The sequence below is a fragment of the Alosa pseudoharengus genome, unplaced genomic scaffold, assembly GCF_046254945.1.
Source record: "Alosa pseudoharengus isolate Yale_2024_CS ecotype anadromous, Long Island Sound unplaced genomic scaffold, YU_APseudo_1.1 YU_APseudo_1.1_scf_1, whole genome shotgun sequence".
Lineage (NCBI taxonomy): Eukaryota > Metazoa > Chordata > Actinopteri > Clupeiformes > Clupeidae > Alosa > Alosa pseudoharengus.
In genome coordinates, this window is record NW_027468564.1 from 11,468,677 (window position 1) to 11,540,765 (window position 72,089).

A 72,089-nucleotide genomic window follows, 5' to 3' on the forward strand; every position below is an offset into this window, starting at 1 on the left:
TCCCTACTGCCTCTGTCTCCTACCTCCAGTGGGTCACAAGAGATCAGGAGCATAGGAATGACCCTGGGACCACATCCAGGGCTTAATTTGAGCCGGAACACGCCGGAACATGTTCCGGCACCTCCGACGTTGGATCCGGAACCTTTTTTATTGGATCCGTCAATTAAGTCAATATAAAAAATAAATCGCCTAAACGAAAAATAAATAAATTACTGTTTGTGTAGTGTTCAATGTTGATATCTTTCTTATTAGTCTTTAGAAATAGGGGAAAGACCAAACAGGATACAACAAGCTTATCGAGGATTTGAAAGTGCTTTATCCACACTATTGGCCACAGGAGGGTGACGCGCTGTTCGGGGAGAGAGAAGTTGAGACGCTCTGCCAGCAGTTTTGCATCGATAGCCCGCAGAATGTCATCAGGGCTCACCATCTCCTCCCCATTTGCCTGGTCGGCCCGCCGCTTGCCCGGTTCAACCCCTTTCCTTACGTCAGGTCATGGATTTCTAAAGGACATATGTGTAGAAAAAGAAGCAGGGTAATGGAGGCCGGGGGTCTGGATGCTGTATGGGCCATTTTGGACAAGTAGGCCTAGGCTACGGTAGGAAGAAATCGCGCTTCCACGCTATATCTAGTTGATCATTGATTACTGGGTGTGGGTGGTCATTATTGCAATAAATAGCATACTTTAGTGCCGAGGCTATTAGCCCCGTTGGACTGTTTTGGTGGTTCCCCTGTATCTCCTGTTTTTCCGGTCTGTGTGCGCGCGCGTGAGTGTTTGTGTCTCCCACTCCCTCTCTGTCATATTATGTGTCAGTTTCGATGTGTTTTGATTGGGGGGAGGTGTCCGGGGGGGTAGGGGTTCAGATAGGTATTCAGGTGTGTCAATCAGAAATTACTAATCATTCCACGCTGTATCTAGTTGATTATTGATTACTGGGTGGTCATCATTGCAATATACTATAGCCTATATGTTTTTCTTTTTTACATTTTACACCCATGCAGTGCAGTGTGTTGCAAGTTCTGAAGTTTGCCACCGCGTTGTTTATTTTTTTTTAGTCAGAGCTATGTACGCAGGTTTTTTTGTTGTTGGTCCGTAACCTCAAATCCCCGTTTTGAGTCGCCGGATCGATCCACCCCCCTTTTGCGCTCCGGCACCTCCCACTTTACAAATTAAGCACTGACCACATCCAAGGTAACCCTGAAAAAAAGATTTTCAGTGCACACAAGAAGAGCTAGTGGGAAGGTTAAATGCTTCATTGCTGAAGTTCAAACAACATACGTTCAACATTCGACAGCAATGTACCTTCTCAAGAGCCCTGAAGACTAACCTCCCACCAGGTGAATGCAAGCGGTACACTGGGGTGCATCACATCAGCAGGCTGTGCTCCACACTGGAGCTTGCTACATCCTTTATCCTTCTGCACTGTTTCACCATCCAGATTGAAGGGGCCTCCTGCCATATGAAAACACCTGGAGCCTGTGCTGAGCCTCATCAGAGAGAGATGGCCAAGTGTCTCTGTAATTCATTTTTTCAGCGATGGTCCCTGTACTCAGTACAAGCAGCATGGGAATTTTTTTCTGTTATCGACAGAAATATTCAAGAAAGGATTCAGGATGGGGACCTGGCACTATTTTGAGGCTAGCCATGGCAAGGGTGCCCCAGATGGTGTGGGGGGCGCACTGAAGCGGAGGGCTGACAGGCTTGTCAGTCAGGGAGCTGACATTCCCACAGCATTGTCCCTTTTCCAAGCTCTGAGCCAGGGAGAGTCAAAGGACAGATCCAATCTCACTTAAATAAACAAGGCCAAGATGCCGCTAAGTTAAGCGGCGCTAGCTTAAGTTAATAAGCGCTGTCTTCATTAGCGTGGTTGATGGAATACCCTCGGGGTCGACTGATTGTCAATATGTTGTCAGATTACAGGAACACACAGGTTCACCGATGGATATGGTATGGATCAGATTAAAGGAACACTAGCCTGGAAAATCCAGACCCTGGTTATCTAGAAAGATTAAGGGTTTGGCCAGGAGTAATGAAAATGGCCCAACTCGAGGGGCGGCACCAAGCATGCATTTGAAAATCTCACTGCACACAAATGGATAACACTACAACTAATGTTTACTGACGTAATTGGATAACACTACGACCAAAGTTTATTGACTGATTTGTTGCAGCGCTGTCGTCATCTGTTTAGGTCGCCTCATGGCCCGCTTATATCAGATACACCGATGTGATTGCTTCCTTGCGATGCAAGGAGTAGAAGTAACGTGGATCATTATTCATTGGCAGAGTGTCTCGCAGAGACAATTCAAATTGTGCTTTCACAAGAACTCTGGATTTCCAGGGTAAAGGAACACAGGTTCACGGTTTGTGGATATGGTATATGGATCAGATTGAAGGAACACAGGTTCACAGATGGATATGGTATATGGATCAGATTAAAGGAACACACAGGCTCACAGATGGATGGTATATGGTAGGGCTGTCAATCTTCTTCCATAACCCAATTCGAATTTCATTCATTATTATTTTTAATAATCAAATTATATTTGAATATTTAATGCTTAAATTTAGCCTATTATTAATATTCATGATGCATCTCTATACACTGTATAAATGGGCTTATGCATTGCCAATGCCACTATAAACACGTAGTTGACTTGTTATATTGAACAAAAGCTCAGTCTACCAATGATATCTGTGCAACTTGAGTGGTTTCAATTTCCAGACGCGCACACACACTGAATGAAATCCCATACCACTACCACTTTGAATGCCTCTATGTTTGATGACGCCAAATCAGCAAGTATTTCCTGATTTGGGAAAAGTTTGCTTTCTTTTTTTCTTTTTTTGTCAGGGTGTAGCGTTATCAGATGTGCACTCAGGCTGCTCGCTGCTACATATTCTGCAGATTATGACATCATTAATTGTTATTGTTCCAAAAACGTTGCTACACATTGCTGAAATTGTCAAGAGTGGTGATCTCCGTGGGTGCATCGATTCTGCCATATTTAGATTGTGCATTAGACATGACAAAAGCATTTCGTTTTCACATTATTTGCTATAGTTGGCTAACACACCACATTCGAATAGTAATTTCCAACTACGAATAGTATTGATTTTTTAAATATTCAATTTATATTCGACTTTAGAAATTCGTTCCAACAGCCCTAGTATATGGATCATATTAGAGGAATATGCAGCTTCACAGGTGGATATGGTATATGGGTCAGCTTAAAGAGCCACATAGGTCCAATTGGATACTAGGTCCCCATGAGCACTTGGACCTGCATATGCCACTTGCACCCCAGCAGGCGCCCAGGATGTTATGTTTGTTATGTATTGGGATTGCATTACCGCCACCTTAAATTAGCAGTAGTGACCAGTCAGTGTTAACAAAGAATATGAAGCTTTATTAAATCAGAACAGTATTGTTCATATTGGAACACACCAACTTGTACTCAATTACTCAAACTTCTCCAAGTTGAATTTGGTGAACACCAGCTGCTGGGCGTGGGCTGGGAGCAGTGTAGAGCAATGGTGAGACACAACATCTCCCGCTGTGCTAAACAGTTGCTCTGACGAGACGCTAGTTGGGGGACAGGTCAGATATTTCACCGCCACGTAAGCCAGTGCTGGTTGCGTGACCATCTTTCTTGACCAGTAGGTCACCAGTGGATCAGACGAGAGCGATACTGTGTTGCACTCCGCTAGATAGTTTTCTACAATGCTGCTAGAGGAGAGGTGAGTTTTCGCAGACCTCTCAGACTTCTGTGACATACTTTGCATCGCCCCCCAAAAGAGGCTCTTCCGGTCAGTGTCCTCTTCAGCGGCTGCAGTGGACAAATCGCTAGTGGCCGCAGCATCATCAGGTTCTCCCACCAGGTGACCAAGCCTCTCCTCGACCTCAGAAACAACTTCAGCCTTCAGCCTATTAAAGTCTGACTCAATGAGAAGTGAACTGGGCATCATCTTGAATCTGGGATCCAAGAGAGTGGCCTTAAAGTAGGGACCAGTGGGGTCTTGCAAGACTGGCTGGAATTGTTCAACCAGCAGCGCCTCTAAGGATGTTGCCAGTTTGCGAGCCTCGGGCAGGGCCTGAACTCCTTCAGTCGTCTTAAGATTCCCTATAGACGCTTTGAGGGCCTGCACACACGGGATGACGGAAGACAGAGATGTACTATCCTCAAAAGCATTCCGAGTTGCTTCCTCAAAAGGCTGCAGTATCTTCAGCGTGGCGTCAATTAATTCCCACTGGTGGTGTGACAATGATCCTGCCGAGTCCAACTGTGTTCCCATGGCGACTATTGCACTTTTCTGCTCAAGAAGACGCCGGAGCATTTGGAAAGTAGAGTTCCACCTAGTGGACACATCGAGCACCAGGGTATTCAGGGGGAGTCCAAGCTCCACCTGGATTTGGTGCAGTTTCACGGTGGCGTCGTTTGAGCTATGCACAAACGCTGTGATTTTCCTGCCGATTGTGATGGCGTGGCTCACAGCTCGGCACTGTGTCAAGGCGCCGGTAACTACCGAGTGCAGGGCACGCGCCACACACCTGATGCGCCCAAAGCCGCCATCAGTGATGGCTTTCACCGCGTTTGAGGCGTCGTCGTCGGTAACAAAAAACTGTACAGAAAACCGATCACTGATCTCGCGTTGCCATGCGGCAATGAGACACTGAAGCTTTTCAAGTACGCTCGCTGCAGTGTGCTCCAGATTAATGACGGACAAGCCCAGTAGAACAGCCACACGTCTGTGGCTCACCGACTCTGATCCAGTGACCTCTCGTCCTGCCCAGTGCCCTGTGAGTGACAGGTAGGCATTTGTGGAGGACTTGCTTGTCCATATGTCTGTGGTACAGTGTACCACATCACCCTCTATGCTTAACAGGGATTTCTTCACCTTTGCTCGAATGTTATTGTACAGGTTTGGCACAACTGTACATGAGAAATGCATGGGGGAGGGTACCCTGTAGCGGGGTGCGGTCACAGCTAGGAGCCTCAGTAAACCCTTGTTTTCAACAACTGAGAAGGGCAAAAGGTCCTGGCAAATCATTTCACCCAAAGCTTCTGTAATTTGCTTGGCAGTTGGGTGGTCGTCTGGGTATAACGTGTTTGAATTGTACATAGCCATTATTGGGAGTTGTGCGTTGTGCATCAAATCTTGCCGAGGCTTCTGGGCAGTCAGTTTCAAGGTAGAGGCCGGATGGTGCGGTGCATGACCCTGCGCTGGGGGAGTCTTGGACAGTGCAGGGTGCTTGAAATGTACGTGGTTATGCATTGAGGACGTTGTTAGCCGTTTCTGGTTCTTGCCCCGGCTAAGTGTGGTCTTGCATAACTTGCAGATGACCTTAGTCGGGTCCGTTGAGCTGGTCGTAAAGTGCTCCCAGATAGCACTGGTCACTGCTCGCCTCTTTCTTGCAGGGGGTGACGAGTCCATTGCTGGGTCCTAAAAAAATAGTGAATTTTTAAAATCAATATTACATATGCAAAGATTACATAGAAAGAGACCTGATGCAACTCATGAGAGATACTTATGTTATACTTATGGATCAAACTGATAAGACTGTATTATGCATTTTGAGAAAAGAAATATATTTGTCTATGGCATATTATTAGCATATTAGGCTCAGCGAAGGTTATTCGAAACCTGCATTGTGTTGAACTCAGCCCTTCGGCAGGATTCAATGATGTACAGTCCTTGAAATGGTTCTTTTAGGGACACAAGGTTTCCTTTTTAACATTCCATATGTTATCTTAATGCAGAGGAAGTAGATTGGGAACCAAATAGAATGTTCAAGCATTGTTTTTGTTTTTTATTGTTGAAAGGGTCTATAGTCCTTGAAATGGTTCTTTTAGGGACTTCTCCTTGAGATTGTTTAAGAGCTTTGAGACGATTTTGTAATTGTTGTTGGGATCAGGTAGCCTGCCCATGCCCATCTAGATCTCCTTTCAGGGAGATACTAGTCCGGCTTGTGTTTCCCAAAACCATAGTTGCTAACCTGTTAGCAACTTAGTTGGTTGGCAATGGGAAATTGCATTGCAACCAACAAAGCTGCTAACTTAGTTAGCAACTATGGTTTTTGGAAACACGGCCGAAGATCACTAATGTTTCCATCATTCGGCATATTACTTGACTAGTCAGCGAGGAGAGGGGATGATGCTATATAGTTTTGTCATCAAAAGTGACTGTGGTAAGCAGTAGTAGCAACGCCTGCAAACATCAAAAATGGCAGTCGGAAGAATGTGTACATTTATTTACAGCAAAGACAGACTCGAATAGATTGTTTCCTGACTGCCAATACTGTTTTTGTCAGTTTGTAAAGTTTAGACAGAGTAGAAAGAAATGTCAGGAATTCCTGATCAAAGGCTGGACCAATGATTTAAAAATGAACAGCATGTCTACACCCGCCACCATACCAGCTTTCGCAATCGTGAGTGCCCAGACTCTATCCACTAAGTGACTGAGTTTGGTAACCAGGCTAGGGATCTGGTTTTTGCTAATGCCAATGACCTTACACAAATTCTAACTCTTGTGCCAGAGACTATCTAATGACCCAAAATCCTCCATAAAAATGTATGGTGTTAGTGTGCATCGTATGGCAGTTGTCTGCACATATCCCACATGTTATTACCATACCATATTGCCATGCTACCACTATCACAAATGGGTAGGGCTGGGATAAACGATTATTTTTTAAACGATTAATCTAACGATTATATTTTCGATGCATCGATTAACCTAACGATTCATTTTTTCAGTCCGTTTCGATCTCGATTCGATTATCGATTATCTTCCCATTAATTGACTATTATCATACCATATTGCCATGCTACCACTATCACAAATGGGTCATTCCATGTGAAAAACAGCCAATATCGGGGTATCATGTACCAAATGCCAAAAGATGAAATGTGAAATCCCAATGTGTCAATTAGGGCCGTGGCACCCGAAATTCAAATGGACGCCATAGGCAAACCGTTTGAGATATTGACCTGACACTTCAGATTCATACTGCACTTTTAATGGCAAACTGCAAACAGAAATGTCACACTAGCAACAGCTCATTACATGTTTCTATTTCTTAACAATGAAGACTCCTTGTAATAACTTAATATTGTGCTGTCAATGTGGCGCAAACAAACAAAGGCTAGAGTTGGATCAGTCTTATCCTTTGTGAGCAACAGCTGGCAAAATGATGTGATGAGAACCGTTTAGACTCTCTTAAAGTGACAATGCGACATAACAATACTTCAATTCAAATAGGCAAATGCTTGCATATGATTGAATAAGCCACTTGTCCGTCATCTATTGACGTGCTACTTCAACCACTCACATCGAAGCCAACCCGTGACGCTGATAACAGTCTCACAGTCGCTTCTACGCTATGTCACATCTATGAAACTCCCGCCCTGCGTCCTGATTGGCTGTACCATAAAATCGGTTGCAGAAATCACTCTCAATGGAAGAGGTCCCAGATGGATGTGATTGAAGCTAGGCGGAGCTAAGCGGAATGAAATTCATCTGGCGAGAGTCAGGTTAGGGGGGGCGGGGGGGGGGGCAATTTGTTGTTGCATACCCCTTTGGGGGGGGGGGGTATGCAACAACATGGGTAGCTGCACCACTGGGAGTTGGCGTGGAATGACCCAAATGTCATTCAGGTGTAAATCCAAAACACAGTACCTGGACCAGGTCAGCTTTGACAGCTCTAGATGTATTCATCGTCTGGTCCGTTCTGGAGTTTCCCCTCTTTCTTATCTTTGCTGCAAGAACAGAAGAGAAGAGACACACGTTTACAGTCATTCATTTAGCAGAACACTAAGACTTTTGGTGCTGGTCCTTCCCTGTGGTAAAGTCTGGGATGTGGGTAGATACACACAGAGATATGGAGTGGAAATGTGTGGTAAAGTCTGAGATGTGGGTAAACACATAGAGATATGGAGTAGAAATGTGTGGTAAAGTCTGAGATGTGGGTAAACACATAGAGATATGGAGTAGAAATGTGTGGTAAAGTCTGGGATGTGGGTAAACACATAGAGATATGGAGTAGAAATGTGTGGTTAAGTCTGGGATGTGGGTAAACACATCCCAGTATATGATGGTATGCAAATAGTATGCAAACACAGCAATGCCTCTCAAAAGAGGACTATGACATATTGTGTGATATGACATGATATGAATTTCAACTTTATTGTGATATTGTTTGTTGAAAATTCTGGGCTACGGGCATACAATGCAGAAAACACCTAACCTGAACGACTGTAGTCTCCATAATCTTCATCATCATCATCACTGTCACCATCATCATCAACTTCATAATCTTCGTCATCGTCATCATCATCATCATCAGATGCTGGAGCCTCCAGACCTTCAGACGACACCAGCGAAGTCTGAGAGTGAGATGAGACTTCTATTTAATTAGTCGAATGACTCACGTCAACACCTTAATGCAGTGGTCGCCAACCCGTCGATCGCGATCGACCTATAGATCTTTAGGATTTGCCCAGTAGATCCCGAGAATAACAGAAAAAATAAAAACAGTCACCAAATTCCTGCATGGTCACCAATATTTACAGGGCCTAAAATTCAGCGCGGGGTTGCGGGTATAGCACATGATTTATTCAAGACCTGCAATTCTAGCCATCATAATGCGAGAAATTCCTGCACATATTTTACAGCGCTGTCTGATAACGTTAATCTAATAATGGATCGGCGTGAATGCGGGACCGGACGAACCAACTTCTGACTTGAACCGAACGTAACCCCATGCAGACACACACAGCACCACTTTGCAGGTTCTCTCTCTCTCTCTCTCTCTCGTCACCGCTGAAGTCAAATTATGCTAGGTGCTTCTACATCAACTGCTAACTGACAGAAAATGAAAACGAATGTTTAGCAGGAACTGTCCGGAATTTGTTCTCCATTTGAAGAATGCAATCGATTATGTACGTGCACAGACAGCTACAGACACAGAGCACATTGTAGGCCTTGGCCACATTACTGTACGTGAAAGATGCTTCATACCAAAACAGTGATCAAACATTATCAAATTTATCATGACGTGTTGTCTCCAATTAGAAAATCAAAACCAAAATCATGTAAATAAAGACTAGAATAAAGAAGTGTTGTTATCTCATTGATGCCTGTAGCCTATAAGGGGGTGGAGGATGTGATGGGCTATTTTTGACCTGATACATTTGCCTAAATAAAAGGCCTTAAATTGGAAGTATTTTAGCTTTGATTCTCTCTTGACGCTTCATGGTAGATCTTGTCTTTGTTCAGGGCGAGGTCAATACTTTCTGAAATATAGGATAACACTTTTTTTCTTGAAGTTTTTTTAATCACACTGCAGAAAGTGATATCTTACTAAGTGTTATGATCTTATTCTAAGATAAAATATCTAGTTGGTATTGTTTTTAGTATAAAGACACATACTTTGAGCTTTCTTGTAAGATTATTTAACTTAATAGATGTCAAAATCAAAATGGAATAAGAAAATGTATCTTAATTTAAGATGAGATTTAAGACAAATTATCTTAAACCTTACATTTTAAGATACATTTTCTTAATCCATTGGCAGATAAATTTGCTTGCTTTTTAATGTCTTAATTTAAAAAGATTTTGACTTATTTTTTAACACTTGGTAAGATATCACTTTTTGATCTGACAAGCTAATTGCAAAAAGGATAGCTCTCACAGTACCTGGATTTGTTTTGGTTTTGTATCTGCATCTGAAGAGGTGTTCTGTTCCATCCTGGGATCCGCGCCCTCTAGAGGAGAAAACAGAAGAAACTTTTACATTCACATCTAATTCATTCAGGGGAAAGTGTCTGAACTAAACAGAAGAGACTTTTACATTCACTCTAATTCATTCAGGGGAAAGTGTCTGAACTAAACAGAAGAGACTTTTACATTCACATCTAATTCATTCAGGGGAAAGTGTCTGAACTAAACAGAAGAGACTTTTACATTCACATCTATTCATTTAGAAGAAGGTGTCTCAATTAAAGAGACTTTTACATTCACATCTATTCATTCAGGAGAAGGTGTCTCAATTAAAGACACTTTTACATTCACATCTATTCATTCAGGAGAAAGTGTCTGAATTAAAGAGACTTTTAAATTCACATCTATTCATTCAGGAGAAAGTGTCTGAATTAAAGGCGATTATAAGCGGTATCTAGCCTAAAACACATTGTCACATTCAGCAGAAATCCACTCAGGTGATGCAGGCTTTTTGTTAACGTTACTTATATTTTGCGGGTGCCGGGTTAAGCCCAGTTCTTTGATTTACATTATAAACCAATGAAATCTATAAAGTGGTCTGGAAGGTACATTTTATCACAGTTTTACGTGGAAATGCTAGATCCGGTATTTCTTTTGGTTCTAACTGATCCTTTGGATGAGACGTTAAACCGAAGTCCTGACTCACTGTGTTCATTAAAGATCCCACAGCATTTATTGGAAAGAGCAGGGGGTTCCCCTGTGTCCTGGCTAAATACCTTTATTCATTTAATCTTGTCCCCCAATTAACTGCCATGTCTTTTCCTTTGGTTCTACATAATTTAGCAATATTAAGGACACATATTAAAATGCTGACTCAACTCAAAACCAATTGAAAAAGGGTGCTAGTGTCTAGCAATTTTTTAAAACTGCTCTGTCCCACTGCACATTAGCCACGTTAAACCCTGGCGTGTATGTGTATTTCGCTGGCTCTGTCATGACGAATGTCTGAGAAACTCCATCGCTACCTTTTTCTAGCCGGTGCCTGGCGTGCATGTGTATTTTAATGCAGTAAAGCACTTCGTTGTACTCGTTATACATCCTGACACTGAGGCCGCCAGCCCACAGTTGCAAGGGTGGTTTTTCCGCTCACAGGCGCTAGGAGGAAGCGAGACGGCCACCATTCAACCCGAAAAAAGTCATATATAACCATTCCAATGACTCTGAAGCTAAATGAAGGTAAATTAAGTTAAAAAACTTGCATATTATGCTAAAAAACCTGAATAGTGTGCCTTAAACTAAGTGCTGCCTGGGCTGGGCAGGGCTCACTGGTGCCCGAGGCTAGTGTGTTGATACTAACTACCCTAGTTAAAGGTTAAATGAAAAACACACACTCTAGAAGAGGTCAACAACTCTTTATAAAACCATTAACCTTACATAAAACATAACTCAAACGTAAACAGGCAAAAATGCAAAAACTGTGCAAAAATATTGTGGTGGGGGTAGGGGAGGTTATGACAGCATTTTTTCAATGTTGGCATCTATGCATTTCGCCAAAATGTCCACCACAACTTCTACCATTCCGGGCCCCAGGCCATGGCTCAAGTGGTGGAAGACCTGGCCGTCCCTCTGGACCTCCTGGGACAAATTTTGCAACTGGTATCTGGAGGGAGACATTGAATGTTCTCAGTATATAGCTTTACCTGTGCATTTACATCAACATAGTGAAGTTTCAAACCTATTGTAATTGACTCAGTTGAGTTACATTACAAAACTGTCAGAGCTTAAAGCAAGAAATAATTCTGTGCCTGAAATCATCAAAATGTCATTATATGACTATCCACTATCTATCAAATGTCAAATGTACTGGCCCACACTTGAATTCAGGCACAGTGCCTTTAAGCCAGAGGACTTTAAGCAAATACAATTTTAGTATCCCTGTCTGAGCATACAGGTGTATAAAGTAAAATGTATATATACACAGTTCCGAACAAAATTATTCATACCCCTAGCAAATATTGATGTAATGTTGATTTTCTCTTGACCAATATGTTTGTTCTGACTGAAAATGACACTGCCACATGCCAAAAGGTTGTAGGATAATGTGGTAGAAACATGGAATAAAAAAAAATGGCAAGTCCAAAATTCTGAGAGCTTTGATGGTAAATAAAGATGTTTCCATTGATTAAATAAAAAGGGTATGAATAATTTTGGACATGCCATTTTTAATAAAAATGTAAAAAAATAAAAATAAAATTGGTATGGTATGTTTGTATATATATATATATTTTGCAAATGCTTACTTTAACTCTGTTGTTTTCCCTATTGCCACGCTTGGGTCAGGGGCCATCGGCATGGTCACCGCGTCAAAGTTAATGCCCTTGGTGGCAAGAACAACGACCGACTGGCAAAGGTCCTTTGCTTCCCCTTAACAAAATATAAAACAGAAAATAAACGTGAATAGAATAGAACACAGCTTTTCGATAAATTGTTATGTTAAAGTGCATTTCTTTTCAACTACATAGCAAGATAACCAACTTTGCAACCAAATTGAATGTAAAATGTAGCTCCATACACATAGCTTGTCTTGTTGTATTGTTATTGTTTTGTTTTGGTTGTTCTGCTTTCCTTCTACTATGTTAAGCGACCTTGGGTTTGAGAAAGGTGCTACATAATTTATAAACATATTATTATTATTATAAAACTTAATAATTGAACTGTACTAAATTCTTATGTTAAAGTGCATTTGTTTTCAACTACATAGCAACATAACCAACTTTGCAACCAATCTGAATGTAAAACTGTTAACAATTGAACTGTACCCTCCGTAAGTCTGGTGCACAATGAGGTCACCTGGGTGGTGGGCCCCGGGACCACTCCCACCTTGCCCAGCTCCTCCCTCAGGTGCCTTTTCTCATTTTTATTCATTCGAAGGAGCGATGTCAGTGTGTTGACCGACATGGTCTCTGGAGGAGCAGTCCTCCTCTTCACCTCCTCCTCTTCACCTCCTCCACCGACACAGGGTACCTTTGTCAGACATATTTAAAAAACAGAGGCCAATGAGTGATGATGAGCCTACAGTAATTCTCCTCCACAGACACAGGGTACCTTTGTCAGACATATTTAAAAAACAGAGGCCAATGAGTGATGATGAGCCTACAGTAAATCTCCTCCACGGACACAGGGTACCTTTGTCAGACATATTTAAAAAACAGAGGCCAATGAGTGTTGAGCCTACAGTAAATCCGAGAAATGAAAACGACAGAGATGTTGTTGCAAACTTGTGATTAGCCATCATTGTCAGGTTGTTTAAGAAAATTACAGACATTCTATTTTCCTATGAAACAGAGGAAACCCATGCTAAAAAGAAACTCTGTAGTCACAAATTTGATCGTGTTGGTATGAATATATGTTGTAGTATGTGATTCCTACAGTGTAAAAAAAATATACTAATGTTGTAAAATTATTGAGATAGATTAAGAAAGCCACCGCTATGGTGATTTCAATGGTTCGATGATTTGTTTAGATCCAGTGAAATTGCTGCCTTGACAACGCTATGTCATGGCTTCGGTACTCTTTTAAGCCTAAATGTTAATCTCTGAAACGTAACCCTTTTACCTGTGTGTGCGGTGACCTGAGCACACCTTTAGGAGGCTCGGCACACACCGAAAAGCCTTGGGGCCTTGTACGCCTGGGGGATCTAGTGCGGGGTCTTGTGCAACGTGGGGATTCTTACAGTGGTCTTGGGGCAGGTGACCAGACGGCCCTGGGGAGTCCTTGGAGACAGGGCGTGATCCATGACACATTTCAATTCTGGACCTTTTCGCTGGCCCTTGAAACACAAAAAAAAAAAAAAAAGGGCTTAAAGCAATAAAAATGTCCTAAGTTGGAGGGACTTTAAAAATGGTAAATTGATAGTGTAATTTAGAATGACCCTGAATGAACATGTATTCAGGTTTACCCTCACCTGGTGTGACCACAGGCATCTTTTCCATAAATAGACCTACATAATGAAAAGAGAGGCAAAACAGTCGTGTAAGCAGGGCACACAGTTATATATCAAATAACTCAAATTATGTGGCTACCTCTTAGTTATCTAAATGGAATAGAATTATTTAAAATGCCTCAAAGTTATCGGAAATTAACAAGTGTATGAAGCTAGTTTTACAAAGCAGTGGAAGTCAGTTTGTACGTCTACATCTAAAAACTGGTTTAGAGTTTGTTACATAGCAAAATACATATCTGCCTTGCCATTATTTAAAATTCAACTGGCTGTCTCAGAGTAAGTCAGCACTACAAAACAGTAAGTCCGTTTGGTCAACAGGCTGCCTCAGAAGTAGGCAGTATTATGAAGCCGGCTGTACAGTATGCCTTACGCTACCAGAAGCCTCCCATTTATCTACATGCTGGCTGATTGTGCGTTAACCAGCCTTACACGTCGGAAGTCTGTCTGTATCTACCTCTCTCTGGATGCCTAACAGTTATCTAGCAACAATTGGCTGCCTTTGAGCTACCCAGTATTACAAATACATCGTCTGCGCTGCCTTCCAGTTATCTTCAATTCAACTGCTGCCTCAGAGGTAGCATGTCTTAGCTGCTATGTCTAGATGTTTTACAACTTATCTAGCTGGATGCCTAAGGGAGTTTTGGAAAGACACCCCTCAACCAGGCCTTTGTGCAGCTAACTTAAAACGAATAAGCAGACTGGGAGACATAGGCTAAAGCCTAACTACATATAGCACTATACATAGCACTACTGGGAGACAACTACATATAGCACTATACATAGCACTACTGGGAGACATAGGCTAAAGCCTAACTACATATAGCACTATACATAGCACTACTGGGAGACATAGGCTAAAGCCTAACTACATATAGCACTATACATAGCACTACTTACACTGGGAGACATAGGCTAAAGCCTAACTACATATAGCACTATACATAGCACTACTTAGACTGGGAGACATAGGCTAAAGCCTAACTACATATAGCACTATACATAGCACTACTGGGAGACATAGGCTAAAGCCTAACTACATATAGCACTATACATAGCACTACTGGGAGACATAGGCTAAAGCCTAACTACATATAGCACTATACATCGCACTACTGGGAGACATAGGCTAAAGCCTAACTACATATAGCACTATACATAGCACTACTGGGAGACATAGGCTAAAGCCTAACTACATATAGCACTATACATCGCACTACTGGGAGACATAGGCTAAAGCCTAACTACATATAGCACTATACATAGCACTACTCAGACTGGGAGACATAGGCTAAAGCCTAACTACATATAGCACTATACATAGCACTACTCAGACTGGGAGACATAGGCTAAAGCCTAACTACATATAGCACTATACATCGCACTACTGGGAGACATAGGCTAAAGCCTAACTACATATAGCACTATACATAGCACTACTCAGACTGGGAGACATAGGCTAAAGCCTAACTACATATAGCACTATACATAGCACTACTCAGACTGGGAGACATAGGCTAAAGCCTAACTACATATAGCACTATACATAGCACTACTTAGTCATTCTCATAACCACCCAAAAAATTAATTGGCTGCCTGGAAGTTAGCTAGCGCTAACTGCTAGCCCATTACTGAGTAAACTCTTTCCTGCACATATAAGTTTAAAAGTAGTACTTAAATTGAATGCTCATCACTGCCAGCTATTTGAACAGATTGAAAGCATTTGAGCTAACCTTGGCATAGCAGCTAGTGTTGGCTAAATTTTCAAAGCACGTGTCATTTCATTATGAATTCAAATCAGATCTTAGAATATCTATGCTACTTACTGTGATAAGATGAAACTGGTGGGGGGTGGGGAAGGCCTTCCATACAGCGCCATCGAGAAATCCGCTTAATGTTTAGTTTCACTTTAGATACTATTTTAGAGACATCCGCTCAATGTGTAGTTTCACTTTAGATACCATTTTAGAGACATCCGCTCAATGTGTAGTTTCACTTTAGATACCATTTTAGAGACATCCGCTCAATGTGTAGTTTCACTTTAGATACCATTTTAGAGACATCCGCTCAATGTGTAGTTTCACTTTAGATACCATTTTAGAGACATGTGCTCAATGTGTAGTTTCACTTTAGATACCATTTTAGAGACATGTGCTCAATGTGTAGTTTCACTTTAGATACCATTTTAGAGACATGCGCTCAATGTGTAGTTTCACTTTAGATACCATTTTAGAGACATGCGCTCAATGTGTAGTTTCACTTTAGATACCATTTTAGAGACATGCGTTTTTGCAGCGAGTGTTTGTTTTTGTTCATTTTAAAAGCAAATTGTTGTTGACAAGCAACAGTGAGAGACTGGCCAGTTGCTGCCGGTTGCTGCACTAGGGTAGCTATGGATACGGCGGGCTGGGAGATAGCAACAGGATAAGCAACACCATGCGAGTGTCTGCTCTAGTTGACTGTATTTGCAAAAACTTTGCTGAACGTTCCCTCAAAGTGGATACAAAAGACCTCTTCAAAGTTTGTTTCTCTCCTATCGGCGCTTTGCTACATTAGGAAGTGCAAGGAAGTGCCGACAGGTGGCAGATGTCATAGAGCCCACGCACTGGTTCTCTGGAGGTGTCCTGTGACTAACCTGCGTGACGTAGTTTGTGGCGCAACTCGAAACTTTTGCATAAACTATTAAGTGACAGTTGTACCGACTTATCACGGTTCAAGTGACAGATGTACCGACTTATCACGGTTCACGTCTGTGTATTGAACCATAGGCGACCAAGAGTGTCACAAGACCCCTTTAACTCCTCAACCATATACCCCTCCCACACACACACACACACATTCTTCTTCTCTCACATCATTCGGTTCAATAATGTACCGTTGCATCTCTAGTGTACACAGTGTGTGTGTTTTTGTGTGTGTGTGCCTGTGTCCGTGTGTCTGCGCATGTGAGGGTTCGTGTGCGCGTTCGTGTGTGTGCTCCGACCCAACATTTCTTACCATATTGACTGCACTCCTCATATCCATGAACAGAATTTTCTTCTTTAATCCCCAAGATCAGTGAAAGCTGACCGTCAGACGACATCATCTGCTCTGACATCAGCTGGTCTGGCTCATCAGCTGCCGTCTGCTGGTCTGATTGGATAGGAGAGCTGGGACTCTTGATTTGCTGCAAAACACATAACAGACGTTAGAATGTGTGTGGAAATGAGTGTGTGTGTGTACATGACAGGCGTTAGAATGTTTGTTTGTATGTGTGTGTTTTTGCATATGAGTGTATGTGTATGTGTGTGTGTGTGCACATGCGTGTTTTGCATGAGAGTGTGTGTGTTTGCAAATGGTTGTGTGTGTGTGTGTGTGTGTGTGTGTGTGTGTTGTGCAGGTGTTGTGCATGAGAGCGTGAGTGTGTGTGTGAGAGCGTATGTATGAGAGAGTGAGAGTGTTTGTGCGCCTGTGTGTGTGTTGTACATGACAGAGAAAGTGTGTGTGTGTGTGTGTGTGTTTGTGCACCTGTGTGTGTGTGTGTGTGTGTGTGTGTGTGTGTGTGTGTGTGTGTGTGTGTGTGTGTGTGTGCACCTGTGTGTGTGCACCTGTGTGTGTGTGTGTGCACCTGTGTGTGTGTGTGTGTGCACCTGTGTGTGTGTGTGTGTGCACCTGTGTGTGTGCACCTGTGTGTGTGTGTGCACCTGTGTGTGTGTGTGTGTGTGCACCTGTGTGTGTCTCATGTGCAAATGGCTCTCCCATCCCTGCAGCTTCTGAAGCACTCGAACTGCCCTGTGGGAAAAAAACACAAACAAAAAAAACACTTGCAATTTCAAATAGGAATGCGCTGAATCAGTGTGTGTGTGTGTGTGTGTGTGTGTGTGTGTGTGTGTGTGTGTGTATGTATGTGTGTGTGTGTGTGTGTGTGTGTGAGAGAGATGCACCGAATCCTGATTTTTAAGGTTCTGCCAAATACCAAATCCCTTCTTTAAGATTTGACCGAATCCCGAACCAAATCCTAGTAATTTCTGTGTTACATGCATAAATTCAGTAAACATCACCAACAACTGTGAAGCTGAGCGGAAAAAAGATGCCATTTACAAAGCACGATTATTGCAGCACTTGAACTGGTCACAGAAATTAATAGAAAATTCTAATAGTTAATAGAAAACTATTGCTTACGGTTAATTGTTTAACAGTAAACAATAACAAACAGTTAATTCATTAATTGATTGATTAAAGCACATCCTGTCTATGAGCTAAACTAATGAACTAAACTTGTATTGGTGGTGTCTGGTGTGTAGGTCTAATTAAGTGCCTGTGACTAAGACCATGAGAGGGGCTCAGTAGTGAAGTAGCCTAGTCATTTCAAGAGCTACGAGGAACATGGAATCTCACAGTTTTAAGCAACATCCGGCCGTGGCGCAACTGGCTGGGGCACCTGCAGCGTACACCGGCGACCCGGGTTCGATTCCCGCCCCGTGGTCCTTTCCGGATCCCACCCCGACTCTCTCTCCCACTCACTTCCTGTCATTCTTTCATTCTTTCATTCTTCCAGCACCTGATATGTGGATGCAATTCAACAGGGTTCCCAAGGCAACTGATAAGTGGATGCAACAGGGTTCCCAAGGCAACTGATATGTGGATGCAATTCAACAGGGTTCCCAAGGCAACTGATAAGTGGATGCAACAGGGTTCCCAAGGCAACTGATATGTGGATGCAATTCAACAGGGTTCCCAAGGCAACTGATAAGTGGATGCAATTCAACAGGGTTCCCAAGGCAACTGATAAGTGGATGCAACAGGGTTCCCAAGGCAACTGATATGTGGATGCAATTCAACAGGGTTCCCAAGGCAACTGATAAGTGGATGCAACAGGGTTCCCACGGGTCATGGAATTTCTAGAATATCATGGTATTTTAGTCTAAGTCAGGGAATGTTATAATTTTTGGGGCAAAGTCATGGGATATCAGGGAATTCTTTTGTACCAGTTTAAAATGTACTTGCCAAAATACATTAATACAAACATATTTCCATTATGTAAACAATGAAACATCCTCAAGATCAAGGTGCATGGCCCCAGCCGTGGCGCAACTGGCTGGGGCACCTGCACCGTACACCGGCGACCCGGGTTCGATTCCCGCCCCGTGGTCCTTTCCGGATCCCACCCCGACTCTCTCTCCCACTCACTTCCTGTCATTCTCCACTATCCTATCAAATTAAAGATCAAGGTGCATTACAGAACATTACGTTCAATAACAATCAGTAGGCAAAATGCTCTCTACGTGTTTCATCAAGAAAGCCACAGTCTGCAAGTCTGCATTCACACCTACACACACAAACATATTCCTCTCTGTTTTGATGTGTGTGTGTGTGTGTGTGCGTGTGTGTGTGTGTACCTATTACTTCGTTGGTCTTTCAGCTGTTGAAGCAGATCCCTTAGTTCATTCTTCAGGAGAGACAAAGTCTGCACACATATACAGACACACTCGTTAAATACATGCACACACGTTAAATACATGCACACACATACAGCAATTATTCCAAAATGTTACTTCAGGGGAAAGAGCTGGTCAGTTAGTTTCCCACAGAAGGTGACAAGGGATGTTCACAGTTTTGAACAAACTTGCGCAACGTGGTTATGATGCTAACCAGATTTAATCACGATTTAGCCAGTCGTCTTCTACGCCAACAACAATCCTTGCAGGATTTGTAATGTTTTCTTTAAACGTGCATGCAGGTTGTTGAGGGACAGAGAGGCTGTGCAAAGGTGCACATAGCTCTACAATGAAATGATTTCAACATCAAACTATTGTGTGGTGGTCAATGACTGTGATGGGCCGCCACAACTAGGTCAATACAGACACATACAGTAATTATTCCAAAATGTTACTTCAGGAGAAAGAGCTTTTGATGCATGGTAAATCAGTAATCAGTACTCTCCACCCAATAGTCCACCAAGTTCTACTACACACACACAAACATAAAACAAACACCAAACTCACATGGGGGGTGCCCAAGCACATGGTTTGCACAGTGACAAACCTGGGTGCGTTAACTCAGAGAAAACGGTAAACCTCCTGCAACAAGAGCCATACGGCAGTGTTTTAGTGAAGAGAATGAAACCATACAGCTCTTCTATTAGGAAATTTACTTCAACTTAACTTACCTAGGTTTGTCACTAAACAACATACTTGGACAGTACACTACACTCTCCAACCAAACTACCAAATTCTACTGATTAACTCTACTGTCCAACCTAATGACACACACACACACACACACACACACACACACACACACACACACACACACACACACACACACACACACACACAAACACAAACACACCTGGTTGGCCTGTGTCAGAGAGTTGTTTTTCTCCTCCAGGTGTTTCTGCAGTTCATCGATCTTCAGCTTCAGCTGCTTGTTTGACTCCACCTGCTCTGTCAGGCTCCGCCCAGTCTCCGCCTCCTTCTCTTCCAGACGACATATCATCATACGGAGCTCCTGGTTCTTAACCACTTCATGCTGATGAAGGCAGAAACACACAAGCATGTTAGATCACACACACAAACGCGCACACACACACACACACACACACACACACACACACACACACACACACACACACACACACACACACACACACACACACACACACACACACACACACACACACACACACACACACACACACACACACACACACTCACCTGGTTGGCCTGTGTCAGTGAGTCTTAACCATTTCATGCTGATCAAAGCACAACAGACACACAAGCATGTTAAAACAAACTTTTTTCACAAATACTGTTTTGTGCATTTCAAATATACACAGGAGAGATGTTAAATTCCTGGTGCTAAAGGTTGGGGATTTCACACAGATGTCAGTCTAAAATCAAGCCCTTTTACAGTTAAAACCAAAATCACTTCACAACAATTCACAAGTCACTAACAAAAATATCACCAACAAAACAGCCTTTCCACGACACCTCCAGAATGCTCAACAGTGGTTTCCACGACACCTCCAGAAGGCTCAACTGCGGTTTCCACGACAACTCCAGAAGGCTCAACAGTGGTTTCCACGACACCTCCAGAAGGCTCAACAGTGGTTTCCACAACACCACCTCCACCTCTACTTAACACTAAAACACGGGGCTACATTGAGATTTTTGGTGGGAAAGACAGTGTTTCCCATACATTGACTAATCTGTGGCGGGGCGCCACAAAAAGAAATCGGCCGCCACAGATTAATATTCTATGTTTAATTTAATTTAATTTAATTTAAATTAAATATAAGGTCAAATCCTTGCATTGCCATTGAGCTGCGCTTTTTACGCACGAAGCCTTTCCTTGCCCCGCCCCGCCTTCTCTCGTAGCCCACTGCCACTCCTCTGCATGTGCGTTTAACAAAATATTCACGATTGTTGTTGTCACATAGAAGCATTGCATAGAAGACGTCTGGCTAAATTGCTATTAAATCCGCTTAGCATCGTGACCATGCTGAGCAAATTTGTTCAAAACTGCTGCATTGAGTGAACTCTGCTAAGGTCTTATCACAACATAGTAGGCTACATTGAAGAGACTAAACTAAGTTAAGTTATGAAATCAAGCAGCATCTCAAAGCTAACGTTAGAATACTGTTTGGATGTCGAATTTAGCATGCTTAGCCTACTTACAGCTGCTTGTCAATTTCGTTGAAGGGCTCATTTTATTGACTCTGACACTGAATGTTTGCAAAATCCCGATGTAAATGGGAAAGTGTTTCCCAAAATTCAAAAGGTGCTTGTCCCAGAAGTACGAAGTACGTAGGAGAAGTACGAACCTTTATTTAACTATGTAGAAAACGTTATGAATTGCATCCACACATCAGCAGCCTTTCAACTGTGTTAGAATTGTGCCGTGGAGGATGTCTGTGTCGTTCATTCCTCCCAGCTGCATGGCTGAGACACATAGCTTCACAGTTTACCCAGGAATACTTTCTAATTTGAATAAAACTTGCGCGATAGCTATGCTCATCTCTGTGGATGCCGTCATGTTGTTCGTTGCGTCACACCTCAACCCGCCTCAAAGCCAACGCTGATTGGACGTTCGTTTGGTGAACTGCTCCAAATTTTCTTTAACGGAAAGTATCCAGACTGATCTGCGAGTGAAACCCTGAAGCTCGCGAGATCAGGATGGTCTCACGAGGCTAACATTGTCTTACAAACTTTAGGAATGTGACATGTCATTTTCAGTCAGAACAAACATATTGGTCAAGAGAAAATCAGCATTAAATCAATATTTGCCAGGGGTATGAATAATTTTGTTCTTAACTGTATGTGACTACCTGTACAAACACTGAATTTGTACTGTTTAAAACAATTCCACAATTATGAAATTCAACACGGACAATGGTGGCTCGGAAAAAATATTTTTGCTGCCTTCAAAGATATCTTAGATTTCTTAGATCCTAGATTAGGTATCCTAAAATCCGTTATCAAAGCTCGGCTGCAAACTCTCCCGACCAAAATACAACCTCTCCCTGTGGTTTCCAAAACATCATGAACCATTCTGCTTACTACACAAAACAATGGAGAATCTACAGCCGACATGAAGAGCGGGTGCCCTGCATTTAAAGGCCTTTGCGTGCCACGATCGCAAAGACTGTTCAAACTAACTGGTTTTCAAATCTGAGTGACAACATAAACTCTCTAAGAAGTGTCCTTAGAGAATACCCAAACACTCCAGGCATTGTAGTTGTCGATGAACTTTCTAAAAGCATTCTGATTTTGGAGATAGGTTGTTGCTTTGGTGCTTACATGGACCTGCGTTTTTACTGAGAAAATGTTAAAATACCAGCCAGCCATTAACAAAACCTTTATCAGTGTGTGTGGTTACAGCACAAAACAGACTATCCTAATTTAAAACCTTTATCAGTGTGTGTGGTTACAGCACAAAACAGACTATCCTAATTTAAAACCTTTATCAGTGTGTGTGGTTACAGCACAAAACAGACTATCCTAATTTATAGTAGTCTAGGACATGTGCACAGACTCTGTGTTAGAGGCTTGCAACTTGCTGGACTGAGTAAAAAGACCAATAAGCAAATAATAATAATAATAATAATAATAATAATAATAATAATAATACGCTTTATTTGTAGAGCACCTTTCATACACAGAATGCAGCTCAAAGTGCTTTAGATTTGGAGCACGCAACACAATAATAGAGCTGAGTACTGTTACTGAATACTGTTGTGTGTCAGCAACAATAGGCGATCTGCATGTTTGGAGAGGGCGACGCCACCTCTATCCTTAACATACATAGCCTATTTTTATTTATTTATTCTAGGACTATTAGCACAATGTTTGTAACCTGACTCTCGCCAGATGAATTTCGTTCCGCCTAGCTCCACTCACATCACATACACTCACATCACAGTGGAGCTAGGCCATTGAGATCAATATGTTTTGTATAGAGCTACCACAGGTTACTCTATACAACCACAGGTGGCACTGTGGTAACTATAAAACATATTGATGTCAATGGGGCATTTTGCCCATGTTCAGCGTGGAAAATTAAAAAGAAAGATTTGCATAAGACAAGTCAAATTGGTGTTTTTAAAAAGAAGGGATCATGGAGAATAAAGAAAAATATATTTTAAAAAATCTTTGTATATTCCCACAAGGTGTTTGGGTGCTATTTTTCAGACTTGCAAGGTCTGCTGTTCAGACCCTGAAGGGATTTATTTTCTGTTCATTGCTTTTTGTGAGAGTGTTTCTACTTATCTCAGTAAGGAAAATAAATCAACAGCCTATGTTGAGTACAAATATGTCTTCTGAAGGCCTAAACAGAGCCCAGCCAAAAACTCCAATACAATTTTGATCAACTTTGAGGGACAGCTATGACCATGCAGGAACATCCAGACCAAACGTGACGATTTTGCTACATACTATTGCTTTTTATGTACCAGAATGCAACATGTGAGCCTCCTACATGGTTTAGTTCTTGCGCTGTGGCCTTGTGAACTTTGACAAAAAAAAGAGGCCAAACAAAATCGACACCCCCCTCCCTCTGTAAAACTGGCTGTATCTTGGAAAGTATTGATCTTACATAAGAGTAATTTTACAGTGTGTCTCCTGGGTAACATAGGTACACCTGGTAATTTTTTCAGAATTTTTTGAGACCTAAGTGCTGGGCCCTGGTTGAATTGACGTGGAATGACCCAGGTGAAACATAACATGCTCTTAGTCAATATTTGGATGTTGTGTTGTTTTAACTAATATTAGTCACTCCAAATAAAATACATACATCTATGTGTGTGTGTGTGTGTGTGTGTGTGTGTGTGTGTGTGTGTCTTACCCAAAATGCTTGTGTGATGCATTGAGTGGCCTTCTCCAGGTCGAGGCAGACTTGCTTGTGATTCATGTCCACGGGTCCACATGGATCCTCCATCTCCATGTCCATGTCCACACACACACACACACACACACACACACACACACAACACACAGTGCATGTTTCAATCACAGCACCAAAATAATCCCAACAGCATGTTGGGTCTTCCAGAGCGCACTAAAATGCCACGCACAACAGTGCTCTCCTGACACCACACCTACTAAATAGATTCAGACATAAATTTGTTCCCTTTCATTAAAGGGGGACTTGGCAACTATTGCAACTATTTTGTCCTGTGTCATTAAGTGAACGTTGCACAGACGTTGCATGCGCCTAGCGTCTCCAGGCGGAAAACCAACCTTGCAACATTACTACTATGCTAAATAGATTCAGAAATAGATTTGTCCTGTGTTACTAAGTGAACGTTGCATAGACGTATGTTACAACACATCTTCAGTGGTATACGCAGTCATCATAAATGTAATTTGAAATCTGCGTTAAAATCTGAGTAAATCCCAAATTTGCCAAAGGTTCGTATGGATATTCACGCTCTCCGTGTGTGTGTGTGTGTGTGTGTGTGTGTGTGTGTGTGTGTGTGTGTGTGTGTGTATGCAGTGGTAGGCTACTCAGACCTGCTCGACTCATCATATTTACTACTCTAGAAACACAATTTAGATTCTCTCATTCAAACAATACACGCAAGCAAGCAGTAGCGTGACTGCCTACCTTCCCCGTAGTCTCGCGGAACCGAAATGGTTTGACAGCGACGTCGAACCCTGCTGCCTGTTGAATGCTGATTTCAAAAAAGAGAGACTGCAACCTTCCGTTGTAGAACAGAAAAAATATATTTAAAACAGATCAGCACACTTTTCTCTTCGGATGAGCCACTCAAAACTTGCTTGCTTGAAAACCTGTCTTATTCTACTGACGCCTACTAGCTTTAGTGTAGGCGGGCTTACCGCCCTCTAGCGGCCAGGATGAAAAACACAAAAAAAATATCTATGAACATGAAAATGAACATCTTTGCAACAAACGAAACATAACACAACAAAACAATAAAGAGCGGGTACACCCACATTCTGTAGAAAGAGAGCTCCGGAATCCTGTAAGTAGCAGCTCTTTGTCCTGTTTGAATTTGGACAGGGGAGCAGTGTTCATAGCCTGGCGAGCCAGACCCACATTAAAATGTAGGGTCTGGGCACTCACCGTTCGCAGTGCTCAGTCCGAGGGGCGGGATAATCAGTTGTATTTCAAATTCCCTCTGCACAGTAATAGGACGCAATAGGATATTTGTTTTCAAGTAGCAGGGAATTCAAGCCAAACCGTTGCAACTCTGCCATCAATCATTATGTTAAGCCCACCAAACGACTCTATACACTATTTCAATGCCTTAAGTTTTGATTTCTGGAGCTCACAAGCCAACGGAGAGTTGCTAGACTAGCCGCTAGGGGCGCATCTAGATTTCTAGGCTAGTGTTCCTATACCCAAACAGTAAAGGCTGAACTATGCTTCTGCCACAACTCCACGCTGTCACTCCTCCAGACCCCGAAGCCATTTGTTTTTTAAAATAATGGCTGGCTGATGAAGTTATTGGCTGGCTTGCCGATTCAGCCAAAACCTAAATGGCTGCTGCAGCCGCCAACATTTTCATAGTTACAAATGGCTGAAGCTGCCACTTCATGTCTATAGATGTCTATGTTATACCAATTTAATAGATCTTAATATTTCCCAGTAATGCATGGCATACACATATATTTCTACAAAATGCAATACAATGTAATAAACACCAGATTTTACTTTCACAAATTATGTATTTATTTTGTTACCTGTAGGATACTAAACATTTTCAAGTAGCCTACAATGTGTTTAGGCTAAATGTATTTTGGCTAAGTTGTATCAAAGTCCTTTTAGGCAAGTCCCTCCACTCGGCGGCCATATACCAACGTTTTATGGGCACTCATCGGGCACAGTCTTTGGGTCGAACTGCGCGTGCGCGAGGCTTCACGATTCCAATCTTGCTCCAGCGGCGAGATCACAACACATGATTGGCACGATGTCTTCACAACACACCATATGATTGGCTCAATGTATTCACATCACACCACATAATTGGCTCAATGTATTCACATGTCGACGTTTTGCCGAGGAAGGGGTGGGATATGTGTAGACAACGGCCATATTGGCGTGACAAACTAGCCCCATGCATTTCTATGGAGTATTTTTTGAGTGCTGTGTCTCTACATTAGAAAGTCTCTGGTTGTATACAATAACTTGGCATTTCCACGGATAAAGCTTATCATATTACACCTTGAAGGAGCAAATGATGATTGTTTCGTTTGCCACTGGGCTGAAGGCCAGTGGAGCTAAACATGCATTCCACCGGCTGTTTGTTTTTGTGTTGTCTTGCTTTGTTTGTGTTGACTGTGTAAAGTGACCTTGAGTCTGAGAAAGGTGCTATATAAATAAAATGTATTATTATTATTATTATTATTATTATTAGACATGCATTCCACCTGCACACTCCCTGGTGAAATGGAGAGGTAGCACCGGGTCATAGCAGGCAGTGTGGGGAAATGATTGCTATGGGTTCGCCAAAAGTCCAATGCTCCCTTGTTCTCACTGCCAAAAAAGCATCTATCTCTTGGTCAAGGATAGAATTATTTGAAGACTGAGCTTCAAACCACCATCAGTAGTTGTCCTCTCATTTCCTACCCCAATCACTGTTGAACTGAATCTGAAAAGTGAAATATATGCATAAGGCGAATGGCAAAAACATAAGTAAAGAAAGTACACTGAAATGTCAATGTCACCTGGAAGAGTTCAGTTTCTCATAGCCTCCTGACTACTGGAGGTACATTTTGTCCTCTCTAGAGGACATTTGTGAACTTGTCTCTTTCTCAGACCATGCATACTACTGAGCTAAATCCTTTTGTTCTCTAAAGAGGATATCCAGGACTTTTATTTGATAACAAATGTATGGGGGTGGGGTTTTTGGAACCTCCTCTTTCTTTCTTAAAATGTCCATGTGGTGAAGGCATGGAGGTATTATATATAACTGGAGAGAGTGACTAAGTCCCGCCCCCATTCATTTCAATGGACCATGCTAGGCTAGCTACTTCAGCCAAAAAAGTATGAAATTGACCGCAGCCATTTTACAAAAATGGCGTTTCATGGGTGTTCGTTTCCGGCACCAGCTAGAATTAGCCTATTAGATTCCACGTTACAGACGGAGACAACGTAAGGTACACCGGTATGTCGTTGATGAAGCTTGGACATTCCCTCAGAGGAAAAGAAGTTGTTCGGGAACGCACTTCACCTCGTTATTATAAGCACAAATTTATTTCATTGGTTGGGATAACATTTTGGGAATGGTGGTATTTTTTATTATTGGTATAGGTTATTTAATCATGTGTTGTGATCTCGCAGATGGAGCGAGATTGGTGTGTCGTGATTCGTGAAGTCTTGCACACACGCAGTTCTGCCCGAAATAGATGCCGATAAGTGCTAAAAAAGCGTTACAATATGGGCGCCGATACTTCAAACCCATGTAGACATCAGCCAGGGCTGTTTCTGCACTCTAAAAAGTGATGAGTTAAAAATGACACATCTGCTGTGTGTGCTCAGGACAACACATTTTGTGATGTGTTAAAAATGACACATATGCTGTGTGTGCTCAGGACATCACATTTTGTGATGTGTTAAAAATGACACATATGCTGTGTGTGCTCAGGACATTTTGTGTCAATTGCAGCAATTGTGTGGCTGGCTGGGTGAAGGACAGTTTAAAATACAGTTTTTTTTCGTTAGAAAGCTGAAATTTATCTTTCACCTTTCACCCAGCCACACAATTGCTGTGTTGAAATTAAAACTGCCTTGCCTTGCTTTACCTCTTGAGAATATTAAAAACGTGTATAGTTGAAGAGTTGCCAGTATTTCTAAATGATGTTTTCGGTTTTATTGTTTTATTTCAAAATAAAATGAGTCCATTGCTATTGACCCGTCCCTTCCTTTGTGTGTTTTAGGGACAGGAACCTGATTCAGACATGACCTTAGCCCTCAGCCCTGAAACGGACCTGTCCCATTCAGACCATGTGTCTCTGGTCCAGTTAAAGTGGGTGTCCGTGATGCTGGTGGACTGCTGCAGAACTCAAGAACAGCCAGGGGGGGACTGAGAGCAACCCAAGACCCGTAAGATATCTCTCCTGCTCTCTCTCTCTCGCTGTCTATCTCTCTCACGAACACACACACACACACACACACACACACACATATAGAGGGCCTTCAATCTGTAGGTGATGATGATGAAGAGTTAATGCCCGACTTTCTTCATTCACAAAGGATCAAATGTACCGAAAGCAACCCAAGACCCGTAAGATATCTCTCCTGCTCTTTCTCTCTCTCTCTCTCTCTCGCTCTCTCACGAACACATACACACACACACACACATACAGACTTCAGCCTGCACATGCAGTGATTTAATGATTTTTTTAATTCATTCATTTTACACAATTAAACATTTAGAAAAACTTTGCAAAACAGGTTGTTTATTTCATTTTTTTTAATGAATACAGAAATTAAACTGTTTCTAAAAGACGTATCACTGTCCAACGACAACTAAACCTGAGCACCCTACAGCCATCGTGCCAACATAATGACAACAAATTCCATTCAAAACAATTAAAGATTATGAAATTCCACGTTGAATTCAATTAACCAAGGTGTTCTTTAGAATGTTCATTGTCAACATTCCCACCACTCTAAAGCCTTTCTCCAATATAAATGTAGTGGTGCTGCTTAGGACATCTTTGTGATGGTGTGCTGTTGTGTGCCCCCTCTCCTGTGTGTATGAGCTGCTGGTGTTGTTTTTTTTTTTTTTTAAGAGTGAAACTCTTGCCACACTGACAGCAGTGGTATGACCACTTGTATGAAGCTGCGGGTGAGCTTTGAGACTTGACTTGCAACTGAATCGCTAACCCTAAATTGTGGTCCGATTTCTTCCTAGAAGCTACATTCGGAACAAACGTGCCATCGGGATGAATAGACAAACCAATCTAATAAGCTATCTATCTATCAATCTATCTATGAATGATGTCACTAAATTGTTTTTAAATAATAATTATTTAATATATATGCACATAAGGGTCAAAATGTATCTGTATAAAGCTGAACGGCCTCTCTCATGAGTGAATGTTCTTATGTCGTTTAAGACCATTCTCTCGAGCGAAACTCTTGCCACACTGAGTGCAGTGGAATAGCCTCTTTCCTGTGTGGGTGTGCTGGTGTCGTTTAAGAATATTCTCGCGAGAGAAACTCTTACCACACTTAGAGCAGCTGAATGGCCTCTCTCCTGTGTGAATGCGCTGGTGTCGTTTGAGATTGATCCTTTGATGAAAGCTATTGCCACACTGATTACAATAGTACGGCCTTTGTCCTGTGTGGATGATCTGGTGTCTTTTGAGATTACCGCTACAACTAAAACTCTTGTCACACTGGGAGCAGGAATGTGACCTCTGTCCTGTGTGAGTCGACTGCTGAGGCGTGAGCACGGGGCGCAGGGGAGAGTGGGAGTGTTTTCTGGACGTCTCTGTCTGTGAGGTGGAGGAGGACACTGGGGAGCCCACAGGTGCAGGAGGTGATTCTTTTCCTGTTTAGCAAAAAAATAAAAAATACATAAGCACACACAATCAAGAACTTTCTTGAATTACATTTCATGTCACTGTACAGTCAGGCACCATTAAAGATGAGATTTTTAAACATTCTACCAATAGATTTCATTCAGCAACAATTAAGGGTTCTAAAATTCCATGTTGTTCTTTAAAACGTTAATTTTGCAATATTCCCACCACACCGGTGTGGTGACACATCTTTAAGGCGTTTACATGCATCCTCGAATAATGATCTTTTTGCTCCAAAGGGGAAAAAAAAACATTACTAAGCAGCTAAAATATTTAGCCTAGGTCCATTTCCAGACTTGGTCCCTTTCAGGGTTCTAAATGAACTCTGATTGATGACTGCATTTTTTGTGCATATGTGAACACAACTGAACTTCTAACGCAGTAGCAGGTTTTGGCAGGGCAGCACCTTGCCAAGGGCGGCATGAGCGTTTTTTTAGCTTTCAATGGAGCTAATCAGTTGTCTACCACTCATTTGCACGTCAATCATATTTCACTGTGTGGGGAGTGGACCCCCTATAAAGGCTACTTCTCAGGCATCAGTGCTTGCTCACACATAGAAGTTGAGAAGGCAAAGAAGGAAGATTTAAAGGGGAGATTTTTTATTGTTAATATGCAATTCAACACCAAGTCAAATCTATAAACCATCTACCCAGACTATGGTAAAATATGGAGTGCCTCAAGGCTCAGTACAAGGGCCCCTGTTATTTTCTCTTTATATGCTTCCCCAAGGCTCTGAAATTAGGAAACATGGCATTCATTTCCATTCTTATGCAGATGATACACAACTATACCTATAAAACCTGATGAATTTGCCTGTTAGCAAAACTTGACACATGTATAAGAGACAGAAAGACATGGATGACAAACAATTTCCTGCTTTTGAACTCAGATAAAACAGAAGTCATGGTTTTAGGTCCTAAAAAGATGAGGGATATCCTATCCTCATCACAGGCTACATATAGTGATCTTCCACTGACCTCATCCACAAGTGTTAAAAAACCTAGGAGTTATAATTGACCAGGACCTATCACTAAATAATCACATAAAACAGATCACCAAAATTTCATTTGACCATTTAAGGAACATTTCAAAGATAAGGAAGTCCTTATCCTTACAAGACGCCAATAAATTAATCCATGCTTTTGTCACCTCAAGGATAGACTATTGCAATGCTCTATATGCTGGCTGCAATAATACCTGTCTAAAGAGCTTACAGCTTATACAAAATGCAGCAGCTTGCACTCACTAGGAATAAAATATATGAACATATTTCCCCTATCCTAGCATCTCTACACTGGCTGCCTGTTAAAAGTCGCATTGACTTCGAAATATTACTTCTAACATACAAAGCCGTGGTGGTCACTGACCATACCTGCGCTGGTGTTGACTTCCCTTCACCATGCCTTAGTTATGCTGCAATAGTATAGTGCTGTCATGGACTTTTCATGTGTCACACCGTACAACCCCCCCCCCCCCCCTCTCCTCTCTCCCCTTCCCTCTCTCGTACCATAGATATACTCTTGAATTTCCCCCTGGGGATCAACAAAGTATCTATCTATCTATCTATTAACCATTTTGATTTATAGTAATACTAACCCACTCTACATCTCTTTCTTCCCCTTACCTCTCTTGTGAGGTATACCATCACCAGTCATCAGCCATCCGTGTGTTTGGCCCTGTCCTCACTTGAAGTCCCATCCCTACGACGGCCCTATCATTGCCTATTACTGTCCCCCCTGCCTGGATTACTGCCCCGTACAGCCTAGCGACCCCACTTGCCTATGACAACTCTGCCCGGATTCCTGGCCCGTACTGCCGACCCACCACTTGCCCTATGACAACTCTGCCCGGATTCCTGGCCCATACAGCCTAGCGACCCACCACTTGCCCTATGACGGATATGTAACCATCCCACCTCTTGTAACATACACCTCAGGTGGCTTTAAACACCATGTTCTATTCTCTACATCTGATTAACTTATGCATTTATCATGTATACAGACTTTACTGTTCTGTAACTGGGTAAATGGGTCAGGCCCTTGAGTCGTGGGTCTGCTCAAGGTTTCTTCCTATATGTATCTCCAATTCTAGGTAGTTTTTCCTCGCCCCTGTTACCCATGGGCCTTCTTTTCTTTTCTCTGATGTCTAACATTCTATTCTGTAAAGCTCCATGAGATATGTGTAATGTTTTGCTGCTCTATAAGTGAAATTAAATTGAAATTGAAATTATAAAATCAAGTTTGGAGACTTTGGAGTTTCCTCAGCAAAGTAACGAATCAGAACATTTGAGATCTTGTCCATAATTCCATTTGTTGCCTCATTAGCATTTAATTCCCAAGTTTTTTGGCAGGGGACTCCATAGATATATATACGTAGATACCACATTGGACTCCAGAATGTATGTCAACGGCGCCGCCATATTGCTGAGGGCAACAATCAACCGATAGATCACTGGAGGCCGATGGAGAAACACGTGTCTGAGTGGAAATGATCGGAAAACAGACCCTGTGGGCTTTGTACAAATCGTAGCGCCTTCTAGACATATGGGAATGGCCTTGTACATGTAAAATAGCACGTTTATGTTTTTTGTTGTTGTATTTGGCAGTCTTATAAAGGCTTGTAGAGAACAAGTTTGGAGTTGACTAATAGTAGTGACTAGTGTGGCAAGGCTAATTTCACGTCAGTTAACCTTGGTTTTGTTCTGAATTGAAGGCAAATTAATAATTCTAAAACGTAACGTTACTCAGGTAGTCACTTTATTGTAATAGTATTGATACTGTATTAATCTGTCTAATGTTTGAAAGTAAGTTAGCCTACCTGTTATCTCGTTGCTGCAGTAGCATAGGCTACGTAACGTGAGTGAATGAACTAGAAGCAGCCAGGGCACAACAACTTCAGGCAAACTGTCAATTTCTTTGCCCAATTGAGTTGTTAAACATGTAATTTTCTGGAGTCATGTAAGACAAAGGATTCCATTTGTCAAACGACACCCGTATTATCTGTCTCCTAATAATGTTGTCAAATGTGGTCATTTGAATGTTGATTGTCAAAAAGCTTGCCGTAGTGAAACGGTAACGTTTGAAGTGGCAAAATTTTGGCGGCGTGACTCACATAGACTCATAGTCTTTTTGAATGAAACTGGTATACGACAAATATTTAAATAAAGCCGAAAATATAATGTAATGAGTTTGGGATTTTTTTAATTTTTAATTAATTATTTTTTAATTATTTTGATATTTTTAAAGTGTAGTTTAGCTACATTTTAACTATGAAATATAATTTATGCCCATCAATTAAAATAGTGATGAGTTTGAGGACATTATAGCCCCAAACTCCTTCAGCTCATCATTAGTCTCTATTAATTTACAGGCGAATGTTGCCCCTACCAATATGGCGGCAGCGTTGACATATTCCTTCTAATAGAACTCAACGGACAATGCAGCATCTATGTATATATATCTATGGGGGACCCGATTTTGATGTCACAAAACCTTGGCGACCCCAATCATTCACATGTTGCAAGAGAGAGCAAAACTCCTGCCTGGAGTTTTTGCGTCGCTCTGCGAACGTCACCCGGATCGTTGGTCTGATTGGTGAATGACTATCCAATTGCGTACAGAGTCATTTGATCGATGCCCGTTGATCAAACCTCTTGTGCAGTAGAAAATACATCCAGACTCCCCAGACCAATGTTCAATCATTAAAGATTGAGCTTGATCTGGTAATAGCGAGACTACTTGCAGGCCTGGTTGTTACTATTGGTGTTTTATGCCCCCAAACAGAGTCTTCAAGACAGCGCTGCATGGAAGGCACTTAGCTAACTAACTAACTAAGGCTAGCTAACTACCTGTTAATATAAGCAATTTAGTAATTTTTAGCTTTAGCTAACTTTTTAAGCCAAGTTTAGCTAAAATATAGTCAATCTTTTGAGAGTTGGCAGTGGTGAGCATTCAAGTTATGTTGGCAGGTACTGCTTTGAAACTTATCAGTGGATATTAACGATACGGTTTACTAGCCTGTTATGCAGCACATGTTCCAACCCCGGGTCATTTACCCCCTCCTCCATCTCCCCCCAATATGTAAAATCATTGTTATACTTCAGATTATGTAGCATAGTGATATTATACATAATTTGAAAGTTTGGCCTCCTGGGAATCAATATATGGCAATCTTTGTCATGTAAAATATGTGGTAGTGCTTTACATTGTCAGATTAATCTTACTATGTCTCAATAAAACTGCTCTAGTTGACTGCATTTGCAAAAAAATTGCTGAATGTTCCCTCAAAGTGGATACGAAAGACGAATACACCTCTTCAAAGTTTGTTTCTCTGTCTAGCTAATCTCCACACGTGTTGGAGCGGTCAGCTGTGTCCTGACGATTTCAAACTCATTTGGATACAGAGCGCATCAACCTATCGGCGCTTTGCTACATTAGCAAGGAATTGCCGATAGGTGGCAGAGGTCATAGGGCCCATGCACTGGTTCTCTGGAGGTGTTCTGTGACTAACCTGCGTGACGTGTCTAATGTGCGTACAGTTTGCGGCGCAACTCGAAACTTTTGCGTAAACTATTAAGTGACAGATGTACCGACTTATCACGGTTCACGTCTGTGTATTGAACCGTAGGCGACCAAGAGTGTCACAAGACCCCTTTTACTCCTCAACCATATACCCCTCCCACACACACACACAAACACATTATTCTTCTCTCACATCATTCGGTTCAATAATGTACCGTTGCATCCCTAGTGTATACAGCAGGGGTGGCGAACCGCATGCGGCTCTTTACCTCCTCTCATGCGGCTCGCGGCAGCTCAACTGATGTTCCCACTTCTCCTTGGCCTTAGAGTTTTTTATTTTTTGAAATAGCCTATATTTCTGGGAAATGAAAATGCTTTTCATAATTTGATAGTACTCATATGTTGAAATTAAAATAATTTTACTGTCATGTTATGGATAGGAAAAAAGAAGCAGACACATTTGTTTCTTTAGCCAGGTGTCATGCTACTGTTGCAATCAGAAGCTAAGCGCAAATAGGAGGACGAACACGGGACATTCAAAAGGAGGTTTTATCTTTTTGTAGCATAATCCGTCTGGTTGATATGTCAACGTAACCAAAATAACACCGTTAAAAAACGTGCTCTAGTTTGGTACTTGGTATGCCAGATTTAACTGATGCATAAAGCTTCAAACCTGAACATTTCCCAAAGGCACTGACGTTTGCAAGTACAAGGTAAAGGTAGGCTATATAGACGTCAGTCAGAGAAACAGACTCGTTTTCTTTTTGTGTATTTTCTTTTAAAAAATGTAGCTACTGAACACTCGATGGAACATTTGACGGTCACATTGGCATCATATCAGTTGTTACAATGGAGCATTGCTCATGCTAATAAGTCATTCAGTGAGGGGGAATTTGTGGTGTGTCAGATATCTTCGTTGCTTGCTACTCATTCCTGAAAATGATCATTTGTAGCTTCTGCCAACTGCCTATTTAAACTGTAGCCTAGGCCTTTCTGCCAACTGCCTATTTAAACTGTAGCCTAGGCCTTTCTGCCAACTGCCTATTTAAACTGTAGCCTAGGCCTAAGTCCATGTTGTAGTGTGGGCATCTATTTTGTTGAGCGGCTCTTTTAAGTTGTGTGGAATTTTTTTTGGCTCTTAATGCTGAACTGGTTAGCCACCGCTGGTATACAGTGTGTGTGTTCGTGTGTGTGTGCTTGTGTATACAGTGTGTGTGTGTTCGTGTGTGTGTGCTTGTGTCCGTGTATCTTTGCGTGTGAGCGTTTGTGTGTCCGTGCGTGTGCGCGTTCGTTCATGTGCGCGTTCGTGTGTGTGCTCCGACCCAAAATTTCTTACCATATTGACTGCACTCCTCATATCCATGTGTGTGTGTGTGTGTGTGTGTGTGTGTTCCTCTCCACAACTCCTTACCATACTGACTGCACTCCTCATATCCATGAACAGAATTTTCTTCTTTAATCTCCAAGATCAGCGGAATCTGACCGTCAGACGATATCAGCGGAATCTGACCACCAGGCGACATCAGCGGAATCTGACCACCAGGCGACATCAGCGGAATCTGACCGGCAGGCGACATCATCTGTTCTGACCAGTCCAGCGGCTCATCAGCTGTCGTCAGCTGGTCTGATTGGAGAGGAGAGCTGGGACTCTTGATTTGCTGCAAAACACATGACAGATGTTAGAGTGTGTGTACATGAGTGTGTGTGTGTACATGACAGATGTTAGAATGGTTGTTTGTATGTGTGTGTTTTTGCATACGAGTGTATGTGTATGTGTTTTTGCGTTTGCAAATGAGTGTGTGTGTGTGTGTGTTTGTCTTTGTATATGAGTGTATGTTTGCATATGAGAGTGTGTGTGTGAGTGTGTGTGTGTGTGTGTGTGTGTGTGTGTGTGTGTGTGTGTGTGTGTGTGTGTGTGTGTGTGTGTGTGTGTGTGTGCGCACGCGTGTTTTGCATGAGAGTGTGTGTGTTTGCAAATGTGTGTGTGTGTTGTGCATGAGAGCGTGAGTGTGTGTGTGTGTAAGCGTGTTTTGCATGAGTGTGTGTGTGTGTTTGCAAATGTGTGTGTGTGTGTTGTGCATGAGAGCGTGAGTGTGTGTGTGTGTGTGTGACAGAGCGTATGTATGAGAGAGTGTTTGTGCGCCTGTGTGTGTGTTGTACATGACAGAGAAAGTGTGTGAGTGTGAGTGTGAGTGTGTGTGTGTGTGTGTGTGTGTGTGTGTGTGTGTGTACGCGTGTTTTGCATGAGAGTGTGTGTGTTTGCAAATGAGTGTGTGTGTGTGTTGTGCATGAGAGCGTGAGTGCGTGAGTGTGTGTGTGTGTGTGTTGTGTGCATGAGAGCGTGAGTGTGAGTGTGTGTGAGAGAGCCTATGTATGAGAGAGTGAGAGTGTGTGTGCGCCTGTGTGTGTGTGAGAGAGTGTGTGTGAGAGAGTGTGTGTGAGAGAGAGCCTATGTATGAGAGAGTGAGAGTGTGTATGCGCCTGTGTGTGTGTTGTACATGACAGAGAAAGTGTGTGAGAGAGTGTGTGTGTGTGTGTGTTTGTGCACCTGTGTGTGTCTCACGTTCAAATGGCTCTCCCAGCCCTGCAGCTTCTGAAGAACTGCCCTGTGGAAAAAACAAACAAACAAAAAAAAAAACACTTGCAATTTCAAATAGGGATGCGCTGAATCAGTGTGTGTGTGTGTGTGTGTATATGTGTGTATATGTGTGTGTGTGTGTATGTGTGTGTGATGCACCGAATCCTGATTTTTAAGGTTCTGCCAAATACCAAATCCCTTCTTTAAGATTCGACCGAATCCCAAACCAAATCCTAGTAATTTCTGTGTTGCATGCATAAATTCAGTAAACATCACCAACAACTGTGAAACTGAGCGGAAAAAAGATGCCATTTACAAAGCACGATTATTGCAGCACTTGAACTGGTCACAGAAATTAATAGAAAATTCTAATAGTTAATAGAAAACTATTGCTTACGGTTAATTGTTTAACAGTAAACAATAACAAACAGTTAATTAATTAATTGATTGATTAAAGCACATCCTGCCTGTGAGCTAAACTATTACACTTATGTTTAATGTCAGAGGCTTGTATTGGTGGTGTGTAGGTCTAATTAAGTGCCTGTGACTAAGACCATGAGAGGGGCTAAGTAGTGAAGTAGCGTAGTCATTTTTAAAGAGCTACGAGGAACATGGAATCTCACAGTTTTAAGCAACATCCGGCCGTGGCGCAACTGGCTGGGGCACCTGCAGCGTACACCGGCGACCCGGGTTCGATTCCCGCCCCGTGGTCCTTTCCGGATCCCACCCCGACTCTCTCTCCCACTCACTTCCTGTCATTCTCCACTATCCTATCTGATTAAAGGCATAAAAAAGGCCAAAAAAATATACAAAAAAGAGCTACGAGGAAAATGGAGTCTCACAGTTTTAAGCAACTGAAATGTGGATGCAATTCAACAAGGTTCCCACGGCAACTGATATGTGGATGCAATTCAACAGGGTTCCCACAGCAACTGAAATGTGGATGCAATTCAACAGGGTTCCCACAACAACTGATATTTGGATACAATTAAACAGGATTCCCACAGCAACTGATATGTGGATGCAATTCAACAGGGTTCCCAAGGCAACTGATAAGTGGATGCAACAGGGTTCCCACGGGTCATGGAATTTCTAGAATATCATGGTATTTTAGTCTAAGTCAGGGAATGTTATCATTTTTGGAGCAAAGTCATGGAACATCAGGGAATTTTGTTGTACCAGTTTAAAATGTACTTGCCAAAATACATTAATACAAACATATTTCCATTATGTAGATCAAGGTGCATTACAGGATATTACGTTCAATAACAATCAGTAGGCATAAAATGCCCTCTATGTGTTTCTTCAAGAAAGCCAGTCTGCAAGTCTGCATTCACACCTACAAACACAAACATATTCCTCTCTGTTTTGATGTGTGTGTGTGTGTATGTGTGTGTGTGTGTGTGTGTGTGTACCTATTACTTCGTTGGTCTTTCAGCTGTTGAAGCAGATCCCTTAGTTCATTCTTCAGGAGAGACACAGTCTGCAAACACATACAAACACACTCGTTAAATACATGCACACACATACAGACAGACTCGTTAAATACATGCACACACATACAGACAGACTCGTTAAATACATGCACACACATACAGTAATTATTCCAAAATGTTACTTCAGGAGAAAGAGCTTTTGATGCATGGTCAGTGTTTCCCACAGAATTGAATTCTATTTGTGGTGATCGGTGACAAGGGATGTTCACAGTTTTGAACAAACTTGCGCAACGTGGTTATGATGCTAACCAGATTTAATCACGATTTAGCCAGTCGTCTTCTACGCCAACAACAATCCTTGCAGGATTTGTAATGTTTTCTTTAAACGTGCATGCAGGTTGTTGAGGGACAGAGAGGCTGTGCAAAGGTGCACATAGCTCTACAATGAAATGATTTCAACATCAAACTATTGTGTGGTGGTCAATGACTGTGATGGGCCGCCACAACTAGGTCAATACAGACACATACAGTAATTATTCCAAAATGTTACTTCAGGAGAAAGAGCTTTTGATGCATGGTAAATCAGTAATCAGTACTCTCCACCCAATAGTCCACCAAGTTCTACTACACACACACACACACACACACACATAAAACACACACCAAACTCACATGGGGGGTGCCCAAGCACGTGGTTTGCACAGTGACAAACCTGGGTGCGTTAACTCAGAGAAAATGGTAAACCTCCTACAACAAGAGTAAAGTATATATACTCTTTTGATCCCGTGAGGGAAATTTGGTCTCTGCATTTCTCCCAATCCGTGAAAGAGCCATACGGCAGTGTTTTAGTGAAGAAAATGAAACCATTCAGCTCTTCTATTAGGAAGTTTACTTCAACTAACTTACCAAGTTAACTTTGTCACTAAACAACATACTTGGACAGTACACTACACTCTCCAACCAAACTCTACTGATTAACTCTACTGTCCAACCTAATGACACACACACACACACACACCTGGTTGGCCTGTGTCAGTGAGTTGTTTTTCTCCTCCAGGTGTTTCTGCAGTTCATCGATCTTCAGCTTCAGCTGCTTGTTTGACTCCACCTGCTCTGTCAGGCTCCGCCCAGTCTCCGCCTCCTTCTCTTCCAGACGACATATCATCATACGGAGCTCCTGGTTCTTAACCACTTCATGCTGATGAAGGCAGAAACACATCAAGCATGTTAGATCACTCACACACACACACACACACACATACACTCACCTGGTTGGCCTGTGTCAGTGAGTCTTAACCACTTCATGCTGATCAAAGCACAACAGACACACAAGCATGTTAAAACAAACTTTTTTCACAAATACTATTTTGTGCATTTCAAATATACACAGGAGAGATGTTAAATTCCTGGTGCTAAAGGTTGGGGATTTCACACAGATGTCAGTCTAAAATCAAGCCCTTTTACAGTTAAAACCAAAATCACTTCACAACAATTCACAAGTCACTAACAAAAATATCACCAACAAAACAGCCTTTCCACGACACCTCCAGAATGCTCAACAGTGGTTTCCACGACACCTCCAGAAGGCTCAACAGCGGTTTCCACGACACCTCTAGAAGGCTCAACAGCGGTTTCCATGACACCTCCAGAAGGCTCAACAGTGGTTTCCATGACACCACCTCCACCTCTACTTAACACGAAAAAACATGGTGCTACATTGAGATTTTTGGTGGAAAAGATCAGGCAGTCTGCTGAGAGACCTGCCCCAATGGGCATCCATTGGACCATTAAACCACACAATGATCCAAAACATACAGCCAAGGGAAACAAGGAAAAAACTGAGAACAATATCAACATTTTAGAGTGGAGTCCAGACCTCAATCAGTCAAAAAAGTGAGCACAAGGACAGAGTGATGGCAAATAATTGTTCCTGACTGAAAACCCAGATTGCTGTTAAAAAGGTGTGGTCTACAATCATTGTGGAGACATGGAGAGGCTTGGTAGATATCATAAGAACCATTTTGAGAGTTGTGAATGCAAATAAAGGTTTCCAATGATTATTTAAAAAGGGTATGAATAATTTTGGACTTGGCATTTTTCATAAAAATTTTAACAAATATGAAAACGTTTCTTTTTTTAATTCCATGTTTCTCCCACATTGTCTTACAAACTTTAGGAATGTAAAGTAGTATGTTGGTGCGCACATCCAAGGCAGGTGCTGGACAAAAAGTGCTTGGCTATCAAAGAGTGGATTGTCCGCACACTTGCTCCCATCAGGAATTTTTATTGATTTTCACCCGTGTGTAACGTTTCGAGCTAAACGCTCTTCATCAGACTTGAATATCAGACAGACAGTCGCCATATTTAAACAAGTACAAAAGGTCACATGACCCATCAGAGTGATATATTTAGATAGATTTACAAAACACTTATATATACATATATCCACAACGTCATAATATCGAGAGTACTTGGCTGTGTATCAGGCCGCATTAGGCCGTCATAATAAGTAAACATGATATTGGCGTCTATTCAGTCTACATCAGTTACAGAAAAGGCCTAATACTGAAGTCTTCATTTAAACCTTTAGGTGCCACTGGATACAATGGCACCTAAAGGTTTAAATGAAGACTTCAGTATTAGGCCTTTTCTGTAACTGATTTTGTGATATGTCTCGACTCGACGGTGTGAAGTGCTCTTTGGATATGGTTATATTTTCTAAATGTGAATGTAGTCTCCTTTATGGAAATGTATGATTAGTAACCTGTAGACTGAATAGACGGCAATATCATGTTTACTTATTATGACGGCCTAATGCGGCCTGATACACAGCCAAGTACTCTGATAGGGTGGAAGCTTGTACTTTTTTATATAAATAAATTGTTTTTACAAAGTATAGTATATAAATGTTTTTCTATAAGTGCATGTTTTGTAGATATTATGACGTTGTGGATATATGTATATATAAGTGTTTTGTAAATCTATCTAAATATATCACTCTGATGGGTCATGTGACCTTTTGTACTTGTTTAAATATGGCGACTGTCTGTCTGATATTCAAGTCTGATGAAGAGCGTTTAGCTCGAAACGTTACACACGGGTGAAAATCAATAAAAATTCCTGATGGGAGCAAGTGTGCGGACAATCCACTCTTTGATAAACTTTAGGAATGTGACATGTCATTTTCAGTCAGAACAAACATATTGGTCAAGAGAAAATCAGCATTAAATCAATATTTGCCAGGGGTATGAATAATTTTGTTCTTAACTGTATGTGACTACCTGTACAAACACTGAATTTGTACTGTTTTCTTAGATCCTAGATTAGGTATCCTAAAATCCGTTATCAAAGCTCGGCTGCAAACTCTCCCGACCAAAATACAACCTCTCCCTGTGGTTTCCAAAACATCATGAACCATTCTGCTTACTACACAGCGGTACAACAATGGAATCTACAGCATGAAGAGCGGGTGCCCTGTATTTAAAGGCCTTTGCGTGCCACGATCGCAAAGACTGTTCAAACTAACTGGTTTTCAAATCTGAGTGACAACATAAACTCTCTAAGAAGTGTCCTTAGAGAATACCCAAACACTCCAGGCATTGTAGTTGTCGATGAACTTTCTAAAAGCATTCTGATTTTGGAGATAGGTTGTTGCTTTGGTGCTTACATGGACCTGCGTTTTTACTGAGAAAATGTTAAAATACCAGCCAGCCATTAACAAAACCTTTATCAGTGTGTGTGGTTACAGCACAAAACAGACTATCCTAATTTATAGTAGTCTAGGACATGTGCACAGACTCTGTGTTAGAGGCTTGCAACTTGCTGGACTGAGTAAAAAGACCAATAAGCAAATAATAATAATAATAATAATAATAATAATAATAATAATAATAATAATACACTTTATTTGTAGAGCACCTTTCATACACAGAATGCAGCTCAAAGTGCTTTAGATTTGGAGCACGCAACACAATAATAGAGCTGAGTACTGTTACTGAATACTGTTGTGTGTCAGCAATCATAGGCGATCTGCATGTTTGGAGAGGGCGACGCCACCTCTATCCTTAACATACATAGCCTATTTTTATTTATTTATTCTAGGACTATTAGCACAATGTTTGTAACCTGACTCTCGCCAGATGAATTTCGTTCCGCCTAGCTCCACACATCTCATACACTCACATCAGGTCCACATCACAGTGGAGCTAGGCCATTGAGATCAATATGTTTTGTATAGAACTACCACAGGTTACTCTATACAACCACAGGTGGCACTGTGGTAACTATAAAACATATTGATGTCAATGGGGCATTTTGCCCATGTTCAGCGTGGAAAATAAAAAAGAAAGATTTGCATAAGACAAGTCAAATTGGTGTTTTTAAAAAGAAGCGGTCATGGAGAATAAAGGAAAACATATAAAAAAATCTTTGTATATTCCCACAAGGTGTTTGGGTGCTATTTTTCAGACTTGCAAGGTCTGCTGTTCAGACCCTGAAGGGATTTATTTTCTGTTCATTGCTTTTTGTGAGAGTGTTTCTACTCATCTCAGTAAGGAAAATAAATCAACAGCCTATGTTGAGTACAAATATGTCTTCTGAAGGCCTAAACAGAGCGCAGCCAAAAACTCCAATAAAATTTTGATAAACTCTGAGGGACAGCTATAGACCTCTGAAGTTCGCCTACAAAAAAGAACCAAAACGGTCATCTTTGCCTATATAAGGAGATCCTGTTGTTAATTGAAGCTAACTACCTATGGCAAGTTGCATTGCAGGTTAGCTCTGGGGTAGCAATAATCTAAGTGTGCAGCCTTCACGTACCAGAGATCACAGTATCCACTCGAAGGCAGAGGACAAAAGTGTGTTCAGGAAAACGTCTGCATTTCACACTTTTTCATCCCCGCGAGAGTTTAAAAGATGCGATAATTCAAAATCCCCATGTTATTTTCCCATAGGAAAAATCGGCAGATACCGGATGTCAAAGATGGCTGCTTTTTTGTAGGCGAACTTCAGAGGTCTATGGCCATGCAGGATCATCCAGACCAAACGTGACGATTTTGCTACATACTATTGCTTTTTATGTACCAGTATGCAAAATTTGAGCCTCCTACATGGTTTAGTTCTTGCGCTGTGGGCTTGTGAACTTTGACAAAAAAAAGAGGCCAAACAAAATCGACACCCCCCCCCCCCCCTTCCCCTATAAAACTGGCTGTATATTGGAAAGTATTGATCTTACATAAGAGTAATTTTACAGTGTGTCTCCTAGGTAACATAGGTACACCTGGTAATTTTTTCAGAATATTTTGAGACCTAAGTGCGTGGGCCCTGGTTGAATTGACGTGGAATGACCCAGGTGAAACATAACATGCTCTTAGTCAATATTTGGATGTTGTGTTGTTTTAACTAATATTAGTCACTCCAAATAAAAAACATACATCTATGTGTGTGTGTGTGTGTGTGTGTGTGTGTCTTACCCAAAATGCTTGTGTGATGCATTGAGTGGCCTTCTCCAGGTCGAGGCAGACTTGCTTGTGATTCATGTCCACGGGTCCACATGGGTCCTCCATCTCCATGTCCATGTCCACACACACACACACACACACACAACACACAGTGCATGTTTCAATCACAGCACCAAAATAATCCCAACAGCATGTTGGGTCTTCCAGAGCGCACTAAAATGCCACGCACAACAGTGCTCTCCTGGCACCATACCTACTAAATAGATTCAGACATACATTTGTCCTGTCATTAAAGGGGGACTTGGCAACTATTGCAACTATTTTGTCCTGTGTCATTAAGTGAACGTTGCACAGACGTTGCATGCGCCTAGCGTCTCCAGGCGGAAAACCAACCTTGCAACATTACTACTATGCTAAATAGATTCAGAAATAGATTTGTCCTGTGTTACTAAGTGAACGTTGCATAGACGTATGTTACAACACATCTTCAGTGGTATACGCAGTCAACATAAATGTAATTTGAAATCTGCGTTAAAATCTGAGTAAATCCCAAATTTGCCAAAGGTTCGTATGGATATTCACGCTCTCCGTGTGTGTGTGTGTGTGTGTGTGTGTGTGTATGCAGTGGTAGGCTACTCAGACCTGCTCGACTCATCATATTTACTACTCTAGAAACACAATTTAGATTCTCTCATTCAAACAATACACGCAAGCAAGCAGTAGCGTGACTGCCTACCTTCCCCGTAGTCTCGCGGAACCGAAATGGTTTGACAGCGACGTCGAACCCTGCTGCCTGTTGAATGCTGATTTCAAAATAGAGAGACTGCAACCTCCCGTTGTAGAACAGAAAAAATATCTTTAAAACAGATCAGCACACTTTTCTCTTCGGATGAGCCACTCAAAACTTGCTTGCTTGAAAACCTGTCTTATTCTACTGACGCCTACTAGCTTTAGTGTAGGCGGGCTTACCGCCCTCTAGCGGCCAGGATGAAAAACACAACAAAAATATCTATGAACATGAAAATGAACATCTTTGCAACAAACGAAACATAACACAACAAAACAATAAAGAGCGGGTACACCCACATTCTGTAGAAAGAGAGCTCCGGAATCCTGTAAGTAGCAGCTCTTTGTCCTGTTTGAATTTGGACAGGGGAGCAGTGTTCCTATAGCCTGGCGAGCCAGACCCACATTAAAATGTAGGGTCTGGGCACTCACCGTTCGCAGTGCTCAGTCCGAGGGGCGGGATAATCAGTTGTATTTCAAATTCCCTCTGCACGTAATAGGACGCAATAGGATATTTGTTTTCAAGTAGCAGGGAATTCAAGCCAAACCGTTGCAACTCTGCCATCAATCATTATGTTAAGCCCACCAAACGACTCTATACACTATTTCAATGCCTTAAGTTTTGATTTCTGGAGCTCACAAGCCAACGGAGAGTTGCTAGACTAGCCGCTAGGGGCGCATCTAGATTTCTAGGCTAGTGTTCCTATACCCAAACAGTAAAGGCTGAACTATGCTTCTGCCACAACTCCACGCTGTCACTCCTCCAGACCCCGAAGCCATTTGTTTTTTAAAATAATGGCTGGCTGATGAAGTTATTGGCTGGCTTGCCGATTCAGCCAAAACCTAAATGGCTGCTGCAGCCGCCAACATTTTCATAGTTACAAATGGCTGAAGCTGCCACTTCATGTCTATAGATGTCTATGTTATACCAATTTAATAGATCTTAATATTTCCCAGTAATGCATGGCATACACATATATTTCTACAAAATGCAAAACAATGTAATAAACACCAGATTTTACTTTCACAAATTATGTATTTATTTTGTTACCTGTAGGATACTAAACATTTTCAAGTAGCCTACAATGTGTTTAGGCTAAATGTATTTTGGCTAAGTTGTATCAAAGTCCTTTTAGGCAAGTCCCTCCACTCGGCGGCCATATACCAACGTTTTATGGGCACTCATCGGGCACAGTCTTTGGGTCGAACTGCGCGTGCGCGAGGCTTCACGATTCCAATCTTGCTCCAGCGGCGAGATCACAACACATGATTGGCACGATGTCTTCACAACACACCATATGATTGGCTCAATGTATTCACATCACTCCACATAATTGGCTCAATGTATTCACATGTCGACGTTTTGCCGAGGAAGGGGTGGGATATGTGTAGACAACGGCCATATTGGCGTGACAAACTAGCCCCATGCATTTCTATGGAGTATTTTTTGAGTGCCGTGTCTCTACATTAGAAAGTCTCTGGTTGTATACAATAACTTGGCATTACCACGGATAAAGCTTATCATATTACACCTTGAAGGAGCAAATGATGATTGTTTCGTTTGCCACTGGGCTGAAGGCTAAACATGCATTCCACCGGCTGTTTGTTTTTGTGTTGTCTTGCTTTGTTTGTGTTGACTGTGTAAAGTGACCTTGAGTCTGAGAAAGGTGCTATATAAATAAAACGTATTATTATTATTATTATTATTGTTATTATTATTATTAGACATGCATTCCACCTGCACACTCCCTGGTGAAATGGAGAGGTAGCACCGGGTCATAGCGGGCAGTGTGGGGAAATGATTGCTATGGGTTCGCCAAAAGTCCAATGCTCCCTTGTTCTTACTGCCAGAAAAGCATCTATCTCTTGGTCAAGGATAGAATTTGAAGACTGAGCTTCAAACCACCATCAGTAGTTGTCCTCTCATTTCCTACCCCAATCACTGTTGAACTGAATCTGAAAAGTGAAATATATGCATAAGGCAAATGGCAAAAACACAAGTAAAGAAAGTACACTGAAATGTCAATGTCACCTGGAAGAGTTCAGTTTCTCATAGCCTCCTGACTACTGGAGGTACATTTTGTCCTCTCTACAGGACATTTGTGAACTTGTCTCTCTCTCAGACCATGCATACTACTGAGCTAAATCAGGGTGCTTGCTCTTTTTCCAAATTAAAATTCCAAACTTTTTCCAGACTTTTTTAAAACTGGATTTTTTTTTCTCAAGACCTTAACTTGATGTACTTGTATACTTGTGTGCCTACTGCCTACTTTATTGGTTGAGATTGTACCAACTGTGTTTATTAGAAATGTTAATTTTTATAGGCTAGAATTCAATCACCAAATGCATTATTCACAGTAAATTATGCTTTTACTGATGAAAATGTTTCAAAACATGAAAATCACAAGTACATGAATTTCACATCAAACAAGTGTCACAAAAACTATCGGTAACACTTTACTTGACGGGTGAGTTCATAACACATTCATAGCAGCTTTCATAAACTGCTTTTTTAACTTCAAATCCAGCCATAAATTCAAAAACACGCAACAACCCATTTCTGTTGACCACTAGGCTAGCTATGTGTCAATAGACCTCAGCAGTGACGAAAAGGTGCCAGACTAGGCAAGCGTTGATTGGATATCATTCCATTAGGCTAATACAGTGTGACCAGTTAGTAAAATTATATTTTTATAGCCTACCTTCCTATTTCTCATTTCACAATGCCTTTGAGCATACTGTAAGATTCTACCATACATTTTTTCCATACTTTATTAAAACTTTCACACAAAATTCAAGACTTTTCAAGGTCTGGAAAACAGTTTTTCAAAATTCCATACTTATTAAGACTTTCAAGACTTGCACAAGCACCCTGTAAATCCTTTTGTTCTCTAAAGAGGATATCCAGGACGTTTATTTGCCAGCACCTCTCCTTAGACTCTCCCACAAGACTCCTCTGTGCGTGAAATGAGCCTGTCTAAGTAGGCCAGCCAATTATCCAATCAGGACTCGGGCTAAACCAACATAGAGGGGGGATTGATGGTCTGTACCAATATCCCTGTTAAAATCTTCCCTATATGAGGACACATAGATACACAAGACATAGACACATACCAAACAACAAAATGACACCCTTCAAACACAGAGGTAAAAGGTGAGTGCATGCAAGTAGTTGCACAGGGCAGTCTTCTAACAGTTTTAAAAAATATATATATATTTAGGGGAAAGGAGAGGTCTCCTTTTAACAGGGAGACATAGGTTACATCCAGACGTTGCATTGTCATGGATTACAGGTAGGAACTACAGCTTGTGCCTTGCTAAAATAGGCAATGAGTAGCCTAATAATTGGATATAGGTCATTGCATCTGCTAAAATGTATGGTCATAGTCAGTTACCTTGTCAACCCACACATAAGGCACATAATAGCCTAATATGACAACATTTACATTTTTCTTTTATTAACGACAAAGTCCAGTATAATACAGACTAAACCATTAAGTCAAATATCTGTAGCCTAATCCAAGTAGTTAGTTGTTTTATTTGTCGGTTTCCTGAAATGCAAACCAACATGGACGCGCGAGGATGCTCGTGCCCAACACTAAACTCGTGCATGAGCTGTCATCTACCAATCAGCATGTGCAAACTGGTGCCAGAAGTTGCAACCATGTAACGCCATGTTTTCAAAAATGTCGGCGGCCAAATGCCATGCTAACTGGCTGAAGCTAACCCTTCAAATCCTGACCCAGACATCCCAAGTCTCCCGGAAGTTCCGGGAGTCTCCCGCATATTGATAGCAGCATCCTGACGCCCGCAAATTAGATAAAATCTCCCAGAATCTAGAGTGACCGATCAAGAGCGCGCATGCGAGACCGCATGTGCATCTGAGTGTAGCTAGCACACGACGGGAGAGAGAGGGGTGGTGCGTGTGTGTCTGAGCGCATCCAAGACAGATAGCATCCTGATTGGCCTGTTTCGCTAAATCAACCAATCAGTTTTCAGTGTAGGCAGGCTTTTATCTCTTTTCTCCCGAACTTACCTAGCGTTCATGGGCTTCGGAAAAACCTTTCTCCGAGTGAAAACATCATCATTCCGCGTCATTCACGTCACTTAATGTGTGAGTTAGAGGTCGGAAACTGGACAACTGAAACCCTCAGATTTTATTTTATTTTTCGCAAAATGGATATGGATTATCAATCAAAAGTGAAATAATCCGGGAGTCATGTCTTTTCGTTTTCTTACAGGTTGGGTCGTTGTTGCCCATAACACGCTAGCATTGATGCTATGATATGCTATGATCATGCTAATGAATGACGTCATTGACACGTTTGAAAGGCTTTTTAGAACAATTAAGTGACTTTAAAAAATATAATACTCAACCAAGTGTAATGTCTCCCCTTTTGAATACAATATTTAAATTACTTGAAAAAAAATTATATCCCGAGAAAAGTGGATTTTGAGGGGTACAGCTCCATAGACGTCCATTCATTCTGGACTCGCCCGCGAGCGCCCCTAGATGCAGTACCACACCGGAAGAGTTCCGAGAGTGAAGGTTCTCCCCTTATTAGACATTCTCTGACTGGGGCTAGATTTTGCTAACAGAGTTGCCCAGTTAGGGGCTCGTCATCACTTTTGTCGTCACGTTGTAGTTCGTTTGTAGTCCATGTGGCCTTTCATGTCCAACAGTTTTAATGTGAACTTGGGAATTGGCAGTTTTTGTCACTTGAAAGCTGCATATCTTTCTTTCACGAGCATCTTACACTGTATTTTAAGCAAATACAGTTGTTTGTTTAGGATTAGTGAGTGTATGTTTTAACCTTTGTTGTGGCATCCGTGTTTGTCACACATTCCGATGGCAAAGCACATGAACACTTGCTGTCGGAAAAACAAAGTAGCCATGGGGTCGTCCTTGTCATTCCGAGGTGCTCTCAATGCACCATTAATGAATCAGTTCAGTGTATAGAAACAGGAGTGTCATGGCAGAGTCAGTGCCTCAAAAAAAGTAAAATGTAAGACCATTTCAAAGTGTAGGCTACCCTTGTCTCATAAGAGTAAAACATAATGATAGGCCTAGTCTTGCACACTGCATTGTTTGTAACAGTGACTTTAGCATTGCCCATGGCGGGTTAAATGATTGCAAAAAACATGTTGAGGTGAATTTAACAAGTGTCAATTCATGTGCATATTATTCAGGCCTATAGCCTACTAGATAGTTGCCAAGGCTAAGGCTACATGAAAAGACCAAACTATCTACATATTTTATTTTCACAATTTCTATCTATAGGCCTTCCTTTATATATTGTACTGGCTAGACATTATTGAACATATTAATCTGTATTTAAGTAGGCTAAATTTATTTATTTTTTTTTTTTTTGGGGGGGGGGGGGGGGCTTTGTGATACCTCCCTGAAATGACTTTTGGCAGGTTGGGATGTCTGCTGGGTGAAGGTGGGCAAATGAAGCTTTGGTGAACCACTAAACCACAGCAGTGTGAAGCTAGCAACACTAATAAAAAAAAAACAATATGGCCGCCACATGTCGATTTTTTTTACCCAAACCAGTATATGTAACCAAAAATATTGGTTTGTTAAGGACTTTTATGTTGAAAAATGTATGTGTAGCGGCCATCTTTTTGCTTTTCAGCTAGTGTCGCTAGGTTCATACTGCTGTGGTTCAGTGGTTCACCAAAGCTTCATTTGCCCATCACTAGGTGAAGGACACCATTTTCCAGGAAGAAAAAGAGATAGTTCCCAAAACCCCACCCCCATAAATTTGATACCATTTAAAAGTCTTAAATGTCCTCTTTAGGGAACAAAATTAATTATCTCAGTAGTATGTATGGTGTGGGAGATATTCCAGTTTAGAAAGGTCCTTTAGAGAGGACAAACAGGTAGGAGGCATAACAAGTGCTTTCCTAACCTCTTTAGGGTTTCAGTGACTTCTGTCTCCAAACTGACTATGCTTCATATCATGTTGAGGACACTGCGGTCTTTAGTGTTTTTATGGGCTGTGAGATTTCTTAGTTTCTAGCTGGCAATCCTGGGATTTTGGTAAGTTGTGTAAACAGTGTGCTATGCATGTTACATGGCCCAGTAACTGGGACAACTTAATCATATTCGCTGCCCCATCTGTTGTGTCAAAGAGCAACACATTCTTATCTTTAGGGAGGAATTCTTCAAGTAATTCCCTTACACTGTGACACTGTAAGGTTTTCTGATGTGTGACTTTCTACAGGTTTAACACAAAGTGTAAACATAAGGAAATTCCAGAAATTCCAGAATCTCTGCAGATTCTCACACCAACATGGTCAGTCCAGCCAGAGACTTTCTAATGAGGAGACACAGCACTCAAAGAATCTCCCATAGGAATGGGGTTAGTTCGTAACGCAAACATGGCAGTCGTCTATTCCGCCCCTTCCGCCGCCAAAAGTTGACATGTGGATACATTGTGCCAATCATGTGTTGTGATCTCGCAGATGGAGCGAGATTGGTGTGTCGTGATTCGTGAAGTCTTGCACACACGCAGTTCTGCCCGAAATAGATGCCGATAAGTGCTAAAAAAGCGTTACAATATGGCCGCCGATACTTCAAACCCATGTAGACATCAGCCAGGGCTGTTTCTGCACTCTAAAAAGTGATGTGTTAAAAATGACACATCTGCTGTGTGTGCTCAGGACAACACATTTTGTGATGTGTTAAAAATGACACATATGCTGTGTGTGCTCAGGACAACACATTTTGTGTCAATTGCAACACAGCAATTGTGTGGCTGGCTGGGTGAAAGACAGTTTAAAATACAGTTTTTTTTTGTTAGAAAGCTGAAATTTATCTTTAACCTTTCACCCAGCCACACAATTGCTGTGTTGAAATTAAAACTGCCTTGCCTTGCTTTACCTCTTGAGAATATTAAAAACGTGTATAGTTGAAGAGTATTTTTCCATCAATAAAAATGATTCCATTGCTATTGACACCTGTCCCTTCCTTTGTGTGTTTTAGGGAAAGGAACATGATTCAGACAAGACCTTAGCCCCAGTGGCGCAAAAAGTGGGTATGCACTATATGCGGCGCATAGGGTCGCAGCACCATGGGGGCGCCAAAGCGATGGTAAAAAATAAATTATTTAATTAAAAAAACAATATTTTTTTGGTATGTTCTATAAGTAGCTGCTGTTGTGCGATTCTAAATAATCATTTCTGTATTTCCTCAATGTTATATAGCATTTTAGAGGTCTAACAGGCCAGGCACCCTATCTCATAAGATTCCATCATAGAATTTTGACATAGAAGACGGAGCGGGGGGCGCCCTGAACGAACAGACGTTTTCTATGGAAAAAGATGGATAAAACAAAAAAGCTGTCGGGGCTAAAAATAGAAAAAGAAAGAGGGAAAAGGAGATGGCATGTCAAGGGACAGCAGTTAAATAAGTGTATGGTGAAAGGCAACAGGTAGGATTTAAAGTGTGGGCTTGGAGGCTTGCAAATATTCATGTTAACAGACTAGCTAGTGCCAAATTGGGGTTTACGGCTAGCTTATTGCAAAATCAATGTTGCTGCGCTGACAACTAGAAAATATAGGCTAAGGTAGCATGTAGGCTACAATAACTGACAAGAATCTGGAAAACATAACTACTGCAATAACTCTGCTTTACCATGGAGGCTTACAAATAGGCCTAGGCCTATTCATGTTAACGTTCAAGTTTATCTAGCTCTAATGGCAAGCACTAGCCCCGGATCTCACACTTAGTAGAATAACGCAAACAACGCAGCATCTATTTATAGTTTTTATTTCGTTTGTGGATCAAAACCTTCCGAAATGAGTTATCGATCAAACATGCAAGAATAATTAATACCTTTGGGTTTTCACAATCTTCATGCAGCTCTACCTTGAGTTACTACACCAGGCCTATGTGTAATTTGGAACGCATCTTGAGCATGCATAAGAAACAAAGGCAGAGGCACCAGCTGGCTTGACATTGTTGCCATCTCCCATTTAATAAGAAACGTTTAAAAGGAAATTACGAATTAAAGAAAGATGAGGCTACAATAGGTGACAGAGTTATCACGTTCCCACTGTCTCACCATTTATAAGCTCAGGTTGGTGAGAGGGCTCTTTAACATTGCCTGTACTCACTGATTTGTAACATGGCCAAGAATATAAAGATTATTTTGCTTCTGAATAATTGAGTTGGTGAGTCTTCAATAATTAGTTTTCCTTAAGTTAAGCATTTCCATGAAGCATATAGATGCCGATTGAAACGTAGCCTATTCCATTCAGATAGCTAAGTGGCTACCAGGCTCATAATGCACTTTTAATTGCAAATAGAAATGTCAAGCCAGCAACAACTCATTACATGTTTCCATCCTAACAATGAAGACTCCTTGTAATAACTTAATATTGTGTTGTCAATGTGGCGCAAACAAACAAGGCTAGAGTTGGATCAGCCTTATCCTTTGTGAGCAACAGCTGGCAAAAGGACGTTATGATAACCGTCTAGACTCAGCACCCCTTAAAGTGACAATGCACCAATTATCAAAACTTCATCAAAATACACACTAATAGGGTACATTATTGGTCTTTTTATCTATTTTTGTTACCATCTATCATATAAATTGTGATTAATCACAATCATAACTAAAACAGCAGCCTAGTTTTTGTTTGGAGGGGGCGCGGGGGCGCCAATGTTGTTATTGCATACCCCTCAGCAAATGGGTAGTTGCGCCCCTGCTTAACCCCTCAACCCTGAAACGGACCTGTCCCATTCAGACCATGTGTCTCTGGTCCAGTTAAAGTGGGTGTCCGTGATGCTGGTGGACTGCTGCAGAACTCAAGAACAGCCAGGGGGGGACTGAGAGCAACCCAAGACCCGTAAGATATCTCTCCTGCTCTCTCTCTCTCTCTCGCTCTCTCTCTCTCACGAACACACACACACACACACACACACACACATAGAGGGCCTTCAATCTGTAGGTGATGATGATGAAGGGTTAATGCCCGACTTTCTTCATTCACAAAGGATCAAATGTACCGAAAGCAACCCAAGACAGAGCTGTGAGAGCAACATCCCTCTGCTCAACAATCTGAACCGCTTCTTTGCTCGCTTTGAAGCACAAAACAGCACCTGCCCACAGAAGACCCATCCCCCTTTACACGAGCAGCCCCTGTGCCTCTCTGCCGACAGCGTGAAGAGGACACTTGCTGCTATCAACACCCGTAAGGCAACAGGTCCAGACAACATCCCAGGTCGTGCGCTGAAGGACTGCGCAGGGGAGCTTAAGGATGTTATCACAGACATCTTTAACACTTCCCTGAAGGAAGCCATCGTCCCATCATGTTTCAAAGCTGCCACCATCATACCTGTGCCGAAGAAAACTGCTCCATCCTGCTTCAATGACTACCGCCCTGTGGCACTGACACCCATCATCATGAAGTGCTTTGAGCGGCTTGTCATGTCACATATCAAATCCATTCTCCCCCCCACCCTGGACCCCTTCCAGTTTGCATACCGAGCCAAATGGTCCACAGAGGATGCAATCTGCTCTGCCCTCCACCCAGCCCTCACCCACCTGGAAAAAAGAGACTCATATGTGAGATTGCTGTTTATAGACTTCAGTTCTGCATTCAACACCATAATACCACAACAACTCATCTGCAAACTTGTCAAACTGGGACTCAGTACCTACCTCTGCAACTGGCTACTGGACTTCCTCTGTCAGAGGCCTCAAGTAGTACGTGTTGGAAACAATACCTCAAGCAGCATCACACTGAGCACAGGGGCCCCACAAGGCTGCGTGCTCAGTCCGCTGCTCTTCACCCTGCTGACACATGACTGCACTGCAACCTACAGCAACAATCACATAGTGAAATTTGCTGACGACACAACTCTGGTGGGTCTCATCACCAAGGGCGACGAGACTCAATTCAGGTTGGAGGTCGACCATCTGACCACGTGGTGCAGGGACAACAACCTCCTGCTGAACGTCAGCAAGACCAAAGAGATTGTTGTTGACTTCCGGAGAGGTCACACCCAACACCTGCCACTGACCATCGACGGTGCTGTGGTGGAGAGAGCGAGCAGCACCAAATTCCTGGGGGTGCACATCAGCGAAGACCTCTCCTGGACCACCAACACTGCATCACTGGCGAAGAGAGCTCAGCGCCGCCTGTACTTCCTGCGGAAACTCAGGCGAGCAAGTGCTCCACCAGCCATCATGACCACATTCTACTGAGGCACCATTGAGAGCATCCTCTCCAGCTGTATCGCTGTGTGGGGCGTTAGCTGCACTGAATACAACAGGAAAGCCCTGCAGCGCATAGTGAACACAGCTGGCAGGATTATTGGTGCTTCACTCCCCTCCCTGAAGGACATTTACACCACCCACCTCACCCGCAAGGTGACCAAAATTGTGAGTGATGCAAGTCACCCCGCTCACAATCTGTTTGATCTACTGCCCTCTGGGAAGAGGTACAGAAGCCTGCGCTCCCGCACCACCAGACTCACCAACAGCTTCATACACCAAGCTGTTAGGATGCTGAACTCTCTCCCCCCTCTCCCCCCTCAGCTACATAACATCCTGGACATTGGACCCACAATGGCCGCCTTGCACTACTCCACTTGCACACTTGTACACTTTGCACACTTTGCAACTTGTTGTTGTTGTCCTGAAAACACAACACTTCTGCTGCTCTTACATAACTTGCACCACTATGCCACTTTCTTTCTTACTTAGGTCAAACAGAACTACCTCAGCCTTTTATTGGCCTGACTTTGCACTACTATTTTATTGACTGTCCATGCACAATTCCAACCAAATTTTGCTGCTCTTATTTCTTCATTGTATGTGCCCTCTTATTTACTTATTTTTTGTTTACTTAAATGTTATGTTTGTCTGTGTACTTAAATTGGTAAAATATGTCTTGTCTGGCTGGTCTTGTCTTCACCGTGGGATAGTGAGAAACGTAATTTCGATCTCTTTGTATGTCTGGAGCATGTGAAGAAATTGACAATAAGGCTGACTTTGACTTTGACTTTGAAAAGATCATTATGAGAATGTGTGGACACAATGCACTTAAAGTGACAGTGCACCATTTATAAATGAGCTATACAGCATGAAATTAGAAATTAATATTTTAAAATAAAAATACTGTGTCATTATTATCATTTAAATAATTTAAAAGTGTTTTACTTTGACATGTTGACTTTGAAGACCCTGCTCTGTCTCTCTCGCTCCCTCACGAACACATACACATCTACACACACATCTAGAGAGCCTTCAATCTGTAGGGGTTTATGATGAAGGGTCAATGCCCGAAACGTCACATTAAATTAATTGTTTATTGGGAGCCACTGGTGTAGTGGACTTTCTTCATTCACAAAGGATCACAGACTGCAGTCACCATCATTTGTGAATGGTTATAGGCTAATGTCAACCTTCGCAAGGCATTTTGAATACTTCATACTTCATACAGACTTCAGCCTGCACATGCAGTGATTTAATGATTTTTTAATTCATTCATTTTACACAATTAACCATTTAGAAAAACTTTGCAAAACAGGTTGTTTATTTAATTTTTTTTGAATAAATACAGGAATTAAACTGTTTCTAAAAGACGTATCACTGTCCAACTAAACCTGAGCACCCTACAGCTAATGTAAACGTGCCAACATTATGACAACAAATTCCATTCAAAACAATTGAACCATGTTGGAATTCAATTAACCAAGGTGTTCTTTAGAATGTTCATTGTCAACATTCCCACCACTCTAAAGCCTCTCTCCAATATAAATCTCACTACAGTGAACTTTGTGATGTTCACTGGTGTGCTGTTGTGTGCCCCCTCTCCTGTGTGTATGAGCTGCTGGTGTTGTTGTTTTTTTTCTCGACACACTGACAGCAGTGGTATGACCACTTGTAGGAAGCTGCGGGTAAGCTTTGAGACTTGACTTGCGACTGAATCGCTAACCCTAAATTGTGGTCCGATTTCTTCCTAGAAGCTACATTCGGAACAAACGTGCCATCGGGATGAATAGACAAACCAATCTAATAAGTTATCTATCTATGAATGATGTCACTAAATTGTTTATGAATAATAATTATTTAATATCTATGCACATAAGGGTCAAAATGTATCTGTATAAAGCTGAACGTCCTCTCTCATGAGTGAATGTTCTTATGTCGTTTAAGACCATTCTCTCGAGCGAAACTGTTGCCACACTGAGTGCAGTGGAATGGCCTCTCTCCTGTGTGAATGCGCTGGTGTTGTTTAAGAATAAACCATCGAGTGAAACTCTTGCCACACTGAGTGCAGTGGAATGGCCTCTCTCCTGTGTGGGTGCGCTGGTGTCGTTTAAGACTATTCTCGAGAGAGAAACTCTTGCCACACTGAGTGCAGTGGAATGGCTTCTCTCCTGTGTGGGTGCGCTGGTGTCGTTTAAGACTATTCTCGAGAGAGAAACTCTTACCACACTTAGAGCAGCTGAATGGCCTCTCTCCTGTGTGAATGCGCTGGTGTCGTTTGAGATCGATCCTTTGATGAAAGCTCTTCCCACACTGATTACAATGGTAATTTCTATGTCCTGTGTGGATGATCTGGTGTCTTATGAGATTACCCCTAGAACTAAAACTCTTGTCACACTGGGAGCAGGAATGTGACCTCTTTCCTGTGTGAGTCGACTGCTGAGGCGTGAGCACGGGGCACAGGGGAGAGTGGGAGTGTTTTCTGGACTTCTCTGTCTGTGAGGTGGAGGACACTGGGGAGCCCACAGGTGCGGGAGGTGATTCTTTCCCTGTTTAGCAAAAAAAAAAAAATACATAAGCTCACACAATCAAGAACTTTCTTGAATTACATTTCATGTCACTGTACAGTCAGGCACCATTAAAGATAGATTTCATTCAGCAACAATTAAGGGTTCTAAAATTCCATGTTGTTCTTTAGAACGTTCATTTTGCAATATTCCCACCACACCGGTGTGGTGACACATCTTTAAGGCGTTTACATGCATCCTCGAATAATGATCTATTTGCTTCAAAGGGGAAAAAAAACATTACTGAGCAGCTAAAATATTTAGCCTAGGTCCATTTCCAGACTTAGTCCCTTTCAGGGTTCTAAACGAACTCTGATTGATGACTGCATTTTTTGTGCATATGTGAACACAACTGAACTTCTAACGCAGTAGCAGGTTTTGGCACGGCAGCACCTTGCCAAGGGCAGCATGAGCACTCACAAAGAACGTTTTTTTAGCTTTCATTTGAGGTAATCAGTTGTCTACCACTCATTTGCACGTCAATCATATTTCACTGTGTGGGGAGTGGGCCCCCTATATAGGCTACTTCTCAGGCATCAGTGCTTGCTCACACACAGAAGTTGAGAAGGCAAAGAAGGAAGATTTAAAGGGGAGATTTTTTATTGTTAATATGCAATTCAACACCAAGTCAAATCTATAAACCATCTACCCAGACTATGGTAAAATATGGAGTGCCTCAAGGCTTAGTACTAGGGCCCCTGTTATTTTCTTTTTATATGCTTCCCCAAGGCTCTGAAATTAGGAAACTTGGCATTAATTTCCATTCTTACGCAGATGATACACAACTATACCTATAAAACCTGATGAATTTGCCTGTTAGCAAAACTTGACACATGTATAAGAGACATAAAGATATGTATAGTGATCTTCCACTGACCTCATCCACAAGTGTTAAAAAACCTAGGAGTTCCTAGGGTTCCCACACCTTGGTTAAGATCAAATTCAAGGACCTTTCAAGGACTTTCCAGGCCCAATATCCTTAAATTCAAGGACCTAATGTGTTGATAAATTTCAAGCGTGGGCATGGTTAAATCATGTTACCTCAACAGACCAAGGATACCTTCAAGGATACCGTCACAGTTTGCTTTTCTTTTTGGTCATATGACAGGCCTATTCTATTTTTCATGTTTGTATTTTGCATAAAACTGAACTGAAATAAACTTGTCCTAAACAAGTTAAACTCGTTACCATGAACATGTCGGTTTATTCATCAGAATGTTAAATTAAATATTTGGGCAACAAACACACAGAACAAACACACAGAAATCACGCTGGCCGTGTACATGTTAATAAGCGGAATTGTACGTAATTGTATGGATTTTTTTTCCTCAAAAAGAAATTCCTCCATTTATTTATGTCTCTTTTCAAAAACTTTCAAGGGCCTTGAATTATTTTTTTAGATTAACAAACTTTCAAGGATTTCAAGGACCCGTGGGAACCCTGTATAATTGACCAGGACCTATCACTAAATAATCACATAAAACAGATCACCAAAACTTCATTTGACCATTTAAGGAACATTTCAAAGATAAGGAAGTCCTTATCCTTACAAGACGCAGAGAAATTAATCCATGCTTTTGTCACCTCAAGGATAGACTATTCCAATGCTCTATATGCTGGCTGCAATAATACCTGTCTAAAGAGCTTACAGCTTATACAAAATGCAGCTGCTCGCACACTAACTAGAAATAATATATGAACATATTTCCCCTATTCTAGCATCTCTACACTGGCTGCCTGTTAAAAGTCGCATTGACTTCAAAATATTACTTCTAACATACAAAGCCGTAAATGGCCGGGCACTTGAATATATATAGTCCCATATAACCCACCTAGACCGCTACGATCACAGAATACTGGACTTCTTGTAATCCCAAGAATCTCAAAAACTACAATAGAAGGCAGAGCTTTCTGCAACCGCGCACCCCTCCTCTGGAATAACCTCCCTCCATTTGATTAGCAGACACCCTCCCTATTTTTAAGTCTAGACTTAAAACATACTTCTTTAGTGCCTCACATAGTTAGGTATAGTGCCGTGTGGAACTTCACCCAACTCAGTTTTTTTGGAATGGACCACCCTGCTGTGTCCTCGTGTGACTGGCACCCCAGTCATGTGAGTGATGGTGGTCACTGACCATACCTGCGCTGGTGTCGACTTCCCTTCACCATGCCTTAGTTATGCTGCAATAGTATAGTGCTGTCATGGACTTTTCATGTGTCACACCGTACAACCCCCCCCCCTCTCCTCTCTCCCCTTCCCTCTCTCGTACCATAGTACCATTGATATATTCTTGAATTTCCCCTTGGGGATCAATAAAGTATATATTTATCTATCTATCTATTAACCATTTTGATCTATAGTAATACTAACCCACTCTACACCTCTTTCTTCCCCTTACCTCACTTGTGAGGTATACCATCAGCAGTCATCAGCCATCTGTGTGTTTGGCCCTCATCTCACTTGAAGTCCCATCCCTACGACTGCCCTATCATTGCCTATTACTGTCCCCCCTGCCTGGATTCCTGGCCCGTACAGCCTAGCGACCCACCACTTGCCTATGACAACTCTGCCCGCATTCCTGGCCCGTACTGCCGACCCACCACTTGCCCTATGACGGATATGTAACCATCCCACCTCTTGTAACATACACCTCAGGTGGCTTTAAACACCATGTTCTATTCTCTACATCTGACTAACTTATGCATTTATCATGTATATAGACTTTACTGTTCTGTAACTGGGTAAATGGGTCAGGCCCTTGAGTCGTGGATCTGCTCAAGGTTCCTCAGCAAAGTAACGAACCAGAACATTTGAGATCTTGTCCATAATTCCATTTGTTGCCTCATTAGCATTTAATTCCCAAGTTACGTATATATATATATACGTAGATACCGCCAGACTCCAGAATGTATGTCAACGGCGCCGCCATATTGCTGAGGGCAACAATCAACCGATAGATCAATGGAGGCCAATGGAGAAACAGGTGTCTGAGTGGAAATTATCGGAAAACAGACCCTGTGGGCTTTGTACAAATCGTAGCGCCTTCTAGACATATGGGGATGGCCTCGTACATGTAAAATAGCACGTTTATGTTTTTTGCTGTTGTATTTGACAGTCTTATAAAGGCTTGTAGAGAACAAGTTTGGAGTTGACTAATAGTAGTGACTAGTGTGGCAAGGCTAATTTCATGTCAGTTTACCATGGTTTTGTTGTGAATTGAAGGCAAATTAATAATTCTGAAACATAATGTTACTCATGTAGTCCCTTTATTGATACTGTATTAACTAGTGCTGCCACTAACGACTAATTTTCTAACGACTAATCTTTCGACAAATTTTTCGATTAGTCGACTAATCTAAATCAAGTGTTTGTTATTTTGTTGTGTCTGCTTTATTTTGAACTCAACTAAAGGGAAAACGTAAACTACTTTTGTTAGAAGCTGTATTACTGTAAGTAAACTGTTCAAAAACATTATGTATTAAAAAAAAAACACCCATTTAAAATGCTACCTTCAGATCTAATGTCAGACCTTTGATAGACTTTATTTGTATGCCAGTGTTGCCATGGACATAGACAACTTCTTTGACCTGAGGCTCGGTCATGGCATACTTTGGGGTCATAGGGCCCACCTACATGAACCCACCCCGATCAAATTATTATGACCGCCGCGCAGCGAAGCGGCGGTCATATAGGTTTAGACAGATTTTGTATTTATTTTTTTCTTCTTTTTCGCGTGGCCAAATTTCCATCAAGGATTCCCGGGACACTGAAAAACCGGGGTACACGAAATTTGGTGGGCATGTAACCCCACATGGATAGCATGGAACCATCGTTTTTCATTTTGATATGTACCCCCCCCCCCCCCCCCGCTGGACTGGACCCCCCGAAAGGAGGGTAGGGCAGACACAGTTTTCTGTGAATATCTCGAGAACCGTAGGGTTTAGGAGGACCACCTTTTTTTTGTATGTTGATCGCAAGTGGCCATGTCAACCCATTCCATAACCACTCATTTCATGTATAGCGCCACCTAGTTAAACACAAAAAAGTAAAAATTAGGTGTTGTAATCGCAGGTATCTGTGACCTAACATAGTCAAAACTGCACGAAATTGGAAGTGTAGGATCATTATGACACCCTCTGAATGCACGCCAAGTTTCGTGGAATTCCGTTCCACACAATAAATTAATTTATGTTACTATACACCAACTGGCCTGTAGGTGGCCGGAGACAGTTTTCTGTGAATATCTCGAGAACCGTAGGGCCTAGGAGGATCACCTTTTTTTTGTATCTTGGTCTTAAGGGGCCATGTCGACCCATCCCATTACCACTTATTTCATGTATAGCGCCACCTAGTTAAAAATGAAAAAGCAAAAAATTAGGTGTTTTCATCACTATATCTCTGGCTGACATGGTCAAAACTGCACGAAATTGAAAGTGTAGGATCATTATGACACCCTCCGAATGCATGCCAAGTTCCGTGAACTTTCGTTCATGGGGGGCCTTACAATAAAATAATTTATGTGTACATTTAGTGACCGTATACCAACAGAGTTTTCTGTGAATATCTTGAGAACCGTAGGGCCTAGGATGACCATTTTTTTTGCGTATGTTTGCCTCCAGGGGTCATGTTAACCCATTCCATATGCACACATGTGCATAAACAGATACACATGCACACACATACATTCACAGTAATCATACGTATGACATACTCACACAGTAGACATATGTACGCATGCATGCACATGCACACACACAGGCACATACGCAGGCACACACACAAGCACGCACACACACCCACACACATAAACATAAACATGTACACGCACACATGCACACAATTCAAGAATTTCTCAGAATTATGACCAGGCAAGATGGGGGTGGGGTTTTATAAAATGAATTTTACATGTGAAATCTATGAACTAATCATGTTTTGGTACTTGTTGTCTAGCAGATACCAGTGAGAATTGAGTGTGCATAATGCAATTTAGTGAGACAGTTAGAATCATATATGCCTTTCAGCGTGATTTATTTTTGTGGAAAAAATGTGCTGGACTGGGCGGCGATAATATTTTGTACCGCTCTGCGGTACATCTAGTTTTTGCAAATGTGATTTCTCCAACATATCTCAGGGCTAGAAACAGTCACTTGGACTCAAATAATAACTTGTAAGATTTTGATAGTCAAAGGTCAAGGTCACTGTGACCTTATGTACATCCCATTGTGGTGAATAAACCTCTAAAAATCCCTGACATAATTTCAAATGTGATACAAACATTCACACTGGCCCTTTCTGAAACCAATCCCTACCAACTCCCCTCAGTTACGGTGTGCACTGTGCACTCAGGTGGGAATCACCCTTACAGCTAAATCGAGTTCTCCATGTAAATAGGAAATTGTTGGAGTTCTTTTATCACTTTTGGGTGCTATAGGCTAGTTGGAACTGCTCACCTTAATGAACTATGATAAGCTATGCTAACAGTGGGTGCTTCAGACTGAGGTACTGCACGCACAGAGATGAGAAGGGTATGTATCATCTTATCTAACTCTGGCAGAGACAGTAAGATAATTTCCCAAAATGTTGGCGTGTTCCTTTAACACTTGGTTAGGAGTGCAAGTGGCTAGGGAGAGAGTGTAGCTAGTTTTGGAAAGGGCCTTTCACTCACAGATAACAAATTAATTTGAATTTGATGGTCAAAGGTCATAGGTCAAGGTCATTGTGACCTCACATTCTTGTTATGAATGCCTATAGGAAGTTTTTTTTTTTTTTTCTTTCAAATTCGGCACACACAGTCACTTACACTCAAAAATGAACTGATTAGATTTGAGTGGTCAATGTTACTGTGACCTCTCAAAAAAACAACATGGGCCTACTGTATTTTTACACCTTGAACACAATATCCTGGAAACACCTTGAGGGAGTTATTTCAAATTTAGCACAACTTATTTTATGTTTGGGTCTTTCGTCCACACATAAACAGTGTTTTAGCCCACACAGATATTTTTTTAAAACCTTCTAAAGAGAATGCTGGTTTACTTGGATCTGTGGACATCCAAAATGGAGATTTTTACAAACAAGTATATAAGTATATATACTCTTTTGATCCTGTGAGGGAAATTTGGTCTCTGCATTTACCCCAATCCGTGAATTAGTGAAACACACACAGCGAACACACAGTGAGGTGAAGCACACACTAGTCCCGACGCAGTGAGCTGCCTGCTACTCCAGGCAGGTGCCTTGCTCAAGGGCACTTCAGCCGTTCCTACTGGTCGGGGTTCACACCGGCAACCCTTCGGTTACAAGGCCAAAGCACTAACCAGTATAGCCCTCCAAATCATTTGGAGGGGGTGATTTTCAGTCTTATATCAGACATGGCGTTTGAGAAAATAATGTGTATAAATTAAGCAGAACACCGACATAGCTGTAAATCTAAAAACGGTATAACAAATAACAAATGAGACATGGATTCCTATGTTTTAAGGTGTGGTAAGCCCAATTATGACATTGCCATTACTGTAAAAGGTCAAGGTTATGACCTTTAGGCATGGTCAATGACATTTTATGACATTTTCGCACAGATTACATCATTCAAGGCCAGGGACAATATTGACAGGCTGGAAGAGACACTGACAGGCCGTGGAACATCCCATAGGGTCAAGGGTATAGCAGTGCAGCCTCAGATGTTCAGTCCTGAACTGCCTAGACCAGCTTGTGATGTGTCCAAGAGCAAACAGAGAACTGTTTGTATCTTCACGACACTAATCAAACTCTTCGTCGGAATCCTCATCAGAGGAATAGGACTGTTTCTCATTAGCAAAGTCATCCTTCTGGTTTTTGCACTGTCTTGCATGGCATAGGTCAGTGCAGGCCAAGTTGTTGGCAACACACTGACATGATGGAGTGACACAGGCCCCGTCCACACGGAGACGCTTTTTAGGTTAAACGCACAGGTTTTGCATCGTCTTGGCCAATCGTCCAAACGAATCCTGTAAACGCACTGCCCGAAACCGCACTTTTTTTAAAACCTGGTCCCAGGGTGGAAAAATCTGAAACCGTAGCCCTTGCGAGTTCATTTGGACAGCAAAACCACATACTTGCGTATTGATGATGTCATTGCCACACCTTAGCTGCCCTGGACTAGACACTTATAGTATTGCCTAACAATACTAGTTTTCATACATGACATTACCTGCGATTACAGTCAGTAGGATAAATATCACAACTGGAGCTGCCAGCGCCAATAGCTCATGACTTGGTGGACTGAACAGTGTTTTCCCTGTTTTCTTGATGCATTCTAGCTACTGTCAGTGACGTGAGAGAATTAGTCAGAAGTTATTAGGGAAGTGCAGGGTAAGTTTAAATTAATTTGTGCATAGTGCCGGTGTCATTCATTTATTTTACATGTCTTACAACATAAATAAATGCATTCATAGTCTAGTGAAGTCAGATATGAGCATACAAAGACGCTTAGAACTCATGTTAAGCCTATGGTAGATGCGCACTAAATGCAAATGCGCGATTTGATGCAGGCAAAAGTATTGACTGTTACTAACGAAGGTAGCCTATTATAGCAATATTATAAATGTGGCAACGGAATAGCCTAGAACTTGGGTAGGCCTAGCGTTTAGTAGCCTATGCACTTGCGGTGATAGCCAAAACTAATGTGAATGGCGGACTATCCTACAACCAAAGAAAGTAAAGGAGATTATTTGTACGTTAGCCAAATAAAGGACGGGACTGCACCCTTCACAAACCATAAAAATGAAGTTTATTAGTTTTACAGTTGACAGTTCACTATAGTCCACACAAACAATTCTGGTTTCCTTACACTAGCCATTTTCACCGTAACCTATTCTGTCTGTATAGCCTACAGCGCGCAAGCTTTGGTCAATTTCTGTAACAAAAACAGTGGCACATATAGGCCTGGGATATGAAGTAACGTGTTGAGTCGTGTTGAGATACAAGTGCCATGCCATCTATTACGCAGGTGGAATTTAATGGCAATGATTCAGCAACACATGGGAACTTGAGCAGTTGCTTGGAAAGTGAGGATTTGCGAGTCTTCCTCACATTGCCATCTGGTGAAGCAAGAGCCCACGGAAGTGGTCCAAGGGGATGAGATAACACCTCCTTCAGGTTGAGCTGTCTACTCTGTGCAATCAGTACCATCTGGGCAAATATTCGATTATCAGCTTTGAGGATAACTTCTTTATTCCCAGTTTTGCATGTCTTTGCCAACTAGAATCCAACAGATCCACAGTGCTTGTAATGTGTTCTTCGTCTTTGCCAATTCTGCTTTGTCCAAAGTCCTTGTGAGAACAGTCACTTTGTTGGAGTCCCAGGGAGCTTTTCAATATAGACAGGTAAGTGCTTTTGTACTCAGCAGTAACGTAATATCTTGAGACAGCTGCTGGTATCAAGCTGAACCCTTTTGTGCCTCCAGCTGTCTGAGTGTCCCTATTGACAGTTTCCTCTAGGGTCTGGTCAATCGGAACCCTGCCAAATGTGTTTGTTGCACTTAGCTGGGCCGAAAAGCCACCTTCACAGATAAACATGTACAGATCTGGATTCTCATGTTCAATATGGCTCATCTCTGAGTAATAAGCAGTGAGTGACCTTGCATAATTCAGATTAAGTATAAGTACATATACTCTTTTGATCCTGTGAGGGAAATTTGGTCTCTGCATTTATCCCAATCTGTGAATTAGTGAAACACACTCAGCACACAGTGAACACACAGTGAGGTGAAGCACACACTAATCCCGGCGCAGTGAGCTGCCTGCAACAACAGCGGCGCTCGGGGAGCAGTGAGGGGTTTGGTGCCTTGCTCAAGGGCATTTCAGCCATGCCTACTGATCGGGGTTCGAACCAGCAACCCTAAAGTTACAAGTCCGAAGCGCTAACTAGTAGGCCATGGCTGCCCCACGGCTTATCATAGGCAAAGGTCCAGGGGATGATTGATCGAATGCTAGCCATGTGTAATGCCCAGTTTCCTTCATGTGATGCCCTCACAAGGTTTAGTATAACCTCCACCATGTCAATATATGACATCCAGAAGTTGGCCAGTGGACCTTGCTGAGACCTGAGATGCTGCAGGAATTCACAGAAGTACTGATGGACCTTTCTGAAGACTGTACGGTCAAGTGATTCTTCTACAGTGGTTGATGATATACCCTCAGAAAAGACACTCAAGTCAGGATATCTAGGAGATCGTGGCATCAGGATGGTTCACTGTGAGTCACTGAGGAAACTAATTCCAGACTAGCCTCAGGAGGGCTTCATCCATGATTTTGTACTTGTCTGATATAAGACTGAAAATCACCCCCTCCAAATCAGATAATATGGATAAATGATACATTTTCTGAATCCTTGGGGTCATGCCAGCATTTCAGTGTTTGGATTGTGTTTCTCTGATGCTCCCTGGTGCCACAGGATTAAAAGACAAACGATGACTTAGGCGGAAATGGCAGGAAAATGTGTGTCATTAAAAAACTTTGAAGAGCTCCAGGGTTGGCTGTACTTATCCAAAATGTTCACAAAAGGATTTAAATGAAAGCTCAGAGTCTCCCCTTTAAAATGATACCAAACATAACAAAATAAAATATTCCAATATGTCCAATATAGATTTTCAGCTATGTCATTGTACTGCTTGATTTATACGCACTATTTTCTCAACCTTAGTTTACATTATGTGTGATAACTCAAAACAGCTACTCTTGTCAGATGGCCATCATACATCATTGAAAAGCTGAGATTCCAGGCTTTCAGAAAACGTATGGTAGCCTTTGCCACTTTTTCGGTAACGGTTTCCAGGTCAGGCATTTGATTATAGGTAGGAGCATATATGTAGGAGCAATGATCTCCTAAGTAGATTATGTGCAATGTCGGGCAAAAAAAAAAAAACTCAAAATGGGGCATATGCATAAGAATCTAGTAATGGGCTAGCCGTTAGCACTAGCTAACTTCCAGGCAGCCGATTCATTTTTGAGTTTTTGTGAGATAGCCTGTACACATGTCTCCCAGTCTGCTTATTTGAACAAGTATGACAACCTTGTTTTAAGGGAGTATGAGGGATGGTTGAGTGGTTGTATTTCAGATTGAATTGAATTGTCGATACCTGTAATGCAGCTTGGGTGATGTTGCTAGGTTGCAGGCAGCCATTTGTTGTTAAATAAATGGAAGGCATCTAGACAGAGGTAGGCAAAGCCAGACCGGCTTCTAAGCACCCTTGTAATTCTGGCTACCTCTAATATCTAAAAATCGTCATTTATCCAAAATGATTGAAATGAATGATCACAAACATTTAAATAATGACAGTGGGTCTAGTTATGTGATAACAATGTGTAGTGGGCAGTGGAATAACTATTGGTTTCCGTTTGTGGTGACTGCTGACTGAGATAAGGAATGAGATTAAATAGATCCTGGAACTTAGCCTGGTCTGGAGCAGGCTAGCTCCACAGAATAAATCTCCATGGTAACTTACACCATAACATATCCTACTGCCCCCTATCCCACTTTTGTGCAACCGGATCACAGATAAATTGAGCCAGGATAACTAAGATATCCCGGCATAATCCCTTATCCTAGTTTTGTGCAACAGGCCCCAGGTGAAATATTAACCCAAGTCTGTCATATCATAACGGCAACTATAAATATACAATTTCCCTGTTCCCAGCACAAACACTTTGCAATGGTTAGCTTGTCACCTATGACAATCTAAGCTAAGTTTAACATCTGTTTCACATTAGTAAGTGACTGACCTATCTGGGTGTATTTTGAGATGCCTGATGAAATGTGACGTCGTTGAACCGGAATGTAGCTGTTTGCTTATTTCCACTGTGCACAAAGTTATTGTTACCAAAAGTAGCCTAGTGTTAAAACAGGAGGACTACTGTCGCCATGGTCAGTGCATTTCTGACGTGTGAGTGCGCACACATAGCGAATGTATTACGTTGCACGTTATGGCAAAGGGGACAAATACCGTATTTTCCGGACTATAAGTCGCACTTTTTTTCATAGTTTGGCTGGTCCTGCAACTCAGGTGCAACATATATATATTTATATATATGTTTTTTTCCTCTTCATGAGACATTTTTTGACTGGTGCGACTTATACTCCGGTGCGACTTATAGTCCGGAAAATACGGTACATGAATACATTTAGATAAAAAGTAATAATTGCATGAAATACAGATTGTTCAGGAGTCTTGAAGCTCGAGTCAGAGTTAAGTCTGAAGTCTTTCAGGTGGAGTTGCAACTTGCAAGTCAAGTCTGAAGTCACTGTTTGTGTGACTTTAGTGCGTTGAGTCCAAGTCTCAGACTGAAGTCCCCATCTCTGATAAATACATCCATAAAAGGTTATAAAGCATTAATAAAGCCTTGCAATTAGTGATACTGTCTTGCAAGTTTTTACAATTTGAAGTTTTTCTGAGCATTAAGCTTCTTTGAACTTTTGATAATGGCACTGATGAGATCAAATCTTTACAAAGAATTGTAGGTTGTAAGGGCTACAGTGTAATTCTTTATGAGTGCAGTCACCATTATTTGTGAATGGTTATAGGCTAATGTCAACCATTGCAAGGCATTTTGAATACTTCATACCCCATACGGACTTCAGCCTGCACATACAGTGTACAGCTGTATTAATGAATTTTATACATTTAGCAAAAGCTGAAGCAAAACAGGTTGTTTATTTCACAATTCTTAGAATGAATACAGGAATAAAACGGTCTAAAAGACTTATCACTGCCCAACGGCAACTAAACCTCTAAACAACTAAACTGCCTCTCCGATTTAAATGTGGCAACAGTACAACAAAAGATTCCATTCTGCAACAATTAAAGATTCTAGAATTCCATGTTGAATTCAATTAACCAATTAACGTTCATTTTCAACATTCCCACCACTCTAAAGCCTCCCCAATATAAAGGCACTGGTGTTGTTTAAGATATCACCAGTGTGCAGTTGCGTGGCCTCTCTCCTGTGTGTATGAGCTGTTTGTTTTCTCTCGAGTGAAACTCTTGCCACATTGAGAGCAGTGGTAAGAATACTCTCTCTTGTATGACGCCGCAGGTGAGCTTTGAGACTTGACTTGCAACGCAAGCTCTTGCCACACTGACTGCAGTTGAATGGCCTCTCTCCGGTGTGAATGCTCTCGTGTTGTTTAAGAATATGCTTTTGAGTGAAACATTTGCCACACTGAGAGCAGCTGAATGGTCTCTCTCCTGTGTGAATGCGCTGGTGTTGATTAAGAATAAACTTTCGAGTGAAACTCTTGCCACACTGAGTGCAGTGGAATGGCTTCTCTCCTGTATGGGTGCGCTGGTGTTTTTTAAGATTACCCTCGAGAGAGAAACTCTTACCACACATGGAGCAGCTGAATGGCCTCGCTCCTGTGTGAATGTCCTGGTGTCGTTTGAGATAGCTCCTTAGAAGAAACCTCTTGCCACACTGATCACAATGGTACGGCCTTTGTCCTGTGTGGATGATCTGGTGTCTTTTGAGACTACCGCTACAACTAAAACTCTTGTCACACTGGGAGCAGGAATGTGACCTCTGTCCTGTGTGAGTCGACTGCTGAGGCGTGAGCACGGGGCGCAGGGGAGAGTGGGAGTGTTTTCTGGACTTCTCTGTCTGTGAGGTGGAGGAGGACACTGGGGAGCCCACAGGTGCGGGAGGTGATTCTTTTCCTGTTTAGCAAAAAAATAAAAAATAAACAGCCATGGTCACACAAATACATAAGCTCACACAATCAACAACTTTCTTGAATTACATGTCACTGTACAGTCAGGCACTGTTACGAGGCGGTCCTGGCCCAAACTCTTCGTTGTCTAGGGTATGTTCAATTAAACTAAAAAGCCTACCGCAACTCGCAAACCAACAGAAACAAACACAGGAAGACCTGAGAACCACCCTACACGCTAGCCCTACGTGTGGGGCACAAACTTGGAAGTAGGTCCTAACTGTGGTGTGTGTGTGTGTGTGTGTGTATGTCAGCTTGGCAGGAGAATCAGAGAGCGGTCACATACCTGTGGCATCCTCGCGCTCCCGGCCCGGTACTCCGATACTTGTAGCCCTATGGCCAGCCCAAACAATGGTTCTTGTACACGTTCAAGTTTTTATTATAATTTGATGGTGCTTTTTCCAAAGCCAAAATAGACAAACAGGCCACAGCTCCCGCTGAGCCTTGCATAACGAATTGCTGCCAAAACAGTTTCTCCTCCAAAAGGTGAGGACAGGTGTTCAATTTACCAATTAGCCACAGGTAGTGACATCACTGAAACCCTGCCTGTAAGTCAGTGCTTACCCTACAATGTGACCCTAACCTATCGTAACAGGCACCCTTAACCTGTTGAGGAGTATGGACATAAATATGTTATTAGAATGTTAGACTGGAAATATTTGTGCTGTAGCAGAAACTATTTTGCACTTCCGAATTTTAAAGGAAAGTAGGAGAGAGGCCGCACTGTGCATACATACTCTTTTATTTGCACATACGCGTTTCGGCGTGTGCCTTCTTCAGTGTGCATTAGTTGACATTGGCGAACTAGCGTACTGAATGATACTGAATGAATGATACATGATACTATAAGCTGGCTAACGTTAGTCTAATGTTATGTATTAGACTCCTAAACGACCACAGTATGAGTTAACGTTAACTAACGTTAAGTCGTGACTCGTGAGTTAGCTAACGTTAGACAGATAACGTTAAAAGCTACTGCAATCTGCTTGCTACCGTTAGCTAGATCTAGCAGCTGGGGTGCCACGCCCGTTTCAGATGCTCCCACTGCTGTTGTGGTATGCCAACTCCATTAAGGGGTAAGGGGTTCCTTCAGTGTGTATTGTTTGATGCACCGCAAGAACATAATAGTAAATTGTTTGGAACACTGGGAGCATTTGTGACATTTTGCTCTTCGTTTTTTCCACACGTTCTGTCTTTCGATACATTTGATCCTTTGTGAATGAAGAAAGTCGGGCGTTAACCCTTCATCATCATCCCCTACAGATTGAAGGCTCTCTATATGTGTGTGTGTGTAGGCCTGTCACGATAACAAATTTTGCTGGACGATAAATTGTCTCAGAAATTATTGCGATAAGCGATAATATTGTCGTTCTGAGATAATTTTCTTTAAGCATCGCTTTAGCAATGAAGCGAACTATACTGTCTGTGAGTGTAATCCATTTCGCACTGTCCTGTTTGTACTTCGTTTGTCGACTAAACGCCCTGACTGTGCTCTGTCGGAAAGAGGAAGACGGCCCACTTGTTTTTTTCCCCAACTGGGAAAACTGCAGCGGATGATTGTGTTTTAGATGCATATGTATGCATGTTTGTTGTGTTGCCGCTTTTAATTGCGACTGTTTTCCAACAAATGCGACACACCGACTCGCACACGTTCAGTGGTTCACCACGGGCATTCGGCTTAAATCCGAAATGCTCCCACACTGCAGCTGTCGCGTTTGGCTTAGAAACCAATTCCATCTTTTTTGTCTTTATTAGGCGTAGCCAACTCGAACTCGCAACTAGCTTTCTCTCTGCCTAGTGCCTACTGGTATACTTCTCACGCGGCCCTTTAGCTGCACTCTGTGGTAGGCTACGCCAGTAGTCCCGCCTCCCCACACACCATGCGACTGACAAGTGACTGACATGAGGGTTCACTCATCGTTACGCTAAAAGACCCGAGAGAGGGAGAGAGAGAGACGAGGAAAACAAACAAGCATGCAAATGGCATTTATCGCGGCCAGAAAAATTATCGAGC

General features: G+C 41.9%; 2 protein-coding genes across 3 annotated transcripts; both read right to left on the minus strand.

Annotated features, from left to right (window-relative positions):
* Positions 1-3,436: 3,436 nt before the first annotated feature.
* LOC143121295 (zinc finger BED domain-containing protein 4-like) lies at positions 3,437-24,957 on the minus strand. The gene is made up of 10 exons (XM_076281659.1): positions 24,810-24,957; positions 24,048-24,140; positions 20,055-20,234; positions 19,103-19,170; positions 17,432-17,495; positions 16,722-16,890; positions 9,701-9,768; positions 8,250-8,388; positions 7,682-7,761; positions 3,437-5,446 (listed from the first exon to the last, which is right to left on the minus strand). The coding sequence occupies exons 2-10, from the start codon at positions 24,138-24,140 to the stop codon at positions 3,464-3,466; spliced, it is 2,844 nt and encodes a 947-aa protein (XP_076137774.1). The 5' UTR covers positions 24,810-24,957; the 3' UTR covers positions 3,437-3,463.
* A 3,596-nt stretch (positions 24,958-28,553) lies between these two features.
* On the minus strand, positions 28,554-44,669 carry LOC143136872 (uncharacterized). 2 transcript variants are annotated; one of them, XM_076297543.1, is made up of 7 exons: positions 44,488-44,669; positions 43,764-43,856; positions 39,311-39,490; positions 38,272-38,339; positions 36,842-36,884; positions 35,690-35,936; positions 28,554-29,727 (listed from the first exon to the last, which is right to left on the minus strand). In XM_076297543.1, exons 2-7 carry the CDS (start codon positions 43,854-43,856, stop codon positions 29,261-29,263), a joined length of 1,098 nt encoding a protein of 365 aa, XP_076153658.1. In that variant the 5' UTR covers positions 44,488-44,669; the 3' UTR covers positions 28,554-29,260. The 2 variants fall into 2 exon arrangements, with proteins under 2 accessions (XP_076153658.1, XP_076153657.1); XM_076297542.1 differs by having other exon boundaries at positions 36,827-36,884.
* Positions 44,670-72,089: the final 27,420 nt, after the last annotated feature.

Coding starts and splice junctions, on each gene's coding strand:
- LOC143121295 (XM_076281659.1), bottom strand. CDS start 24,140: ATGGAGGATCCATGTGGACCCGTGGACATGAATCACAAGCAAGTCTGC. Junction 19,171..20,054: donor CTCTGACACAGGCCAACCAG/GTGTGTTTGTGT, acceptor ATATGTGTGCAG/ACTTTGTCTCTCCTGAAGAA. Junction 7,762..8,249: donor TGGAGACTACAGTCGTTCAG/GTTAGGTGTTTT, acceptor CTGTTCTTGCAG/CAAAGATAAGAAAGAGGGGA.
- LOC143136872 (XM_076297542.1), bottom strand. CDS start 43,856: ATGGAGGACCCATGTGGACCCGTGGACATGAATCACAAGCAAGTCTGC. Junction 35,937..36,826: donor TGAACGTGAGACACACACAG/GTGCACAAACAC, acceptor TGTGTTTTGCAG/CAAATCAAGAGTCCCAGCTC. Junction 29,728..35,689: donor TGAGGAGTGCAGTCAGTATG/GTAAGGAGTTGT, acceptor TTTGCTAAACAG/GAAAAGAATCACCTCCTGCA.